The 60948-nt window shown below is 42.8% G+C and overlaps 1 long non-coding RNA gene across 1 annotated transcript; it reads right to left on the bottom strand.

Moving 5' to 3' along the window:
• Positions 1 to 22718: 22718 nt before the first annotated feature.
• LOC147608953 (uncharacterized) lies at positions 22719 to 44279 on the bottom strand. Its single transcript, XR_015264355.1, has 4 exons — positions 44113 to 44279; positions 23621 to 23691; positions 23288 to 23383; positions 22719 to 23073 (listed from the first exon to the last, which is right to left on the bottom strand). It is a non-coding gene; the product is annotated as an uncharacterized LOC147608953 (long non-coding RNA).
• Between the last annotated feature and the right edge of the window lie 16669 nt (positions 44280 to 60948).

Raw genomic sequence — 60948 nt, 5'->3', positions numbered from 1 at the left:
TAGATGTGGTGGAAGAACTATCCTTATAGGCAAGAACTATCCTTATAGGCAAGGAAAAAGGCAACTGGGTGGAGTTAAGAAGGGATACGTACTTTAGTTTGCAATATATTTCTTCCTCCTCTAGAATTGTCAGGGTGTTCTTTAGTCAACAAGAATCTTGGGTTCCTCACACCTTGAGGGTATCTATTGTTGACTGCAGATCTGCTCTATCTGATCATATGCCTTTGAAATGGTGTTGGACTGGCAATGATGGGGATAAGCTTGATCTTTCCCAATATCCTACAAGGAATCTGAGAGTAAATAATCTTCTATCTCATAATGTACAACTTTTATAGTGCCATTTCATGACACTTATTAATGTCCTCAATTGGAGGAGCATACTTGTCAATCCAAAATGGGATTAACATCCCCCCCTTCCTGATATAGGTTCCCAAAACTTATATACATTTGGCCCTTATTCACACTTGGGTGCCCAAAACTTACTTAACTAGGCCTTATTCACACTTGGGTGCCTGAAACTTACTTAACTAGGCCTTGGGTGGTCAATATCTCATAATGTACAACTTTTATAGTGCCGTTTCATGACACTTATTAATGTCCTCAATTGGAGGAGCATACTTGTCAATCCAAAATGGGATTAACATCCCCCCCTTCCTGATATAGGTTCTATCCTCATAACCCGAGGTCTAAAGACCTGGTCACCAGACTCATGTCGGTAGAAATTCCTTTGTGTGATTGAAGCTTATTGAGGGTGCGTCTAAAGGCTAAGTGGGAGCATCAGAATCCTGTGTCCACCATGTCTTCAAACGTGACATGCATGTAAGCTAGAAGACACCTTAGACGATGGTAATATAACATCATGCCTCAATCAAATGGGCCTTGATTCATGTCAAACTGTAGGTGTTCATCTTCATAGCCATCATAGGGCTCTTTAGGTTGATCAATCAGGACCACCAGCAATTTCAAAAATCAAACACTTGCCCACGATTGCTAGGTCCGGGATACGTCGCCATGCTTTCCTTTGCTCCCGGTATGTCTGGAAAAGTTGTTGGCATGAAGACCGAGAAATTGTAACAGACATGGGAGTCACACCACTTGGCCTCTTGAAACTCCAGTGGAGTCCATCTTCTCTTAAGGGGCATGTACAATGGGTCAACCCGCTGAGTTGGTGGCGTGCACATATAAACTTGGCTATACTCTGGAATTGTTAAGTACTCTTTATGCCAGTTTGGCTATATTCCAAAATCCTCTAGTTTGGACTGTCTCATCTGTGACAATTATGGCATAGCCGCCTCTTATGTGTACGAGGTGAGCCTTTCTCCACATGTGAAAGAAATAGCTGATCATGAAAGTGACAATCCTAACATTCTTTTTGGACATGTTCCTTAATTTCTTTTAATGGCTATAATCTGCGTTCAAAGTGTGTTTCTCCTTTGACTTATTTAAGTGTGGTCTATGCTTAATTTCTTAAGCCTAAGACAAATTCTATCATAGGTCAGTTGATTGGTTTGTTTTGGTGGATTTTATTGGATGTTTTTCAAGTTTTATATGGACTCATCAGGTTCTGCCTAGATCACTTGTGTCTACGGGTTTTTTAACGAGTGTTACGCACATGTGTTTCACTTGCTTACTTTGGAGTTTTGCTTGAATGACATCACGTTCATATACTCCAGATTGATGAGTTGGCCACCAATTTTAATGCTTCTTTTGGCATGATTAATGACCATTAGATGGCATGCATTGATTGTTATGATCAACTATGGTTTTCATGGATTCGAGCTTCTATGCTTTTATCCATGGTTTTATAAGGATCTTTTGATCTTTTGGATAATATCATGTGCTTTGAAGGTAGCATTTGGCTTCGTTTTTTGCACTTAATTTTGGAGTATATTTCTTGTACTCTTGTACATATTCCAACTCGGATACCTAGTCGCTTATGTATCTAGGTGAGTTATTTTTCTACCCTAACTTTATTGTGTTTTGGGTAGTTATCATTTGAAAGGCGCCAATAATTCAAATTCTTTTTTAATGATGTACTCGGAAAGAGTTATTCCTTGATGTAGTCTCAGGTATATAGAGACAGATTTTAGTATGTGAAAGTCTGGGATAAGGCCACTTATTCCTTTTATACAGGATTTTATTCATATTTCCTAGACAGCATACTAGGGAGTTTCAAATTGGTAAGGTATGTATGGGTGGTATCATGATGGTATGGGACGCTATAGTGATTCCTCACATATATTATCTTATGGGATAATTTGGGCTCAAGATTGTTGCTTTGCTTACATCACTTGGCATGTTGACCTCAACATTCAAAGACAATCTTATTTTTTGAATTCACTAGAAGTTATATTGTAGGCATTCTCTCTAGATAAAGTTCTTTTATCTATAGAAGTTGACCTCAACATTCAAAGACAATCTTATTTTTTGAATTCACTAGAAGTTATAGTGTAGGCATTATCTCTAGATAAAGTTCTTTTATCTATAGCCTGCATGTATTGATGAGTGTAATCTCGTTGGCATTTTCACTTGTTGAAATCTCTTTCTTTAGAGTTCAACAAGTTTATCTTGTTGTGTTCGGATTAAGGAAATTTGGATTTTTCCTTTGTTGGCATTTCTTTCTCTAGTTCCATACTTTAGGTAATTTATACAGTCAACCTGATGGTTTACGGATGGACATATGTGACTCATCGAGACGTTGATGACTCTTTATGTTGATATGGGTAACTCGGGACGTCGATAATTCCATGAGCAAATGTGGGGTACATCGGGACTTTATCTCCTAGATATTGTGGTCCATTTCGATTTATACATCGGATTGGCACGGTTGCATATGAATTTAAACTGTCTCCACATGTTAGAGTTCATCCAGTCTTTTATATCAATAGATTGAAAGGGAAACTGGGAGTTGGGGATAACACAGTTACTCCTCAAGAACTCGTTGTCGAGAATTATCCTATGTTCCACATGAACCTGATAAGGTACTTGAATTCAGGGAAAGGAAACTTTGTAGTTGACTAATCCCTAAGGTTAAATTTAGGTGGAAAGATAGGGAAATAGAGGATTCGACTTGGGAGTCGGTTGAGATTGTTCAGCATAGTTCTCCTTCTTTTCATTGCAAGAGTGCAATGTTTTGAGAGAGGGGAAGTATGTTATATGCACATTATGTGTGCATATACTAGGAGGCTAGGCATGGGAACAAGTGGAGCATGGGTTAGGACTAACCTTAAGGGTTAAGGTTAGGGTCAGGCATCCAAGGGTCACACATGGGAAATGGAGAGTCAAGAGTCACTTGAGGACCCTCCTATATATAATAGGGGCATGGGGCACACTCAAGGGGCATGGGGCACACTCAAGGGGGCGATGGCATCTTGATGTTATCTTGAGGCTTAGGCTATGGTCTCTTGATGTTATCTTGAGGCTAGGTTATGTTATGCTCTCTTGTGTAGAGGATCATAACTACTCACCTACCATTTCACACTATAGCTACATGCTACTGGATTGGAGTTATACCTCTTGATGGTATGGGACATCAAGATAAAGGTATGATGTACTTCAGTATAATTCATGTGTGCATCCCTTGGGCCCAGGTGGTCGGGTGGATGAGTTTATGCATGATTTATGCATGTTTTTGCATAACAATTATCTAGAGAGATCTTAGGGTTTTAACAATGGGGCATGAGGATAGGGATTAGGAGTTTACTCGTGACATTAGAATATACGGGGTAAGTGGAGATTGAAGATGAAGACGAGACTTCTTCCTAACCATGACCTATGCTAGGGGGGTGGGCTAGGCTTGTGAGATTTCATAAACTCTTATAGGTCAGGGATATCCTTAGGATTTATGGTAGGATATTTAATATGGGTGGCATTAAAATTATAGTGTACATTGGTTAACATGGAGATTCTAAGTGTTTGTAGATATTAGAGTATAGTTTTAGAATTCCAAAAGGACAATATAAGGTAGAGTCACATAAGTTAAGATGTTGGTGAGTATTGTAAACTTCGAGCCACCCATGGCTTATAATCCATTGATAGCTATTTGCTACCACCTCGTAGTTGGCCGGTGTCTCGTGAATGTCATCTGGAACAAATAGGTTTGATTTTTTGACACTATTGTCTTGAATGTTAGAATTTTGGAGTACCCACCAACTACGAAGGTTTAACACAATAGGATGTAATGGGTAAAAGAAGATATCTTGTGGATTAGTCAAGACTATGTCCCCCCATAAAATTACCATTATAATTGTAGGGTCAACATCGCGTTCAGTATTCTACTTAATGAGGGTTAGTTCACCTAGGCCTAGGTCTTCAGGTAGATTTATATCGTATTGAAGTAAAGAGAGGGTTAGTGTACACAAAAATAGAGTAAGAGTTTGAGGAGGGGCCCGAGGAGTTATTGGCAAACTGACCCAACTTTGAGGCACACTCAAGTAGTAGGCGTAGGTCATCTGTAGGCTCCGACCGTTGACTTTGGTCTTGTATCGCCAACAATTGGTGTTCCAACTCTTGTAGACGAGAGTCATTGTTGCTGAGGAAGTTTGATATTGCAGTTTCACGAACCATCCTTGCAGCATCCAATTCCTTGAATCTGTGGGTTGCTTCCTCTTGGGCTAGCCTGGCTGTTGCTTTGCTTTCTTGAGCTTCTATGATTCTTTGAAGCCTTTCAGTAGCTAGCCTCTAACTGTCTTGTAACTGCTGCGTGATTTGTGCCATTGCTTTTTGGTGTGCTAATACCATCCTTTGCATTTCGACTTGATTGGCACTGATGGCATCATTAAGTGCTCTTACTTTCTCTGCATGTACCTTGTTTGATTGTTCTCTCTCTTACTGTAAGTGAGTGGCTTTTTCCTCTACTGCTTTCAAATTGGTAGATAGTTGTTGGATCTGTCGTTTTTGTAGCTCCTCTTCTTTGGCCATGGAATTGTGCCTAGAGTTCTTGTACTTGCTGGGCATGAAGGGTTGTGGGCTCGTTGGTGTGGGTGACCTCCTTTTGGAGTTTCTCTTTAAACTTTGCCTTAAGGTCTGTATTTTCTTTGATCCTCTGAACAATGGTTTGGCTAAGGACCACATTATTGCTCTCCAATGCCTTGTATATGGTCTCTTGCACCTCTGTGGCCTTCAAAACTTTCATTATGACATCCCGATGCATGGCCTCTACTGCTACACCAAGTGGTCCTTTAAGGTCCGCACTTGTGTGTTTGACTCCTTAACCTGCTTCCAAAGGGCAACGTTATGATCATGCAACATGTGTGTTGTGAGGAGGTGGCAATGCCAAACATTATCAGTCTGCACGCTTTCTCTGTAGCTTCATCTGAGATATTCCCGTACTCTTCCCCATTGGAGTTATAAGAACTCTTCTTCAACATAGTGTCTAGAGGCATTTTATCGAATGTGTGGGCGTAGACTTTGACTGCTGGTGGAAGCTACAGAGCATCATGGATGAGTTCTTCTATGATCAAGAGTTGCTCTGTTGTGCCGTCGTCCTTCTTGATGGTGCCACACTTGGTGCCTTTTTCATAAGTCTTGATATATTCAACACAGAGCTCCGTGTTGATGTTCCTTGGGAGTATCTGCGCCATTCTCCCTAGGTCCACTTTCTCTAGCTTCTCCTTGACCTCTACCTCTTCTAGGATTTGGAGGCACTCTAGGTTGTGTGGTAATGCAGTGCGACCTTTCCATGGCTCGTAAGGATTTCCTTGCTGATGATGGCCCCATGGAAGGCTTAGGCATATGGGCCCAAGTAATTCAGTTTTAGTACCCACAGTGGTTTCTTCTTCTGACTTGTTGGGGAGCCTGTAGCGCTGGCTTGGGTGGCTGCTGGGGTCTCTACGGCTTCTATTTCTGAGGCCGACATCTATACATAAAAAGTACATCAGTCTCTAGACTGGTGGGGTAGGTACCATTTTTTTTGGGTATTAATGGTAAACCGGTTAGTTGAGATGAGAAGTATGTTAGTGTAGGAGAAATAACAAGGTGTGCTAACTACAGGCAAATGTTATGGCATGAAGGTGTTTGTTCACTTTGTTTTATTGGGAATTCTTAACGGGATGGGGTTTGCAAATGATTGCATTTTTTATATTTGTGAGAGCATTTTTTTGGGATGTTTGTTCACTTTGTTTTTGGCAATCATAAGTAATGTTACATGTGATTTGTGTTAGTGGGGATGCTAAGAGATGTTAATAACGAGAGAGAAGAGAGGGAAGGATCCGGAGGAACGTAGACTTAATCATTAGAACGAGATGGCAATTCTCAGGTCCTCATTTGATTCATTGAAGCAACATTGATCATTTGAAGAAATTGGCCTTCGATGATGTCCCTTTGTGTGGCAGGATTCTTGTCAAATGTTGTTGAGTACGACCAGCTCTTCTACCCATGTGCTTTTTATGTTTTTATGTATATTTAAGTGCTCTTATGAAGCAGATATACATGAAGTACAAGAATTGAGTCATATAGACTCTTATTGAACTGCTCTGTGTTCAAGTAGCCACTTGGTGAGGATTGAAAGAATTACGTCAACTTGTGAGGCTAATATAGATATCTTTACTAAGGATTGAAGATCATTGATTTGTGAAGATGGTGGCGTCATTTGGAGAGGTTTGTAAGTTGAAGGAAAATTCCAGGTAATGGGTTGTACCATTGACCAGGCTTTTTAACCCCATCTAGAGATGTACCTGGAAGTTGTCGAATGGTGAGGCTTTGGTGCAAATGTTCTCCTATGCATGAGTATGGATATGTACTCATCTCATGAAGCAACTTCGACATTAATTTAGCCAAAAGAGTAGTAAGCAATAAGCTTGACAAATATATAATAGCTATTGAAGATCGTTGGGAAAGTATTAGTGTGTGAGATGGCTTAATCCGCGATGTGGATTATTTGATTTTTATGCATAGAAAGATGTATAAAGGAATTATTTTTATTTCAAAAGTGTTATTCCCATTAAATTTGATTTTTATGCATAGAAAGATGCATAAAGGATTTATTTTTATTTCAAAAGTGTTATTCTCATTAAATTTGATTTTTGTGCATAGAAAGATGCATAAAGGAATTATTTTTATTTCAAAAGTGTTATTCCCATTAAATTTGATTTTTATGCATAGAAAGATGCATTAAGGAATTATTTTTATTTCAAAAGTGTTATTCCCATTAAATTTGATTTTTATGCATAGAAAGATGTATAAAGGAATTATTTTTATTTTAAAAGTGTTATTCCTATTAAATTTGATTTTATGCATAAATAGATGCATAAAAGGATTTTTTATAAGTGTTATTGCCATTGAAGTTGATTTTTATGCATAAATAGATGCATAAAGAATTTTTATATCAAAATTAGAATTCTCTTAAATTCTATGTTTAAATTCTATGAGTATTTGATAAATGAATAATTAAATACTCTAAGAGAGAAATTTCTATCGTTTTATATTCACACGGATTGTAAAAAGAGAATTCAAGAAATCTATTGAGATCGAAATATTCAGATAAATGATTAATCTATTCCTCATTGGAATTCATAAACTTTAGAAATCAGATAAGTGAATATTCAAAGAAAAAAATTCAGTAAAATAGTAACTGAATTATCAAACCTTTTCGAGAAAGATAGTTTAGGAAGAATCTTATCCGATTCGAACCTTGAATCAGACTATGACCAAGACCAAACTCTTTCGTTAGTTTCGAGGAAAGAAGGAGTGACCAGTTTAGAAAAATACACTCAAAACTCCCGCCAAATCTGAAACTAAGTTTGAGACCCTTCGAATTGATCTGTGGAGTAAGGTTATAGAATTCGAGGAATTCTGGTATGAAATTCAAAATTTCGATCAAGAAGTTTTGGGGATACTAATTCAAGAAATACTTCTTGTATTCAAAAGAAAATCAAACTGAAAACTTGCATAGAAATGAGATGTGATGAGATGCGATGAGAAGTTTTGGGGATACAAATTCAAGAAATACTCCTTGTATTCAAAAGAAAATCAAACTGAAAACTTGCATAGAAATGAGATGTGATGAGATGCGATGTGAATCAGATAGATGTGAATGAATGGATGGATGTAATGTGATGTGAATAGATGTGATGAGATGTGTTGGGATAGATGTGATGAGATGTGATGTGAATCAGATAGATGTGAATGAATGGATGGATATGAATGTGTATGTGAATGGATGGATGTGAATGTGTATGTGAAGAATGGATGTGGATGTGCATGTGAAGAATGGATGTGTATGTGCATGTGAAGAATGGATGTGGATGAGTATGTGAAAGAATGGATGTGGATGTATGTGAAAGAATGGATGTGGAGGTGTATGTGAAAGAATGTGATGTGACATGAATATATGTGGATGTGAAGTGATAAATATGAATGTATGGATAGATGTGAGTAGTCGTACATGTGAACGATTGGATGGATTTAAATGAATGAGATGAGATGTGTATGAATGAGATATGATGTGGATAGAAGTGATGTGATATAATGTGGATAAAATGTATGTGATGGGATGGTGATAGAATGTATGTGATGGGATGGTGATGAGAATGAATGTGATGGATATGAATGAATGAGATGTCATGTCATGTGAATCAGGATATGTGAGTGAATGAGATGTGATGTAAATTGGGATAGATGTGAATGGATGATATGTGATGTGAATGTATATGATGTGATGAGATGTGGATATGAGTAGATGCAAGTGGATGAGATCTGATGTGGATAAATGAGGAAAGATATGATGAGATAGAAAATGATGTGATGAGAATAGGAATACATATGAAATAAATGAGGATTGATGTGGAACAATGTGGAAAGACGAGAGTTCATTATAGAAACTGTATTTATGACCTGTTTTTAAATGACTGTTTTATGTCAAAAATGTTGGGGAAGCATTTTGACCGTCTTGTGAATGAGGTCATAGAGACCTAACTGATAAAATTGCAACAGCTGACGGAGAGTCAACGGAGGATGTCTCGCGTAGCAAGGTCGGCCGAGGTCTTGACCAACCTCGCGATTTAAATGGTGAGCTTCCGGTACGGTGGATGAGGGAATAAGGAAGCGGCCTATGAGTGAAGCGCTAGGTGACTTGTGAAGGATCCTAGAGGGTGCTGACCATACGGTGCTCGGGCTCTAGGTCGCCGAAGATACCCACACATACGTCATGGAAGATATTGGAACAAGGAGTAAGAGTTGTTTTCTGAATTCAAGCTTGGATCTGGTTGATTGACCTTGCTGGTCCTCAACGGATGAGTCCATGGCTCTTTTATATAGATCTGTTGGTTGATCTTGCTCATCTTCAATGGAGATTCCATTGTGATTTTTATAAGTGAATATATTGCCGGGTATTATGAGCTAGGAACTATTGAAAAGGCCCCTAAGTGGACAGGTGGTGAGCGTTCTGGTTGCCAATGATGCCATAGGCACATCGATGAAGAAAAAAATTGAAAATTAGGATTCAATCAGATATTTTGGAGGATTATGATCAGTGATGCTATAGTTTCATTAAATGATTGTTTTAAAGACAGCTGAATCTGTGATAAAGGCAATTTCATATTGGGTATGTAAGTGGTGTGACTAGTTTAAAGTTTGCATGAAAATCCGGCTAGGGTGCCTGGGAAATCTTTTCCCTGGTACCTAGGACAAAACCTAACCAAATTCTTAAATGGATCCCATCACTATAGTGGTTGGGTGGTTGGCTAACCCGCGAGACTGGATGGGGTTAGGTTGGATTAATGGATCCCTAAAATGAAACTCAATTCTGTTATGGTACGATAGATGAAGTAAATCCCGGATAAAATTTGTTCTATGGAAAAGAATCAACGGCTGTGCCTCTCAATGAGGAAAAAAGCGTTGGTCTCTATGATCCAAGTGCAAGTCTTTTCCTTGATTTGACTATGGGACTTACGGGTTCTATCAGATCAGTTCAATTAGTTACGGCTCTTGACCACGTTAGAGTAAAAATGTCCTGGTGGAATCGCCCGTGCTTTCCAGGCGAGGAAAGTTTTTCCGGGTTCGGTTTTGGAAGAACCGATGGATTAGTCTCTTGTCCAAATATCCGTGTGGTGGGCGAGGCCCCGAGTGAGGGACCCTGCCCCACGCAAGAAGTGCTACTTCCGCTGCTCCTAGCACCCCTGGATTCGTTGTGCGGTGGGGACAGGGATCTTGCAAGATCGAATTTTCTTTTGCGCTTTTGTATCTTGTGTCGCACATATGGGTGCTGTGGTTTGTGTGGTGGCTTTTGATGTGGATGCTTCTGCATCCTGTATAGCTTTTGGATCTTTTGTGTTTATGTCCCCTTTTGGGTTTATGTCCTCTACATGCTCCTTTTTCCTGTCTTTTAATTCAATCTTGGTTTTGATAGTTTGTAATCCCTTGTTTTTCTTGGCTTTAGAAGGTTTTGTTTTCTGTTTTGGGTTTTGTTTTAAAACATGTTCTTCTACCCATGTTGAGGTATTGTCTTTCGCATTCCCTTTGATTGTTTCTCGTGCCTTGGCTTGTAAATGTGTAAGCTCATTCAAGGGTACGGTGGACAATTGCCCGTTTTGTACACTTAAGATGTTAAGAGTTGTATTTCATGAGACAAATTAGGAGGCGTCTCATCACTTTGTGTTGATTTCTCCTGGAAATTTATCTTTATCCTTATTCCCTTAATATTAGTTGAAGACTTAGCATCTTGTTGTCATGTTAATTTATCAAATGGCACGTACAAAGAAGATAACAAGGAGATCAACTTCGAATGTCAAATTGTTAAGAAGGTGGCCTCTAGAAAAATCATGTCAAGATTGCAGATAATGAAATCTCTTAGGTACCAACAACATAGATGCATCCTCCAAGAGCTCAAAAGGGTGTAGAGACACATACAAAGTGCAGTTTCAAAGCTGCCATTCCAACGTGTAATGATATTGATATACAAAAGTTATAACATCAGTATGTCATGGCAGGCCTCTATCCTTGGTTGTTTGTAGGAGGCTTTGGAAGATTTTATGATTAAGTTTTTTTCAGGATAGTTATGTTATTATTGCTCATGCCCATAGAGTCACATTGTTGCTCAGGTTCAAATATGACAAGACACTTGAGCCAATATAGCTTACCGACACCACAAGAATGCAAGGTATACTTGAAGTGCCTCCTTCGAAGGAAAAGGTTAAGATGACAGGTGTCACAAAGGTCTCACATTCTCGTGACACATGCCTCAACACCCAAAGGATACAAAATGAGGATTTGCATTCAGTCATTCAGGCAAGGGAAGTTCGTGAAGCTATTTGCAAGAGAAATTCAAGAATCCAATGTTAGGGTGCTTAGGTATTTGTCACCTACATTTGATGTTCGTCTTCCTGTTGAAGGTAGTCTATAATACTTCCCTTTCGAGGAGGAGGAGATTCAGATTCTTTCCAAATGAGCTCAAGGAGGTCAATGGAGTTATTATAGTTTTTCTTAGGTTTGCTACATCCTTTTCATCATCTTGATTGTAAGGTGTTTTTCTTGTCCAACTAAGTACTTTAATGTTATCTCTTCTATTGCAAGCAGCCTGATTTTATCAGATCTCTCATGGGACATGCAAAACCATGTATATCTCCTTGACTCCCTTATCTCCTCGATTCTTGTTTAAGAGGAGACTTCTCTCGTCGTGGATGTATGTCCATGGTTTTCAAATGTAGATTTAGACTGACTGGAGGTCATTATAATGGATACCATCAAAAGTAAGTGTCATGCATTTGCTTTCCTTTTTCTCTTCCCTCGTCTGCAACATAACCCAACTGCCAATAGAGATGGTGGTAGGAATCCACCTTTGATTATCCACTTCAAAACTATTGTATATTTTAATAGCTCTAATATAGGAGCTCGGGCACCTAGGTCGTGTGGTTGCCATAGGAAAAGAGAAGGGATAAGAAAATGCAAGAGGAGAGCTAAAAAATGAGAGGGAAGAAGATAACCTCCAAAACGTGCGAAAGTAAATGAGCTGACAATAACCATAGCGTTCATATGAATTAAGAAGTTACTGACAACATACAGTTTGGTCTAAGTATTTTATTTGGCGATTCTTATTTCTTTATTAATAATAAATCCTTATAAAGAATACATGAAATATATCTAAATAGAAAAAGTTTTGTTACAGTGGCTTTCTTTCTATTGTTCCAAACCCTTTCTCTCTCTAGAGAAAAAAGGCTTGAAATTGAGTCCAAAATAAGACTAATGCCTCTCTAGAGATAGTGCCACACACCATATCTCTTCCTTACCTTTGAGGAGCCCCCATTTAGTAGAGAGTAGAGCACTCTGGCCTCTCAGGCCAATGGTTCATATGCAGGCAGATGGGACATCTCACTAGAGCTTATCCTTGTTGTCGTCAGTCCAAGAGACTGCCCCAATGTGTCCCCCTTCATCCTGGCTCAGATCCTCCTTAAGGGGTTGGGAGGGAAGCTGGCCCTCAAGAAACATAGCACTTGGATCCGACCACAACCCAAGATTGATGCTGGAGAATGGTAGACCATTGGCCTGTGAGGATGGAGCCGCTGACCTTGAGAACTGTGAGCAATGCAACTGAGCATGCCAAGTTGGTAGAGTACAAAGCATAGGAGGATATGGTTTCATCAAAGAACCATTTCGAGCATTTATCATAGAAAATACCCACTATGATGGCAATGGAACACCTCCCAATCACCTTGAGGATCCCACCTCCCCCCCCCCCCCCCGGTTTGGAGGCCTTCACCTCGCCAAGATTCCTCTTCACGTTTCTAGATTCTAATGAGGCTTGCTGGCCCTACCAAGCCTTTGGTAGGCCCTTCCTCACACCCTTCCTCTATGGAGGATTCCTCCCTTATGCTTCCCTCTCCCTCCTTGACATCTTTCGTGCCCCCCTCTGCCTCCCCCTCCCTCACCCCCTCCTCATCACCCCCTACCTTGTCTCCTTTGGAGCCCACTCTCCCCCCTCCCTCCACCTCTCCTAAGCATTCCTCCACCCTCTAGCAGTGCCAGACCTGGCATGGAGGCAACCGACAAGTTTAGTCTGTCTTGCTTAATTCATTACTTCTCAAAGCTAGTAGAGATTACAATTGCCGCTTCCCCGATGAGGTCTCTCTCACTAGAGTCGCCAAGTGGCCCCCAGGATCCTGTGATAGCCAGTGGATTACAATTTCTTCTAATGTCTCCCTATCAAAGGAAATTATATTTTTGAGGAGATAATGGCTCCCATTCTGATTTATGTGGTGTTTCATTACTCTAGGCCATATACACCAGAGGGTGGCACGATGATCTTCTCCTTCCCCTTGAGTGTAGCCTCGGGGACGGATTGGGACTCGGAGTTAGTGTCTGCCACCATCCAGGGGCAGGCAATGGAGCTTTCTCATCATCTACATGATCTGCATATCATCGACGTGCTTACCCATCTTTGTCCCTTGGCTCAGATGAAGTTGGGAGGCTCAGGCCATAGAGATCGGGATGGGGAGATGGTGTCCTCTAGCTTGGTGGTGCTACTCTTTGTGTTCATATCTCAGTAGTAGTACCCCTTCCCCCCTCCTATAAATACCTGCATTGGGATAGGTGGATCTTAGATTATGCTTAATCTTGCGCTCGGACAAAGTGGCATCACATGGAGGATAGGATCCATGCCCACCTGGTGTGCCTAGGCTTGATTGTGACTACTCCCCATCAAAACCCACACCCAAGATTCTTCAAGTAGGGGGCAGTTCCGATAGTTCCACTTCCCACAAAGATTGATATGTGGATTGCCTCATGGAACATCCAGGGTTTGGGGGGATCTCCTTATTTTCAGAGGTACGATGTTCTTAGAGGACCCATTAATATTCTCTTCCTCTAGTAGCACCATCTTTCCGAGGGGTGTACCCATCCTACGGGAAGATTTTACTAGGCATAAGTCACACTTTTTTGTCTCCCTCTTTTGGCCCCCTCTGGGATGTAGGGGGAGTTTTTATTTCTATCATTTTGAGATGAGCAACTCTTGTAGGTAGTATTTGGCTCAAGCATCATTGACACTGGTCGGCGGGCTCAGTGGGTTACCATAAAGATTGGTGAGGATTGTGTGGGCTTCCTAAATGTATATGCTCTGAAGGCCACTATAGGCAGAGCCACCTTATGGGGAGTATAGTTTGTTAGTCGCTTCCTTGGTTCTTTTGGTGCATGGATGGGGACTTTAACATGATAGAGTCAATAGAGGATAGACTCGGAGGAGGCATGGCTACACTTTCTGGCTCAAAGGACTCTACTTGGGAGGAGTTGATCCTAGCAATTAGGAGACAAGACCCTTGGCACTTGCCAGATTTTAGGTACAGCCCCAAGTGTGTGCTTCTCAAGGTTTGACAGGAGCACTGGCCCCAATCTTTCTCACCTCGATAGATTCTATGTGGATGAGTGAGCTTGCAATCATGGGGGCATGATTAGTATCTTGGCAGGTACTACTTTCTTTGATCATGCTCCAGTTATTTTGTTCTTAGAGAACTGGAGCACTAGGATCCCGGATAGCCTCATACAGGACTTTAAGATATGCAGTAGGATAGAGAAAATATGGGAGGGGCTGGATTTTCTCTCAGGTTCTTGCCCGTAGGCACCTTCTTGGATGCAAGCCTTGGCGAGATTAGCAGTTTACTATAGGAGGAAACACATAGCAGATTGGTTAGATTTCGTGAGTAGGAGAGGAACATTCATCGGGGTTTTGCTTCTCTCATGACTTTAGGAGAGTTTCATAGATAGCCTGTGGATTGAGGGTCAGCCCATTTATAGAGCTCAGATCCATAGAGGAGAGGAGGGTGGAGTACAGATAATACCAAGCTAAAGCTTCCTTCTAGACTAAGCCAGAGATAGTCATTGGTGATTTCTTTGAGATTGGCAGCCCCCCCCATAGGCGGAGAGATGATATTCACTATAGGCTACGAGGCTAGGATGTATCCATCAATTCTAGCCCCCCATGTGAGAGCCATAGCCATAGATTTTTTTAGATCCCTTCTCCATGGGTGCCCCATTATCCTCACAAGTGGTGGATGCACACTACAAGAGACGATCTTTTGGCACGCGAGAGAGGTGGTTCCCCCTACGCTCTAAACCTTCCTATTGACTCCTTTCACTCAGCTGAGGAGGAGTTGGTGAAGGCCTTGATGGCTCTTCCTAGGAGCAAATGCCGGAGTGAATGGGCTTCCAGTTTCCTTTTTTCTTTGTCACTGGAATCTCATGGAAGGTAACCTTTGAGTAGCCTTCAATGAGATTATGACCACAGGTGCCATGGCCAAAGAGACTTTTAGGGGTCTAGTTCACTTGATTCCTAAAGGAGGGTGGTGATGACACATTGGAGATTCGATAGTGGAGAGACCCATCACCCTCCTTGGGACCACCTACAAGATTTTGGCCAAGGCCATCAGCGAGACCAAAGACTTCAACCCTTTCTCCCCAATTCGATTCATGGTACTCATAAAGGTTTTGCTTAGGATCAAAGCATTCTGGACAACATCTTCACTTTTTGGGAGGTGGCAGATTCGGCCGGCCAGGATGATGCGGTAGCAGGATCTAATTATGCTCCTTTCTGGATTTCGAGAAATCCTATAAGAGTTGATTGGGAGGGCACGATGTACCAGATGTGTTTTTCAAAGGAGTAGATCTGTGGTGGTTCCAAACTATTTTCGGCCTCACACAGTCAGGTTTTCATTCAAGGAGCCAGAGGTGATAGATTTCCCCTTTCTCACTTAGTCCGATAGGGTTGTCCTCTAGCACCCTATCTCTTGATATTCGTCACCCGTTGAGGCCATGAGTAGTTTTCTCTTAGCTCAGGAGACTAGGCTCCAAGGATTGCATTTCCCATCCATACTTAGGAAAGGAGCTGCTACACTCAAAGTTTGCAGATGACACAATATCATCCTTATTAAAAGATGTGGGGAATCTTCAGAGATTTGTAAAGGCAATAGAGAACTTCTATCATGCATCAAGAGCCCCAACTTGGCGTCCAGTTAAGGCTTTCCAGTGGATCTCCGAGGGGAACTCTAGTCCATTATCTTGGATGCCAGGTGGGCATCGATATCTCCCCACAGCAGCTAGCCCCTCTTCTTCTGAGCATTTGGAAGAAGCTTCTAAACTGGAGTTTAGTGAGGCTTTCCTTAGCTGGTCAAGTGGTGGTAGCAAACTAGGTTCTTCTTGCCACCATGTGGTATATTACTTCATGTTGGGGCTTCTCCCACGCCTGCACATTGGTTAGGTGTTCAAAGATTGATCCGCAATTTTCTATGGGTGGGCCAATGGCCAAAGCTACCACTAGCCCTACCACCCATACTAAATGCTTTTTAATTTGCATATAACCTAGTGCCCATTTATCAAACCCAATATCGAGAGGTATGTATAGACCCTACCACCAATGACATACCCAACTCTGGTATTACCACCCTAACCTAGAACTACACTAGTATAACCATATTCGATAACTTTGCCAAAACGGACCCCGATATTGCAGAACAAGAGAGCTACAAGTCAGTATAATTCATATGGATATCCGGAACAACTCCCATCTAGAAACTATGCCTCTTTGTTTGAAGTTATGATGCAACAAAGAGTGAGAGACTTTATAACATGTCATATAGGAAACATGTTTTACAAGCACCTCTTCAATGTTTCCATTGTAAGGTCCCACACCAAGTACCCCAAATCCATCCTTGAATCCAATGCCAAACCCCAATATTGTTCCATATGGAGGCACATGTTACAAGTGTGGATTCGAACATGTTACATTGTGACAATCTCACCTCAGTGATGACCGGAGTATCAGCCACATCAATGAGCCTTAACTTGTTAAGCATAAAAGGAGGACTTATTCATGTTTTCCCCTTAATGCCATCACAAGGCTCGAGACCAAGACAAGGGAACTTGCCAACGAAACATCCGAGGAAGAAGAAAAGAGCTTCAACCTCGAAGCCAATAGCCAAAGAGCTTGAGGTGCAAGCCTCGAAGGTCTGAAAAAGCTAAAGGAATGGAACTAGATGTCTAAAAGAATAAAACTTAAAGAGCACGTGGAAATGCAATTCATGTTGGTTTATCAAGGGCAATAATATCATGACCATTAAAAGTGGCTCAGATGAAGCTGCCTCCCTCATGGGAGAGATGGGTGATCTCCCACTCGAACTAGGTTCCCAAAGAGAAGAAATCCATTGACTATACAAACCTTCCTAACAAGGATTACCCCAACCCTATGTTGGAGAATGAAACAAGTCTCAACGTTTATAAGCGAGGTGCAGGTAGAACTAGAGCTAGTATTTGAGCAGGTGGCCGAGTATGAACCATTGTGACCACGTTTGAGAGTATCCCTAACCCTAGTCAAGAGTCAATCATCATAAAACTAGTAATGGAACCTCAAAGCATGCAAAAGGCATAGACAAACCCATAACCATTCTTAAGAAGCTGCACATAAAGAGCTAGCTCTAAAGCCTTCGCCTCTAGAATCAATCCAACCAAATTTTGTGATGTAGCCTGGGAGGAGGACTCACTGGTGGGGGAAATGAAAGTTGGCCTTCCATCAGTCATCATAGTCACCATAAAAAAATTTCTGAATGTTAGGAATCCCATCAGAGGTACCACCTCCAAGGAAAGCATTAGTGCACATCCCCTACACAAATTGGCAAGTCCAAGCCCACCTTCAAGTGAGTAGGAGCCAAATGAGGGTGAATATTACACAAGGGACATAGCATGGTCAAGCTTGCCGATGGGAACACAACTAAACCTTTGGGCGTCCTTCAAGATGCAAATATTAAGACCTTCGGGCTAAGCTTCCACCACACATTCGTTTTGGTGATGGAATTTTAGAGAAGAGGGTCATATACCATGATCCTCGAAAGGCCTTACATGAGAGACGCAAGGTTGGTTCACGATTGGAAAACCAATCACATTTACATACGCAATGGAGCCAGTCCTTGAAAACATGGGGAAGACTCATCCCATGGGTTGAGGCATATCGCCAAGGAGTCTTGGAGCCTACTAACTCTGAGGATTAGATTCACGTTCTGGAAAACCATGGACACTCTTTCACAAAATCTTGGGACAAGGTTTTCACAATTGGACGGTGCTGAAATTGCATCTATGTTCGTGCTTAATGCATTTGAAATAGAACCGACGGTAGAACTCGTTTGCCTTAAGCCCAAGTTCCCCTTAAAATGCCACCTAGCTACATGGCCTGCCTTAGTTGACACCGAGGCTAGCCACAACGTGTTGTCTTGGGAGAGACATGAACCTCATGCCACCCTCCCCTCACACCATCAACAATAAAAATTACCACGGTAAATAATTCCTAATCTATGACCATCGCTTATTTTGAAGTTGAATTTTATATTGAAGCTAAACCTAGGTCTTCAAGTTTTATGTGACTCCTACAAGTATAATGAAAGAGAGCATCATCCTTGGGAGGGCATGAATTGTAACCACTTTTTGTGTAGTCAATTGGCAAAAAAGAACCACAACACTTAAACTTCCCCATGGAATGGTTACTATACTTGGTGTGGATGAGGTCACCCTGCACCTATCAACATCCCAATCTGTCCTCCCACAAGACATAACCTCAAGTAACCCCTAACACTCAACATTCCTCTTGCCTTGCTATGTTGATCACCCCCTGAAACCATTAAGGAGATCATAGCAACACAAAGATTACCCCATAAACTTCCAAGAACGTCACCAAGAAGGAGTGGGTACCCAAGAGTACCTTGGCTAGCCAAGGAAAGTAAGAGCCCAATTTGTTTGCCGTAGCGAGAAGCCTACCCATAGGTAGAGATATGCCAAGCAAGAGCCCCATGCAACAAAGTTTTACCCAACCCCCTGAGCCCCATTGGATCCCCCTCAAGATATTAGAAGCTCAAGGCTTCTACAAGACGGAAGCCCTTCTGTTTAGGTCCCAAAAACCTTGCGAGGATCACACTCCAATCTCCAAAGCTAAAGAGAGTTAGGCAACGGCCTTGAAATGCCAGTTTGATCCCATCCAGACATTCCATTAGGTCCCAACCAAGGTACTAGAAGGACAAGCTTTCCACAAAGGGAAGCCCTACATTTGGGTTCCAAATTCAAGAAAACCCATACCATAAGCCTCTACAACCACACCATCAAATGCCAGACCAAATATGGAGTGGAGACCAAAAGCCATGCCTCCTTATGCCAATCCCAACACTTAAGAAGGAATGGAGAATAGTGGGTGTTCTACCTTGACTTATGTGCCAACACCACCTTTAGAGAGTCCATGGATGCCAAGGAGCAAGAGACAATACCTTGCCCATGTGCACTGGCTTACTCATGTATGTTCCCATCAATGAAGAGCCACCCATGGTGTCCAACCCCAAATACCATGCACACACTTTCATGGCACTGCCAACCAACCCCAAGGCTCAAAAATATCACCACAGTACTCCCACAATACCCGTGTGTGCCATATGCAACACCAACTTGCAACCTGGAATTGGAAAAACAAAGCTCAATCAAGTGTGTTAATAAAGCCAGTAGTAGTGACATCATGGATGAGCAAGCGACTCCGCCTTCACTCAGTGAGGCCCCACAGGAAAAGTGACAATTTAAAACCCCGTTGTACATATCTAACATAGCACTTCCCATTAATTGAACATAAATATAGCTGGGAATGACAAAAAAAAAACTTTAAAGCCAAAACAACACTAAAAAACGACTAAAAATTCAAAATATGCACATGCACCTAGAGCACACAGTACATACACCCATACTCACCCGCATGTGCACCCACATACATACCTTACCCACAGCCCCCCTCTAAAATCTACCCCCTTAGGTCCTTTTAATTTTTCTCCCCCTTAGACGCTTTTAATTTATTCTTCTAAATTTTTGAACACGACATTTCCACATAAACAAAACCAAAGACCCCCAAAAAAATCTTGGAAAAAAAAGTGCCATGTCATCATTAGGCTCGTATGTGCTACATCATCAAGTAGGCTCATGTTACCATGTCATCACCTCCAAAAAAATCTTGAAAAAAAAGTTATGTTTCCATGTCTTCAAGTAGACTCACATTACAATGTCATCAAGCAAGCTCACTGTTACCATGTTATCACCCCTAAAAAATCTGGAAAAAAGTGCCATATTATCACATTGCCACATCATCACTTAGACTCACTCTTCCACATCATCACATTGCCTCACCTTGCTATGTCATCACAAAAAAGACTGCATCACAAAAAACTTAAAAACAAAAAATCTATTTCTTTCTTTCTTTATTATTATTGTTATTAGTATTATTATTTCCAAAATAGAAAAGGAGAAAGAAAGAGAGGGAAAGCAAAAGAGAAAGAAAGAAAGAGAAAAGAAGAGAGGAAGAGAGAAAGAGGGCGAGAGAGAGCAAGCATGAAAACCCCGCACAAGAAGGGAACCAAGAAAAGAACCTAAACATAAAGAAGAGCAAGCACCACAACCGAAGCCGACAAAAGCCCAAGAATCAATTGGGCTCCACATCTCTCTCCAAGGTGCAAAACATTCCTCCAACCTTGCTAAAATCAAGTGATGTAGAGATGGCGAGGCATTTAATGTAAAGCCGCATGCTAAGGTTAGCATTGTCCGATATCTGACATTTCACCTTGAAGCCATGTGCATGCTTCACTTCTTTTTGCCGACATCACCATGGATTGAAGAGCCACCAACGCTTCAAAAAGAGGCTCAAAAAGCACCCAGGGTCCATTTGGCCATGTCCGAGCCCCTAATCTACCATATACATGCCATATTGGCTGTTCGAAATTCTTCCATTCTCATGGACAACCCAACCTTATTCACACCCGCCTTATTGGCCAATCTCTCTACATAGTCACCTTGTTGTCCATTCTCATGGACAACCCAACCTTATTCACATGCGCCTTATTGGCTTGCCTCTCTACACATCAACACTCAATTCTCTATCTTTAACCATGTGTAAGACTCAAACAAAGCAGATAAATAAGTGTTGAAGAAAGCGATGTTGGAGTTTTCACTGGAAGGAGCTTCTACATGGACCCTCCTTTTCCCCAATGCCCATGCATGAGCCCACCTTTTTTCCACATGGAATATACACGCAGGCTCTGCATCTAGTAGACACATCAACAGGCACCAATATTATCTCAAGCATGTGCATCAAGCATCATCGTCTCGCGATCATCGTCTTGGTACATTTTTGGATGGGGGGACCATGGCGTGAAAGCCTAGCCCATGGTATGACCTATCACGTGGACCTTCCTCAAATCTGCAGAAGCCTTATTTTGCCTCTTCTTCAGCCCCACCACCCATTGATCCACATTGCCTCTATCCCCAATGCTCGCTAACGCCAAATCCCTCAAGCCACAAAGGCTACCCAACTCCATTGCAGCTATGGGCAAAGCCACCTGTTTTTTCTCCTATCTTTTGTGAGAGAGAACTATCGTGAAGACTGATCTCTTGTTACCTCTATCAAGGCCTAGAGAACTCTCCCTTCACCCCATTGGCAAAAGAGCATTCCGATGTGACAACGGAGTGAGACCGTGAGTGACAGACGAACTAATGCACCCGTATAAGGAAGTAACAGTTTGCAACTCTAAGGCGAGACCCAATGACACATACTTCAACAAGGCTAAGGCAAGCTCTTGACTTGAAACTATGATGTACCATTATAATACCATAATGACATGAAGATGGGCTTTTTCGTCCCACTAGCTCCATGCCTCTATTTTATCTTTATATTCATGCACTTCTTTGAATGCTCTCTTTGAGAGCAAAATGTGTGCATGTGCATATGTGTGTGTGCATGTGTGTAAAGAGAGAGAGAGAGAGAGAGAGAGAGAGAGAAGGATTTAAAACCGAGTACTGCCAAAATGCTATACATTGCTCAATAGTTTGTGCTCACTAAAGCAGTCTTCCAAAGCAATCTGAACCAAAAACATCTCAAAATGAGGCCACGAGGATACAAGGTAAAATAAAAAATATATGTTACTATTGCAACTAGCAATTAAGGAGTCGTTCTGCACCAACGACTTGCAAAAAATACTTGAAGTGCCCGCATGTCTTTTGAACAATTGAGCCCTTATGCACCAAAGATTTGCCAAAAAAAAAATTTGAGAGCACCCACATGTTCCATATACATGTTTATCACAACATACATCAATTTTCATGTCATGGCAAGGTAGGCATACATCAATTTTCATGTCATGGCAAGGTAGTGTATATGTCATGGCACACCAAAAACTCCCCCTGTTTTGCCAAGACTTAAAAATAAGAGCACTCACTGTTGTTTGTAAGACAGTTATGTAGGACAATTTCCATGTAATTTAACATGTGTGACCTATTATTGGCTTCCCTTAGACCTACTTCCTTACCACTCTTCCATCTAAATGAGAGACTACATAAAGACGTCCACCCTTGTACAATCACTCCTTGACTTGTTTGATTGAACTTTTGGTTCAAATCCTTGGGGTGACTATTTGAGAATGAAGATCTGAAGATAAGCCCAGGCATCTGACAATTTCTAGCAAGCAATTCACTGGCTTGTTAAGAACACACCCGTGTGAGCACGAATGCTTGTGTGCGCAAACACACCTCTGAAATTGTTGTCTTCAAAACATAGAAAGCCCATTTATATAGCTCTGCACGCCAATAATGAACACTCATTTTATCCTACTTGAACCCACCATTGCAGGATCAACGATCCTTTCATTTGTAAAGATTAAACATATACCATTTAACTTCTGCACTTCCAATCTTAATATAAAACACTACCTTTTCTAGGTAAGCACATCACTTCAAGATTTTGAGCTCACCAACATCACACATAGCATTGCACATAGAAAAGGGTGCTAAAATGGTTTTGAGAGTTTCCAAATTTGCAAAAATTTGTTGTAAGCTATGACGAGGTTTTGAGGATACACTCTTTCATAGAGTAGTCTTGTGGACTCATCAAAGTAGAAACACCTACCCTACAAGTTGACACATGGAAAAAAAGGCCCTTTATTTACAAAAGACATTGCAGTTCTAAGTCACTGCAGCTAAGCTGATTAGGATCCACTTCAATTAAGCTGATTGGGATCTACTCATTGAAGCTTATGGGAGAAAAACTCAGGCCACATCCATGTTAAGGGAGAACACCTAATGGTGAACCTTGACCTGCATCATCAAAAAGAGGCCTTGCAATATTAGCACAAATTGGTTCGACTAATCTAGCATCAAGTTTGCATGCCGCTACCTTTCAATTAGCTCTTCTATCCTGTTCCTCTGCAAATGACCTACTAGGCTTGCCCCCAATGTTATGAGAGCAGCCAGTACACCTTCCATGCAAGTTCCATGCAAGAAAAACTGGCTCCAGAAACATGTAGCTCACCTCCTCTTTCACTGGTGTTTTGTCTTTACCGGATGTAAATGCTTTATAGACACCGAATCCAAAAAGGCCCCACCCAGCAAGAGAAATCAATACGAACTGCATTCAAAATAATAATAAATAATATGTTTACCAGTGCCATGGTCAATGGCAAGATGCCTCTCTCTCTCTCTCTCTCTCATACATATATATAATCAAACATGAAAGAAATGTACACAAAATTCAGAGATGATTACCATTAAATGCACACTTTAAGACCTTCTACAACTAATCCTGGTTCTCTTAACACCGCATTTAAGGGAAACAATTAACCAAGAATGTCACAAGCACACTTACATGTTCTTCTTTCCATTTGGAAGGGCTCATTGGATCCTCCCAGAAGTTGACTTTTGGAGGCCCATGGTGATCTGAATAAAAGACAAAAAATTAGCTAGCTTTGAAAATTTTATCATTTTAGGACCCATGTATACTGACACTACAAATCCAATCAGATTCAATGGGAACCATAAAGCGCTACTTGCACTACCATATTCTGAAGAGTTGATGCCCGCCACACAACAAGTTGGCACTTGAAGATATTAAAGACCTATCAAAGTCATCATCTAAAGGATACAGCTTCAACAAAAAAAGGCCAAAAAATTTTATAAAAAGCCACACAGGCATGTACACAAGCACGCACACAATCTCCTATCTACCTAGACTTATACAAGCATTTGGATAAAGCATGAGAAAATATATACTTTATGTGAAAGGCACCCTTGGTTCTCACTCTTAAGCGGTTAGCACAAAATGACCATCACTGTCCAAGCATACACTACTGACTAGGCTTCTTCTAACCCTACAAAGCAAGATGGTACTTCTCTACTTCACATGCACAGTTCAATAGGCCCAGAGGTTCCCACTTCACGCAGCAGCCAACCAGGAACTTATCTGTAAACCTAAGGATAACTGGAACCAATCAAAGAGATGAAGAAGAACTGGGGTAGGGGAGGCATGGAACAATCATCACTATTTGGGCGGCCAAATAGTGATAAGCTACTGTTTTGTAAGCAGTTGCACATGTAGCATGCGGAAGACTTATAGATGAAGCCTATACTTGATTAGAGCAGAAATTCAGAACGATTTACGATGCATAAATGTAAGAGACAAGCCAGACAGGGTACACAGTGTTGGGTCCCAAATAACCGTCTGAAGGGTTCCCCACAGTGAAGTGTTGCTGAATGTGTAGAGGACAGACTGTGTGGTGTAACTCAGCACCAAAGAACCGACATGAGCTGCAGAGCCCCTGAAAGAGGGCAGAACCTGGCCGCCCCCCTGCTGTGGTGTTGAACAGCACCCTGAGCTTGCTTTAATCTCCTAAATGACCACCCACCTGCTGCGTTTCAGAGAACGCTGCTGGACACGCATGTACTTGCCCTTCTCCCTTGCGTTTACAGCAGCATGTGGGCTGCCCAAGTCTGCTCACCCTCTTGGTCAATGCTTGCAAGATTATCAGATATTGGGACTGGCGATCTGGAAGATCTGGCCGACTAGCACCAAGTGCTGACGACTTGCAAAAGAGGACAAGGAATATAATAATTCTTGCGTTTTTCACGCGTGGCTACCTAGGCTCAACCTAGGCCTGGGTACCTTTCTGGGCCTCCATCCCATCCATAGGGGCTGACCTATGGGCTGTCCACAGCCCCAAAACCACCATCTCCCCATTCATGTGTTGCTATTTTCCATCCCATAAATAGGTTCACAAACACTCATGGGCTCATGTACTTAAACCTATGACTCTGACTGATCTCATACACCCAGCCACAAGCCTAATAAGTGCCCGGAACATCCATACAACATTCAAGAGGGTTACCATGGTGTGTAGGCGAAGCACGACTTGACTTGTGCAGAGCATGCACACATGACCCTGACTTTCTTGTGGTGGCTAACATATCCCCAACAAGAGCTTACAAGGGACCATGTGTCCAGCCACAAAGCTTGCACTTATCTTGCAATCATGTCCACGGCATCTTGTGCAGAGCATGCACACATGACCCTGACTTTCTTGTGGTGGCTAACATATCCCCAACAAGAGCTTACAAGGGACCATGTGTCCAGCCACAAAGCTTGCAGCCTTGCACTTATCTTGCAATCATGTCCACGGCAAGTGTGGGATGCACGTGACATCCCCTCTTGCTTAGCTTGACGGAAGCTGCATTGCCTCTTGGTGATCTGTCAACAAAGCCAAATACTCTTGGAAGAAATCTTTATCGAGCCAAACCGCTTCATGTGTCCCTCATTTTTGGAACTTATGTGAGGTACTTACGCTCCTGATGACGGTTGACCTGAGCCATGCTTGAAACAGTGGAGGACTATCTGTTCTAGAATTATTATCTCTGCTTCCTCCATCACATCCGGCTCGGGTTTGTCTTGAACTTCAGTCGAAGATGGACTTGCATAATGCTTCAACCAAATGACATGAAACACGGCGTGCATGGTCCAAGAATCACATGCGGAAGCTCGCGCGGGGGGGGGTTGGTTTGTTCTTCTTTCAGCCCTGAACACCTTTCTTGGAACAACCTGATGCAAAACACAAGCAAGAGATGGAGAGAAGAGAGAGATAGCTGAGTTTCAGTATATTCATAGTGTACAAAAAGGAAGTACAATCTGGCTAGCCTTTGGCTGCCCTTGAAAAGCTGGAAAACACCTATCTAATCCCTAGTCTATGACCTAACACCCCAAGTAGGTGAGAGATGCCATACACAAGCTATGCACCGCCTAGCATATATGGACTGGCCGACCTGCTATCGGCCAGGTGCCTAGACATGAGATATTATCTTGCTGCCGACAGCCTCTTGATAGGTTCTTCCTCTGCTGGCCGACAGCCACCTGGTCCCACCATAACATCTTCCCTACCAATATTAGCTGTAGAAGCTCCTAAATCTAGTTCTAAAACTGATCTTTATCTGTTGCCCCTTCACGGAATAGCTGTGGGGTCAGCATGCACATGTCATGCACATGACATCCCCCCTGCTAAACTTGATGATGGGATTCCAACTTCTGACCTTGGATGACTGTCATCATCCCCTTGACTCCTCAAGGACTCCCAAGCTTGTCATCCTTCCCTTCCTGGCAACCTTTTCACTGAAAACCCTGCCCAATCTCTGACTCCACTCCAAATCTCATGAAGATCTGAGCATCTATTCCACTTTGTTCCCTATCCCTTCATGCCCTGTGCCTGAACACTTTTTTTGGTCTTCTTTTCCCGAGTATATGAGTCTGGCACTCTCACTCCACCCCTTGGAGGATCATCCTCCTTTGAGCCATTGTCTGAAAGCCTTTCTTGGTATGCCCCAAGTGGCTCCGACTCATAGAACTGCCATTCCCCTTGGGGCCTGTGGAACACCACCAACCAACCTCTTGGGAACTTCTTCCATGTCTTGTGTTACTCTCGTTGGACTGTGCACCTTCATCTGGGATACCATCACTGTTTAGCATTGTTGAGCCTCATACTGATACAATGTTGCCTGGTCGCCACACCACCAAAAGATCAAGACACGGGCAATGGTTTCATCCATGGGCAATGCAGTAAGGGCAGGTGGGACATGGGCAGCAACAATATCTCAAAACAACCTGAATCACATGCAGAAGCTCTAGAGGTCTTCTTTCAACCCTGAACACCTTTCCTGGAACAACTTGATGCAAAACGTAAGTAAGAGATGGAGAGGAGAGAGAGAGAGAGAGAGAGAGAGAGAGAGAGAGTTGAGTTTCAGTACATTCATAGTGTACAAAAAAGAAGTACAATCTGGCTAGCCTTTGGCTGCCCTTGAAAAGGTAGAAAACACCTATCTAATCCCTAGTCTATGACCTAACACCCCAAGTAGGCAAGACATGCCAATCATGAGCTATGACCTTTTGTAGGCTTGGAAAGCATATATGGATTGGTCGACCTACTGTCAACCAAGTCCCCAGACATGAGATATTATCTTGTTACCGACAACCTATTGATAGGTCCTTCCTCTGCTGTTGGCTGACAGCCACCTGATCCCACCATAACATCTTCCTTGCCAAAATTAGTTGCAAAAGCTCCTAAATCTGGTTCTAAAACTGATCTTTATCTGTTGCCCCTTCAAGGAGAAGCTGTGGGATCAGGATGTACATGTCATGCACATGAGTCATGACACCAACTAGGCGAAAGGCAAAGTTTCATGGAGACCACATTAATTTTCTTCACAATCAAGAATGGTCCAAAGCTCCTAAATAAAAGCTTTGGGCATTGCTTGCCCACCTGTTTCAACCTCTGCTTCATAATTTGAAGATATACCCAATCCCCTTAACATCTCTCCTATCCTCGTCGGCCTGCCTTGTTAACTGATTCCAAGATCTCTGAAGGGAGCTAAAGAAGCTCAGCTGAAACAGTTAGGGTTTCATGTGGGAGACACACACAGAGAAGAAGGGAGAGAGAGAGAGAGAGAGAGACGTGTGGGGATAAGTCAACTCACAAAGTATGAGTGTGTGACTCCCCTATCACACATGTATATTTGCTCTAGTACACATAGTGCACTTAGTACATTAAAAGTACTAAGTGTACTATGTACTATAAAACTTATGGGCTTGTACACACTATAAGGGTGGGCATAGCTAAACGAGGCTCAGCTGAAACAGTTAGGGTTTCATGTGGGAGACACACACAGAGAAGAAGGGAGAGAGAGGGAGAGAGACGTGTGGGGATAAGTCAACTCACAAAGTATGAGTGTGTGACTCCCCTATTACACATGTATATTTGCTCTAGTACACACAGTGCACTTAGTACATTAAAAGTACTAAGTGTACTATGTACTAAAAAACTTATGGGCTTGTACACACTATAAGGGTGGACATAATGCCTTTACCCCAACAACCTTCCACTTAAAGGCAATGTGCCCTTAAGTGAAGGAAAAGAAAAAATCAGCATGTACATGATAATATACAAGGCCATATCAAGGCTGAAACTCGCCTCATCCAATGCCCATCAAGTGTCTGCAATGAGCAAACCGCTCTGGAGGCAAACTCTTTGTCAACAGATCAGCCTAGTTGTCATCCGTATGAATCTTGACAAGCTGAATCAGCTTGTTCTCTATCACCTCTCTGATGAAGTGATACTTCACATCCACATGCTTCGTCTTTGCATGAAAGACAGGGTTCTTTGCCAACTGGATGGCACTCTGACTGTCACAATGCAACAATGGAATATCCCCTGTATAACCCAAATCAACCGCTAACCGAGATAGCCATGATGCCTCCTTGCAAGCCTCTGTGGCTGCAATATACTCGGCCTCTGTAGTAGATAAGGCAGTGCACTTCTGCATCCTGGATATCCATGACACAGCACCTCTTGTGAATGTAAACACATAACCGGTAGTAGACTTTCGGTTATCTGGATGACCGGCATAATCCGAATCCGTGTAACCATGCACTAATGCATCCTGTTTGCCAAAGCAGATGCACATATCCTGTGTGCCCTTCAGGTATCTCATGACACCTTTCACTGCTTCCCAATGCTTCTTGCCAGGGTTGGCCATGTATCTAGTAACCACTCCCACTGCAAATGCAATGTCCGGCCTGGTAGCAACCATGGCATACATGAGACTGCCACAAGCTGAAGCATACGGAATCTTGGCCATATCGGCCCTGTCACTATCCGACTGTGGGCTGTCCATAGCACTGAGTTTCACATATGGAGGCAAAGGAGTACTAGTCTTCTTCCCCCCTTCCATATTGAACCTCTGCAAAACTTTGCCAATGTATTCCTTCTGAGACAAATACAACACATGCTGATTTCTGTCCCGAAGTATCCGCATACCCAAAATGTGATTTGCATCACCCAAATCCTTCATATCAAAGGTCTGATGCAGCCTCTTCTTCAAGGCATCCATCTCTTTACGAGATTTCCCGGCAATCAACATATCATCAACATACAAGATGAGGATTAATAGACTGCCATCCAAAGCTTTCTTGGTGTATAAGCAGTGATCTATGTCACTCCTCCTGAAATCCTGGGATTTCATGAATGTATCAAATTTATGATACCATTCCCTTGGTGCCTGTTTGAGCCCATAAAGACTCTTTTTCAGCTTGCATACAAGCTTCTCCTTTCCATTCACTGCATAACTCTCTGGCTGTTGCATATATATCTCCTCATGGAGATCACCGTGAAGAAAAGCAGTCTTCACATCCATCTAAATCAAATCCAGATCGTCATGAGCAACCAAAGCTAATACAGCTCTGAGTGTGGTCATTTTGACCACTGGAGAGAAGATCTCATCAAAGTCCACACCATATTGCAACTTGAAGCCCTTAGCCACTAACCTGGCTTTGTATCTTGGCTTTGCATCAGGTGCAACTTTGAGCCTGTAAACCCACTTGCATGGCAAAACCTTGTTGCCTGTAGGCAAATGCACCAACGTCCATGTTCCATTTTTGTGCAGAGAATCCATCTCTGACTTCATAGCACGCTCCCAAAGAGCCTTGTCTGCCCTCTGTAAAGCCTCCTTATAACAAGAGGGCTCCCCACAGTCAGTGAGCATCAAGTAGTCAACCCCTGGAACAAACCTGTCAGGGGGTCTAGAGGGTCTTGTGGACCTCCGTACCCAATGATCATCATTTGCAGGTTGCTGTCCAGCCTGCATATCACCTATTGGTGGCTCTTGTTCCATGCCATAAGGTTGAAAGATCATGCCCGGTATCTCCTCTAACTGTGAGATATCCATAGGGATATCTTCTGCCATTTCTGGCTGTCCATTTGGACCATTTTCAGCACCATTTAAGGGCTGGTTTTATTGCTGTAATGGCTGATTTACAGCCCTTGGTCGTTGTCCATGATGTCCATCATCATCAAAGATGACACTGCCAGGCTCCTATTGCCTTGCAGGCTCCTTATACATGCATGTTTCATCAAAAATGACATCATTGCTGTGCATAATCTTTCTATTCACTGGATCCCAAAGTCTATACCCCATTTCACCTCTGTCACCATATCCTAGGAATATGCATTTGTGAGACTTAGGATCAAGTTTGGTGCGTATTTCCCTGCGTATGTGCACGTACGCAATGCAACCAAACACTCTCAAGTGCTTGTAGGATGGAGGCTTCCCTGTCCATACTTCCTCTGGCACTTTCCCACCAAGCCTCGTGTTAGGTGACCTGTTTATAAGATGAACGGCTGTCATAACAGCTTCAGCCCAAAAACCATGAGGTAACGCAGCATGTGACAACATAGAACGGACCTTTTCCTGAATGGTCCTGTTCATCCTCTCTGCTGTCCCGTTTTGTGGAGGATCATAAGGAGCAGAGAGCTCCCTCTTGATGCCTTTAGCATCACAAAAGTCCTGAAACTGTTTGGACATATACTCTCCACCATTGTCGGAACGCAAAGCCTTCAGTGTTTTGCCAGTTTGATTCTCAACATGAGCAATAAACTTCTCAAACACTGAGAATGTATCACTCTTCAAACGAAGAGGATAAACCCACACCTTGCGTGTGGCATCATCAATAAAAGACAAAATATTTTGCCCCTCCCAAAGAAAGCTGAGGCATCTCACATACATCTGTATGCACAAGCTCTAACTGAGCATCTTTCTGTCCAAGAGCTTTCTTGTGGAGGCACTGGAGTTGCCTGCCATATATACAATGCTCACAAAACTGAAAACTTGAGAACTTTAGAGAAGGCAAGTAACCAAAACGAGACAATTGCTCCATTCCTTTGACACTCATGTGTCCCAAACGGCTATGCCACATAGAGATTTCCGACAGCTCGGTTGCATTTACATTAGCATGGTGACAAACACCAGCATGCATGAAGTAAAGAGTGTCCACCTTAGAGCCTCTGGCAACAACCAGTGAGCCCTTACTAATCTTCCACTTTCCACTACCAAATGTGGTAACATAACCAGCATCATCAAGCTGTCCAGTAGAAAACAGGTTCTTCTTGATCTCAGGCACATGCCTGACATCATGGAGCATAAGCTGTGAGCCATCTGAAAACACAAGCCTCACATCACCTCTGCCAAGAATCTGGCATGCATGGTTGTCACCCAAATAAACTACTCCTTCATTGCCAGCAGTATACCTAACAAACAAGTCTCTGAAACCTGTGACATGAAAGGAGGCACCTGAATCAATGATCCATGAGTGCATACCATGACCATCTCCTACATGGAGTGAATGGGCATCAAGTGAAGACATGAATAGGACTTCATCCTCACTGTCACCTGCATGTGACACATTGACTTCTTCAATCTTGACTCCACTTTTGCCCTTTGGCTTTGCATCTTTGGCTTCATCTTTGTCTTTGTCTATTCCTTTGCCCTTTTCCTTTTGATCATTCTTCCATTTGTAGCATTGCTTTTTGAAATGTCCCTTCTTGCCACAATAATGGCATTCCAAGTCCTTTTTGGAGCGGGACTTGCTCCTTCCCCGTTCTTGGCTTTTACCCCTTTGCTGGGATCTCCCACGTGCATTCATTGCATTGGACTTTCCAACAGATTTGTTCTTCCTGTTCATCTCCTCTTGAAGGAGAGCACCCTCCACATCTACATATGACAGCATAGCATTTGAATTGCTAGTGGCTGTCCTGAATGTGTCCCAACTCTCTGGCAAAGTGCATAAGATAAAGGTGGCTTTGAACTCATCGTCCATTGCCAACTTTTGATTGATGACCTGGCTGCCAACACCATTAAACTCATTTAGATGGGCTGTCATAGACACCCCTTCCTTCATTTGAAGACCTATGAGTTTCTTCAACCAATACACTTTGCTTGAGGCACTTTGCTGGGCATACAAGTCCTGCAATCTTTGCCACATTTCCCAAGCTGTCTTCTCTTCACGTATGCTGAAAAGTAAAGAGTCTGACACAGACAACATGATGGTGGATCTTGCCAGCTCATCCATATCTTCCCATTCTTCAGCAGTAAGAGAAGCGGGCATTACACCCCTTTCTTTGATGGGCTTGTGCTGCTTCTTCTGGAGCAACACATTATAGCACTGGGTTTGCCAAATGTCATAATTATGTGAGCCTTCAAGCTTCTTGATGTGAAGCAATGAAGAGCTCTCACCTGTGGGGGTTGCCATAGCAATATGCAACCTTCAATGCCTGACTCCCTGCAAGATGTGCAAACACTACACCAAAGCACACAAAGTGCTCACAGTTGTTCTCCCAAAGTTTATCTCCCACTGCGGAAGCACGAATGCAACTCTCCTCCCACTGAATGTGATAAAATCACCAAAATCTGGTTGCTGCAGATTTATGACAGCACCTTAGATGTGCTCTGTTCCCCTTCCAAAATACTGTACAACAGTACTAAGTGCTCACCAATGATGTACCAAATCTGTACCGGCAAGTACAACAGCTGAAAATGAGCCTTCTTCTCACTCAAATCAATGTACAGCCATGCCAAAACTTGTACAAAGTTGTACCAAATCTGTACCAGCAAGTACAATAGCAATAAATGCTCTCCTGGCTGTCCAAATGAGTGAAAATCAGACCTGACAGTCCTCACCACTGCATACAACAGTCCCGGACAGAAATTGTGCAAAAGTCCCTTGACTGCAAGTGGATTTCTGAGGGTTCAAGGCATAAAAGTCTTCCCTGCTGCTTTGCCAAGCTCAACAAGCACAGAATCTTGAAAAGCCCCTTGATTCAAGATCAATTTCTGATCATGAATGGTACATTAATGCACATGAAGGCATCCAGAGTCTTCACAATGCTTCCCCCTGGCCACATATACATCCAATACATAAAAGCCCCTTGATTTACTGGCACATTGAGTGCTTGACAGGCATCAACACATTGCCCAAAGCATCAAATGCCAGTGCCCGCATGCAAATTAACCCAATTGGCACAAAAGCCCTTTGATTTGCACTCCAATTTCCTACAATTTAGCCCCGAATGTGAGATTGCTCACATCATCCAGCATGTATGAATGCCCAATGGCACAATTACATCAAAAGCCCCAAATGTTAACACCCAATTTCCTGCCAATTGACCCGGAATGTGACCAATGTCACCCAATGTTGCAAATTGTGCTCAAATCTCAGCCATTAGGACCTGTACTTGCTCAATTGATGATAATGGACATGCAAACCCCAAAATTGAAGCAAATACCTCTGAAATTTCTGATTTCTGTTACAGAAAAGGGAGGGGCGTCGTATTTCAAGTTCTACGGGCAGGCGGAGGTTTAACGGGGAGCTGGTGATGACGATAGACGGAACTACAGGCTGGTTGCGGCGAGACGGGGATGGAACTACAGGCTGGTGGCGTCGAGGATGGGACTGTAGGTTGGCAGAGCTTCGCTATAGGCACCTCACCTGCTGCGAGCGCTGCCCGGGCGTCAATGGTTGTCTCCCCACTAACTCCGTCGATGTTGGAGGCTGGACCGAGCGAATGGTGGATGAGGAGGAGCTGAGCTTGCATGAGGCGAGTTGCGCTATCAAGGTCGGCGACGATGGAACGGAGCCTCTCCCGCACGGCGCCCGACTCCTCCAGCTGCGCGCGAAACTCCTCAAAACTACCGGTCCATAGACACTACAGACAAAGCCATATGACCTTGTTTGCCAGCGTACACAGTAGTACAATGTGCCCTTCTTCCCCCACAGAGCAGTAGTAGAAACACCCACACAGCCGATGTTGCTTTGAGTAGTTGGAGAGAAATGCCCACCTTGCCTTCGTGCTAGCTCTGATACCAGTTGAAGGGAGCTAAAGAAGCTCAGCTGAAACAGTTAGGGTTTCATGCGGGAGACACAGACAGAGAAGAAGGGAGAGAGAGAGAGAGAGACGTGTGGGGATAAGTCAACTCACAAAGTATGAGTGTGTGACTCCCCTATCACACATGTATATTTGCTCTAGTACACATAGTGCACTTAGTACATTAAAAGTACTAAGTGTACTATGTACTATAAAACTTATGGGCTTGTACACACTATAAGGGTGGGCATAATGCCTTTACCCCAACAATCTCTTGGTATATCTACATATAACGTCGTCGTCCTCGTCAAGAGAGACTAGAAGGGCCTCCCAAAAGCGGCTTCATACGGTGTCCTGCCAATGGAAGACAAAGGAATCGTTCGGAACAGTTTCCACCTAGTTGGGATCATGGAATAACATTTTAGCACATTGAACACCAACTAACTGTATATCTCTATATGGTTGTCTCTCTTGAGGTGAAAGGCACTGAAAAAATTTAGCTTGGTACCAAAGTTATCAAACAACACACGCCAAAAATGACTCCTAAGTTCACCATCCCAGTACCGTACGAGGAATACCAGCTATGGGAGACCAACACCGAATGAACAACCTAGCAATGTCCTCAAGAGTAATATTAGACTTGCAAGGGATGAGCATCACAAACTTACTAAAGCGATCTACAATAGTCAAACGTGACATCTTCACCTTTCAGGACATCTAGCATGGGTTTCATAGGATAAAGCAAGGGCTGCAATAGTCCTGCTTTCTTCCCATTTGACACCTTCACCTTTTGACAAACCGGACATTGTTACACATACGTGAGCCTCAACCTTGGCCAACAAACGAGCCCCTCTAACTTCTTCTCCAAAGCAAAGTTCTTGCCCTTATGACCACCAACAATAGCGTCGTGTGCCTCATTCAGAAAAGGTGTCCTTGACATAGAGTTGGCTTTTAAAGTAAAGCCAATCATCATGTATCAAGAAACGGCATGGTCTCATGGCCTCCAATGCATCTTCCCAATACATATTGAATTCCTTGAATACGCGTACTTATGCTTCATGTCCTCAGGCCTTCCCAAAAGGGTTACTGACTACTTCTACTGACTATACATGCAACTCCAAGAGGAAGATAGATGATTTGACGTACAATGATGCCTAGCCTTATATAGGCCCTAGAAATGCAAGTCAACTAGAACATATGTCGTCGGCTAGTTCTTCTTGTCCCCGACTAAGATAAATAAACATTAAATGTTGCGTTTTCACACATGTGGGCTGCTGACATGGCATGTCTACATACTGCCGATTTTTATATGATCTCTAAATACTCTAATATTGTTTGCCAAATGTGGGATTAGATGTAAGGTTTAGACATGTCTACATGTGTGCACGTGACATCCCCTCCTATTGAGCTTGATGACAAGAATCCAACTTTCTTTGTCTTCTGACTTTGGATGACTGTTATCATCCCTTGATTGTACTAGGACTCCGACGTGTCATACTTCTTCCCTAGCAACTTAACTGAATCTCCTGTTTACCCTCTAATTCCACTCCATGACTGTGCATCTGTTCCAATGTTGTTCACTTGCATGCATACCCGTGTCCTTGAACGCAATTATGACTGATGACTGAGGTTAATCAAGGCACCTAACTGATGACTGAGGTACTCCTTTGAGGACCTAACTTCCATGGGCTAAATGCTGAGGATTCACCCAATGCATGCCTAACCACCTTGATTCTTCTTCACTGCTAGCATTTACCTTGCTTGGACCTGCACACGCCTCATCACAATGCCCTTGAGAGTTGCAAAAATGCCCTTGTGGTGCAAGTATGACGCCCCTAGGATGGAGGTTGGTCCTCCCGCAATAAAGGTAGGGTGGGTGTGGCTACAAGTCAAGGCATGACTACTAATGCAAAACACATGAGAGAAGAGAGAGAAAGAGAGAGATTCGTTTTCAATATATGTATTATGTACATGAAAAAGCTTACATGTATGCTTGGCCATAGGCCTTCCCAAAAGGGCTACTGACTATACATGATCCAACTAGTATATATGCTGTCGGCCAATTCTTCTTATCCACGACTGAGATAAATCAACATTAAATATCATTTCACACATGTGGGCTGCTGACGTGGCACACATGTTGCCAATTGTAATATGACCTATAAATGCTCTAATATTGCTGCCAAATGTGAGATAGATGTGAGGCTTAAACATGCCCATGTGTGTGCACGTGACAATGCCCATTTTGTTGTAAAACATATTCTATTGCAATGTTATTCGCATTGGTGAACTCTCATGCACTAAACAATGTCATTCCTCACATACTATCCACCATAGCTCTCATCTTGCACTCCCAAACCATGGTTTTCAAGTTGGTATCAGAGTCATTCTGATCCTAGAAACCAGTCACAGGGACGCAAGGGACGGGAGGATGGGACGTGGGGACGCCATTTCAGAACGCATCAGGGACGAGGAAGGACGGACGTCCCCGTGTAGGCGTCCCTCGCAAGGGATGGCGGGACGGGGTCAGCGCTGGGCAGGGACGGTGTGGGGGATGACGCCTGTGGGGGGTGGCAAGGAGCCGTTGTGCACTGTAACGGTCACTTTTCTGACCGTTTTATGGCCGTTGGAGACGCCATCTTGGAGGCCCTCTTGCCTTGCCTCTTCCTCTTGCCTCTCTCTCTCTTGCCTCTCTATATAAGAACAAGCGCACACACACACACCTTCAAGGCTCAAGCCTTCAAGCCTCCTTGCGCATTGCTCAAGGCTCAAGCCTTCAAGCACTCTAGTCTCTCTCCCTCAAGAGTCAAGCCTTCGTGCCCGACGAAGACAAATACGCGGAGATCCATGCCTTGTGTCTAGGAAGGTGGAATTCTTACTACACTCCGTCTTGGGGACCCTTTTGGGCCATTTTGGCCCTCTTGCCTTGCCTCTTCCTCTTGCCTCTCTCTCTTGCCTCTCTATATAAGAACAAGCGCGCACACACTTCCTCACACACACACCTTCAAGGCTCAAGCCTTCAAGTGTCATTGCGCATTGCTCAAGGCTCAAGCCTTCAAGCACTCTAGTCTCTCTCCCTCGAGTCAAGCCTTCGAGCCTGACGAAGACAAATACAAGGAGATCCATGCCTTGTGTCTAAGAAGGTGGAATTCCTACTACTCTCCATTGCATGCAACAGCTTATGTGGTGGACCTAGAATTCCAAAGCAACAAGCAGCAGAGCGACCGGGAGGTGAGTGCTAGGTGAAGGATCATCTTGGACCGTCTTGTGCCTAATGCATCAGTTAGGCACAAGATTAGGGACCAGCTTTCCATGTACAAGTCATTTCATGGCTCCTATGGTTGTCGTGATGCACAAATCAACCACTCCAAAGTTGGTGCCGCTCAATGGTGGGAGGACTTTGGTTCGGATGGACCAGAGCTACAGCAGTTGGCCATTTGCATACTGACAGCTCCTCTTGCTTGGAGCAACTTTGGAGCACCTACAGCCACATTGCCTCTAGGAAGAGAAACTAACTCAGGGTAGAGCGTGCCAATGACCTTGTCTTCATTAGCACGAACTTGCGAATGCTTTGCAAGAGCGTGACCAAGAAGACAGATCCCTTCACCGAGTGGGAGATTGAAAGAGTGCACAGAGCGGAAGCAGAGTGGCACTAGAATGTGCTGAACAAAGAGTGCGAGAGAGAGAGAGAGAGAGAGAGAGAGAGAGAGAGAGAGAGAGAGAGAACTATGCTGAATATACTGAAGCAAAACAGTCCCAAGCAAGAGACACACATAGTCTCATAAGTGAGGGAGCAAAATATGTACAAGACTGAATAAGAAATGAGAGGCCAACCCCACCTATTTATAGGTGAGGAGGGCTGGCCAACTGGTAAAATACCAAAAGGGCTGGGAGATAGAATGTGCAGCGGAAGAAGGGAAAGTGGAAACATAGGAGAGAGAGTGAGAGAGAGAGATGGAGAGGAAACACAGGTGAGAACCTGCTCTAAATATCATCACCAAAAGAAATACATGTCCCGAGCAAGAGGGGAGAACCTCATAAGTGAGGGACAACAGGTACCAGAAAAGCTTCACAAGCAATCTCCGCAGCAACTCAGCTACAAAAGCAACAGAACAAGCTGCAAGGTACACTGCTCTTCTAGAAGAGAACAACCATGTAGGTTGCGTCATGCTGCTCCAAATATCGGTGCCAAACCCAAATATAAACACAAGTGTCATAGGAATCCCTAGAAGCCTGTAGCTCCAAGAAGATAATACCTTAAAAAGAAAGAATCCATCTGCTCCAACTCTGTACCAAGAGTAGCCAAATGCTGTATAATAGCACCCTCCTCGAAGGTCAGCATCGCCAAATGTAAGAACTCAACTGCCCCCTCTGAAAACTGATGTCAGGACTCCACAGGCCCAACCAAATCCAAATCCCAATCCTTCAATCCCTAGAAGTACCACTGTGCCCCAAGCACGATCACGGACACACCTAACCACAATCCAAAATCCTCACACAGAGTAAGGGAAGTAGGAACATTCACAGTAGTGGTAACTGAAGTAGTAGTAGCCTCCTCAATAGCATCACACAGTGTAGAAGCAGGCTCCTCCATAGAAGGCAAAGGGACCAGCAACACATCCTGGTCACAGGTTGACAAAGAAAAAATCGGAGGTGAAGCAACAGGAGAAAAATCTCCCTCAGAAGCTGTGAGCAAAGATAGCTCACTATCTTTCTCAAAAACATTACTAGAGATATCATCCCGGCAAGGAGAAGTATGCACAAAAACTGAAGGCAAGGCAACAAGAGAAACAAACTCCTCAGATGCAATGAGCAAAACTAGCCAACTATCCTTCGCTGCAGGAACATCTCCAAAAGAAGTATCCATAAGATCACTGGCTGCATAGCACCCAGAAGCAGAAAGCATCTCCCGATCACTGGCATCACCATACAGGTCACATAGCAACTGCCACACATAGAAGGCAAAAGCATCATCAAGAGCATAGATGAAGTGTCGAAGAACCGAATCCTGACAATTCAAAAGGAGAAAGCCAAAAATCTGTCCGTCAATCTTCCTCCACTGACACACATCCTTTGTAGAGGCAAGGTCCGGCACGCACCGATTCTTGAACAAGAGAAACTCCATCAAACCATACTCCTTGAGAATAGAAGTAACCTGTAACTTCAATGACTGAAAGTTACCCCCATCCAACTTGTCTGCCTCATCAAGGAAATAACAAGAGAGTGGTACGGGAGCCAAATCTGAAGCTGTCATCATTGATCCAATCAAGAGAACCCTCAAAAGATAAAACTGTCCAAATCAGAAAACATTGATATAGGGCCTTTCCTCCCACCAAAACGCAGCCCTAAGAGGCTGGACAGCACCCAAGAATATGCTATAAGAGGGTGTAAGAGGGAAAGGCAACAACAAGGACAGTAGCTTGGGCTCTCCTCAAGAAAACGCATAATCTCTGAAGAAGAAGTGTCCTCCACAGGTACAAAGAGTGCCACCAAAGCCTGCAACACCGAAGACCCCCTCTACAAAGGAGCAAACCCACAGGAGAGGAAAAAACGCAGCAAAGGAAGCTACTGTCCTGAAGAAAACAGGCCGCCTATCTCCCAACTCCATGTGGAATAGAAGAAAACTGGTCAAACAGTACCAAAAGGCTGAAATGATGAAGCCAAACTGAAGGGCGCAGCAACCAGCAGGTTCAGTCCAGAAAACGCAGCAAAGGAAGCTGCAGATCTGAAAGAAAAACGCAGAGGCAAAGTGACCAGGTTCAGTCCAGAAAACGCAGCATGAAAGAGCTGCAGATCTGAAGGAAAACGCAGAGAAGGAGGTGCTGAAAACGGTGCTGAATCTGGGACAGCAAAGAGGTTGCTAAACCGGGAGCGATGATACCATGAATGCACATAGCGGAAGCAGAGTGGCACTAGAATGTGCTGAACAGAGAGTGCAAGAGAGAGAGAGATAAATAGCAGACTTGTCTTTTAAGAGTTGTACTCTCACCAAACGAGGACTACTGATCCCATCCTTCTCCCACCATGCATGTAGTCTGTCTACCAAATGCGTGGCTAGCATTCCGATACACTAGCCGCTCATCCTCCAAGCGTCTAATGAGCTTCACGTCTCCAACTCTTGCCATCCATCTTCCAACTCTTCATTAACATACTACGCCTCACTACGCCAGAAAGGGTGCAATATGTGGGCAACGGCGTGGATTGGTCTATGGAACCAATCCCACCGGTCGTTCCAAGCCCAACAAATGTCCTCAACCCTGAAAATTAGCCATGAATGATCAAAGCTCTTAGCTAAAGCCTACGATACAAGTCGAAGAAAAAAAGCACAAATCAACACAACCAACCTGAGAGATGGTGGGCACAGATCGTGGGAAGTGCAGGAGGAGCTGGTAGGGGCTCATTTGTGAACGGCAGACGCTCCTTCAATTTGTTTTACAAGCCTGTATACGTTTTTTCGAAAATCATGCTCTGGATAAAAAACGCTAAATTCGTAGGTTTTTCCCAGTTGGCATGAAAGAGACGTGTTTCATTGCAATGAAACATTTCATTTCATTCAGTTGCAATGAAACTACAACGATGACCATGTGGACATTGTGGAGCGTAATTGGCGAAATCGACAAAGCTATCTCACGCTTACTGTGCTACGCCATTTCACCTCCTACGGAGCTGTAGACGGGGAGATGCCCTAATTCCTCCTACACAGAGGGTCGCCCTGAAGTCCTCTAGAGACTCACCATAGGGTTTCTCGAATGAACCAAGGAGCTAGCCACACCAACTGAAAAAGCAAAGGGTACCCAAGCTGCCATAGCCAAAATCTTGAGGTATTGTGAGGAAGCTCAATAAAAATCCTAATCACAGTACTCAAGGGCTAATCCAAACATAAGTACAAGTTTTTTTTTGAGTAATTCTAAAGTGTTTGGTGAAAGGCTTGCTCAAATATCCCTTTGTATCCATGTACTCATGAGAAATCATCTTTAAATTGCCTTCTAATGCCTAGTTCTCCCATCATTGATGTGTGTTGTGCATCCCATCATTGATGTGTATGCTACCAAGTTGAGCCGTCCTGCAAATCAGTAATGAATATGCCATGTATGTAAGTCCTCCACATTAAGGCAAAGTGGTATAAGTCTCTTTGAGCCAGTCATTGTAAAGGGTAGACACTGCCAAAGTACCACCACATACACGGAAACATTGGTAAAACTCCCTATTAACCATGGCCCAAGATGAAATCGTCAAGTTTAGTGGTATGGGTTTTCACACATAGCAATCAAAGATCATGTATGCACTCATGAAGAAAAATCTATGGGAAATAATTCAAGGGAGGAACACTCAAGCAACCCTAGGAACCACATGGAATGAGAAAAATGAGAGAGCCTTGGGACTCATAGCACTTGCATTAGATGATGAGGTGATTCATCATATCACTAGGATTGAGAAGGCCAAGGAGAAATGGAAAGAGCTAAACAAACTGTTTGGTACACAAGCAAAGCACTCCAAAGTTCACTTGCTCATTCAATTGTATCAACTCAACGTAGGTAATAGTCTTGATCTAATAAGCCACATCAACAAGTATAAAAGTATCAAACAACAACTTGCTACCATTGGTAAAATACTTGATGATGACGAAGCTAAGGCTATTTTTCTTGCAAGTTGTGAAAGGAAAGAAGAGTATGCCAACATAGTTGAAATCTTGTCTAACAACTCTAACCTAACCTTGAATGATGTGCAAGCCTCATTGCTTGAACATGAGCAAAAGATAAAAAGCAAGTATGAAAATAGAGGCTCCTCATCAAAGGACTTGGTACTCTATGCTGGTAAAAGGGAATTTAAGCCAAGATGCAATCATTGTGGCAAGTTGGGTCACACAATCAACACATGCAAGTTAAAGAACAAACCAAAGCTTGAATGCACCATGTGTGGGAAGCTGGGACACACGGAGAGTAACTGTTGGTCAAAGAATCAACCTCAACAAGCGAATGTAGTAGAAGCCTCCTATCCAAGGGAGGACACTGAAAGACTTTTTTGAAGCTATGGAATTTCACCTACCCCTTGTACTATTTGTATTGTCTCTACCCATTGGCCCTGATAATGTAGCCATGGTAGATTGTTGTAAGGCCAAGATGCCTAGTTGTGTGTGAGGCCTAGATGCCTATGTTCTGTACCTCTCACCCAAGTGTCCAAGATGGCACCAAGGGGGAGTGTTGGAAATATGGTGCGTAGATGCACAAGGTGTGTGTACTAAGGGGGGTGTGAATAGCCTCTTAAGAAGAGCAAGAGAGGTGAGATATTGTGGAGATGATGTGGCATCACTAGAGTCCACATGTTCTTGTAACAGCTATATTAAGAGCCACATGATAACGAAGGGAACACTCTTCTTGCCTCATCCAAGACATGATCTATTGCTTATGCACTAACCCCATCATTAGCACATTAACCCCATCTCTCTCATGCACTAAACAATGTCATTCCTCACATACTATCCACCAAAGCTCTCATCTTGCACTCCCAAAGCATGGTTTTCAAGTGGCCAGGGGAACGTGGGGGAATGGGTACAGGGAACGCGTGACTGTCGTTACCCCTTTGGGAAACGTTTTTAAAACCCTTTGTTGGCTTGACATTTGGCCAAGGAAAAAAAAAGGGAAAAGTGTACTTGTTGTCGCCTGCTTGCTCAACAGTATCCTTAATGTACTCTACTTCCTAGGCCCATGCGTGCTTGACAACTTTGAGTGGGCTCCGCTCTCGAGTCTCTTCGACTCCAACTTTCCAAGGCAAGGCAGCAAGGATACTCTCACTTTTTCCTCTCTCTGTCTCTTTCTCTCTCTCTTTCTCAGTTTGAAACTTTTACACAATCTGGAACTTTTACACGGTCTGCAGCAAACATTAAAACTCCTCTGAGTCTCTCTCCCTCTCCAATCTCTCCCCCTTATACAGTAGACAAACAAGGACTCAATTTCTCTCACGCTCTCTCTCTCTCATGGATAGCATTGAAAGGCTCATCAATTTGTTGCCCGAATTTGCAGAAATCATGGCTTCCTCGGGCTCAGAACATTCAGCTTCGAATGCTACTTGGTGGGGATGAGGTTGAAAGGCTAGAACGCTATTCATCTAAGGGAGGTGCAACACGATGGAAATGCATGCAATGTAACAAAGAGAAGTCAAGAGGAGCAAACCATGTGAGAGCACATCTATACCATGTTAACAGTGAAAAAGCACAAGAGCACAAGTGTCCAAGGACAACAATCATAGGCCGTTCGGGATGTAACACTAAGCATAAGGCATTCATTGTGGAAAGTATATAAGATTGAGGTTATAAACAGGCCCCATAGGCATGCACAAGGCAAGGGAGGACCAGAGGCTAAAAACTAGAATCTATATGAAGAAATCATGTACGGGTTACATGTTGCTTCGAAGAAGAACATCCTCTTTTTTGTATTTTGTTCTGTATTCAAAAAAATCAATCAAACAGGCAGACAATCAGGGTTTTAGTGTTCAAACTGCCTTGGGCCTTTAGCTATCCCCCATTCAGAGCTGTAATTGTTGATATCCGTTGAATGCTTGATCCTTGATTTCCCAATTGCACTATTGATGCACATTCCCACCCATTCCCTAAGTGCAGTGGCTGAGCAGCCGCCTCTATCTATAAACGACCACAATCAAAACTGCACTCCCAACTGTTATGGTGCAAACATGCAGCACATGCTGTAAGCGTGTCCCCAATAGAGGGTAGGTCATGTTGATATGATTTTACTCAGCAATTTAAACTTATAACTACTTTAACATTTAAACAAATGCAATATCTCATGTGCCTAATACCCACCAGAAATCAGAGGCATCCTGCATTGCACGGCTAGGAAGAAAAATCAACCCAAAAAAAAGCCCTATATAGTTAAACCAAGAAAACACAAAAGATCTGTTATAAAACCCCATCCCCCGGAAGTAGGCTGAACTGGTTAAATGTAGGGGCAGACACACACAAAACCCTAAAATTCAAAATGGCCAGTAATTAGAGAAAGCATGCATAGAAAACCCTAGAATTAATCAAAATGGGAAGTTCAGGGAAGACTAAACACTAAGAGCGAGGTTAACTAAAACATTAAGCCTAAATCGCAAACCCTAAGTGAGGAAGTACCTGCGGAGAAGTGGCGGACAGCAACACGTTGCGATGACGCGAGGGTCGCCTGCCCTCCAAGAAGGCGAGACAGGGGCCGGCGGCACGATGCAGTCCACGCCATACCTCACAATGGTGCTGTCCACAACTAGCCCTATAACTACTGCTAAGTCTTTTTCTCCGACCTTTCTTTCTTTCTTTTCTTTTTTTTTGAGTTTTGATTAAATTTTTAAAAATATTTAAGCATAGTAGCTCACTTGGTAGAAGAGGATAAGTGTTATCCCAAAGGTCTAGCTATGGTGGATGAGCACCCTTGTACAAATTGCCATTGGTGTGTGTGAGTTGTAGATACGAGTCAGGTGTAAATATCCATTTCTTGTTAATTTCAAGTCTTCCTCGAAAGTTGGAAAAAGTTTTAATTATATTATACATGCTAGAGCTAGGATTCAAACCCAAGACCTCTACATCCACACGGCTGAGGGGATACCAATCAACTAGAACCTGTCAGGACTAGTGGGCTGACTCGTGCTTCGCATCGGGACTAGTGGACTGACCATGCCTCTCACATATATAATTGGCTATCAAACTTGTGGAACAAATGGGTAAAGTGATAGGGAAGATATACTTATTGTTAGTGGAGTGGACAAAGCACTTCTCAAAGGTTTGGAAGTAGTATTTCCAACTTGATATTTTTCAAATCCTAGAGTAATAGGAGCCTCTCTCTCTCTCTCTCTCTCTCTCTCTCTCTCTCTCTCTCTCTCTCTCTCTCTCTCTCTCTCTCTCTCTCGTTATCACAGCACAAAAAAACAAAGCGTTTTCTCCCTAGCTTACACATGATTGCACACAATGCTCTCTTCCCTTGTGCTACCATGTGTCCCTCCATGCTTAAAATAGATAGTATAGAAAAAGATATAAATACAGAAGTCATGGACTTGCATGTTGCTACAACACATGCAATGAATATTCCTACACATATGTATATCTCTCTATGTTATATACACGTGTGTGTGTGTCTCTCTCTCTCTCTCTCTCTCTCTCTCTCTCTCTCTCTCTCTCTCTCTCTCTCTCTCTCTCTCTCTCTCTCTCTCTCTATGCAAAATAAGCATAAACACATGTATGTATTACTAATATCATCGAAAAAGTAACGATATCCAAATAAACATACAAAGAACATCCTCAATGTATAGAGACGAAAAAAGATCAATATTAAAAAAATAAAACTAGTAAAAGTAGCAAGAATCAATCGATCGATCTAGTGATCAATAGAAAAGCGAAGCTTCCACTTCCTAGAGCGGGCAATGCATGAAATCACCACGTAACATGGTATCCAATCGACGCATCTCCACTACATTGACCATCAAGTTGGATGTCTTCTTCTTTCATAGACCTGCACAGAAAAGAGAGAATTATTGATAAAGCATCAATTATTGATAAAGCATCAATTATCGAATATCTATTATAGTTATAGTTAATCTTACTAGACACAAACGAAGAGAGAATTATTGATAAAGCATCAATTATTGAATATCTATTATAGTTATAGTTAATCTTACTAGACACAAACGAAGATTGAAATAAAGCTATGCCAAGTGCCACGAAGAACTCGTAATAATCGAAAAGAGAAGCTCCTATATGTAGTGAATAAGATCTAGGCCTCTGGTATAGAATATCTCTCAAAAGAGGCAAGACATCTCTTCGTGTCATAAATTGTGTCAAAAATACTCTTTCGTAAATAAATATATCCCCGGCTCCTCATCAGGAAACACTAATCCCATACCTCTTAATGCTCGCATCTATAACTCTGACCATGAAAAGTCCACCATAGGTAGTATCCTAAAACAAAGAAGAAATTAAGAAGTTACATAAAGAAACATTCAAATCCTATAATAATTTCTTATAACTTACACACCCATCCTTGTGACCGTCTAGCATAATCCCTCTTTACAAAGGCATTGGGCACAGAGAAGTTCCAAAGGTTTAGGAACTTACTTAGAGTGCAGTGTGTGGAGTTGAGCTCAAGGGGGAGTGTTAAGATACTAAGCTCAACTATTGCCGTGGACATTGATGACCCACCTAGGTGATAGCTTCTACACTTATGCCATTAGCATGGTTGGTGAGATTATGGTTGATATGAGCCAATAGATGACAGGCTATGTGACAACCACTTTGGAGTACTAGAGTTATGGCATAGTTATAGCACCAACTCATATAGTCGAGTTCACACTATGGACCGACCATTGTATGTTATTTTAGAAGAAGATTTTCCCTTGTAGTATGTACTCTTATCTTTTAGTTATATGGTTGTAGAGAAGAGAAGAAGATAGAAGAAAATTCTGCCATCCATCTCTCTCTTGTGTCTTACTCTCTCTTGTGTGTGTGTGCGCGCGCTTGCAAGGAACTCAATCTCTCCCCCTCCTCGCATTCTCTCTTTATGATTATGGTAGAATCTTGCTTTAGTTTAATGGTTTCTTGCAAATATTAACATTCTTGTGCTAATCAGAGAGATTATGCGACAATCATCACATACAAGGCTTAAATGTGGCTTAACAACAAGATTACACTTAACTAAGCTTCATTAATAGTGGGAACAACAAGATTACAAGGTCTTGAATGGAAACTTATCATGCCCAAAGCCAAAACTCAAAGTCCTCATCAAACAGAAAGAAAGAATCAGATGTTGTTGGAGATACTACTACCATCATTTTAGATCTTAATTAGAAGCTCACACCACAACCTTTGTCAAAGGAGCTCACAGAGAGTGTGTTGCCCTCTGTAAGTTCTTCCTTCTCTTCCTTTACCATACCACTTGACTTGCTTTTGGAAACCCTATGCGAGGTAGCAACTCTCTCTATTTCTCATGTGTCATGTTCATGCACGACGGGTTGTCAGCCTAGCACGGGCATAGGTAAACAACACTGTGGTATATGCAATTCTTCAACCAACTACAAAACAAGAGAAATATTACACTATGTGCAAGCATTTTGTGGACGACAATCTCCTAGAGGTTACAACATCATCTCGGGATTGTATATGAGGCATTGAAGTCACATAATCGGGATAATGCATTAGTGGGCTTCATAGGTGGCACGGAAGGATTTTTTGTGCAGCAGGTTGTGGAAATTACAGAAACTGAACTTGGTCCATATCGCAATGAAGGTGGCCATGATTTGTTGGGATGGGGACCAAAGGTCAGTGCAACAAGTGAATGATGCTAAAGAAGCCTATGAAACCTTGAAATTGGATGATGCTAAAGAAGCCTATGAAACCTTAAAATTGGATGGGCTTATTCTAGTTGGTGACTAAGCTAATTAGCAATAATTACATCGATGCTTTATTAATGGGGGAGATGGGTTTCTCATGTAGAGTTTTTTCATCAGAGCTGAAACATAAACAAAGGGGTTCTGCAAAATCCCATTCATGCAGCTTCCTCTCATGGCGATGGAGACCAAAGCTTTCTACCGAACATTGGATTTGCTAGCAAAGCTTCGACATCACCTTGATATTTATTCAAGGCTCAACCGCACAAGGAAAGTCATGGAGGTGCTTGCCACTGAATTATCATCGTTCACAGCCTCATCCAACAACTAAGCGATTGGCAGCTTTCTTGTGTTCTAGGATAGCAGTGCTGATCTTTGTGACACTCCCTAAAGAGCTCGTCTCTGTACCATATATGGAGGAAGCACTCAGAAAGTTGTTCTATAAGGCATGCATCAGTGATGAGCAATGTTGGAAAAACATTTTTGAGCAAAACAAAACAAGCACCATCATTTTTAGTGGCTCAGTGGGCTGCAAAACAAGCACCCAGCCTCACACAATACAACAATAATTCTTTTTAAAGAAGAAGAAGAAAAAAGTTGTAAGCTTAGCATCTCAGCTTAGTTACATTCAACATAGCACATCGCACCCATTTTTCGGCTTTTGAGCATGTAGGTGAAGCTTGGCAAGGAGGCGGCAACCATTTTTCAGCTTCTCAATGTGTGCAGGTGAAGTTTAGTAAGGAGACGATCATAGCCTCATTGTAGATGACTCCGTCGGTCCTCGCTAGGGAACTCGAGGACTACCGACACAAACACTAGGGTTGGGAAAAAGGGAGCGTGAATCCTCTCAGGGAAGTATACCCGCCGCTAAGGATGAGTCGACCTCACTGGCTAGACATGCAAGACCTATGTTCTACACTGTCTACCGTGCTCTCCGACCACCACCTAGCACCCCAGTATCCCTACAAGCCTCTCACTCGCACCACACCCACCACTGACTACTCACTCACCTCGCTCACACAGAGAAATAGACAAAACACCATAAGAGCTCAACATTGAATATCAAGATACTGAAAGGAATGATACAAGAGAGACTCTGCTCCAACAGAGAATGTGCTACCGTGTGTGTCCTACAAGAGAGTGTGTCTGTGTGTGTCCGAGAGAGTGCGTGTCCTGCTGTCGAGAGAGTGCTCCCCTTATCTCCTTCTTGGGTGTCCTCCTCCTCAAAGTCCTAACCCTCATCATGTAGCGTAGAGGGAAGATATGGTGCTCAAGAGGATCTCGCCATCCCTCGGGAAAGGGAGAGGGGTGTTGCCTCCATGAGTGCCATCTGAGTTGGCCATGCATGTCGGAGATATCGGAGGGCACCGACAGTGACAGTGGTCGGAGATGTCGAAGTGCACCGACGGTGACGGCGGTTGGTGAATGGCATCGAAAAACCACAGGTGGTTTTCTAGCAAGCTAGCCTCCGGGCAAAACATCCGGCAAGTAGGCTCCTAGCCATACTTCATACATGATCCTTCCAGGCAAACCTTTTGGAGAGATATAGAATAAATAAAAATGATTCAACTAGGCTCTTGGGCAACTTCATCCAACCAGCAAGCTGTGATGATCGAACTGAGAGCTCCTGTGAGCACTTTATCCAGAAAGCCATTTTTGAGAGCTCCTGGTGGGCACGTCATCCAGCAAGCCATTTATGAGAGCTCCTGGGCACGTCATCCAGCAAGCCATTTTTGAGAGCTCTTGGGCACTTCATCAACAAGCTATTTCTGAGAGCTCATGGGCACTTTATCCAGTAAGCCATCACTAACTGTATTACCACTGTTATCCCCCCTGGGCAAAGCATCCGGTAGGAAGGTTAACACCAACAAAAGCACACACCAACTAAACAATAATCATCACTAGCCACTTTGTCTAGGTAAAACTTTCGGCGCACGAAGTCCAAGCATACAAAGATACAAAGTGAACCCTAGCCATGGCCGGTACAGATCCACTTCTCATTAACAAAAAAGATCTGCTTCTCCCAAGCATCATTAGCATGTGCCAAGGTAGCCTCCAATAGAACTTTTGCTTCAGTGTCAAGACCGCTCATAAGCTCCCACGGAGATGGCCATACCAAGGGCTCTGCAGTCAATGGGTTGAGAAGAGCTGCACAAGTTGTGCGATGGTACTTCATAGAGATAAAAAAAGGAGTGTGCCCTTGAGAGGTTCTTGGCAACCTATTTGCAGTCAATGGGTTGAGAAGAGCTGCACAAGTTGTGCGATGGTACTTCATAGAGATGAAAAAAGGAGTGTGCCCTTGAGAGGTTCTTGGCAACCTATTTGCACCCCATGCTAGAAGCTTTGTTACACATTCAGTTGACTCACCTCAGTCTACAAAATGCAAAGGCGTGCTCCCAAATTTGAGGCTGCTTCAAGATTATCCAAAGGCAATGGAGGTGCCCATTGTTTGCAATGTATTTCCTGCAAGTCCTCCCATGGGATATATCGGCATAAGAGAGAGAGAGAGAGAGAGAGAGAGAGAGAGAGAGAGTACAATCATTTTTTATTTTTTGTATATATATATATATATATATATATATATATATATATATACATATATATATATATATATATGTTACAAATCAAGGTAACTATACATCATCTACTAACAGGGTGGTGATGATGACATAAGTGAACAGCTATTTGTGATGCAACACATGCTTGATTCCACAAAAGGAGATGTGTTAAGATATAAAGACATATGGTATGTGGATTTTAGTACCTCTAACCACATGACCAATCATGGCGAGTGATTTAGATATACGTAGAAAATGAAAAAAGCTGGTTATGTAGAAATAGGTGATGATATTGTGCATGTTGGTAAAGTGTTATTATCTATGTAGAAATAGGTGATGATATTGTGCATGTTGGTAAAGTGTTATTATCTATGTAGGATGGAAAAATGAAGTACTTGTTGGTAGATGTACTTCATGTTCCAAATATTACAAAGAACCGGGTTTGTGTTGGATATATGGTTGAGCAGAGTCTACAAGTGAGGTTGAGCAGAGTCTACAAGTGAGGTTTAATCTACACAAGGATGTTTTGTGGAAGACTTTAAAAATCAGTATCCCTTGGTTACAAAGGGTGACAGAAATGGTAGGATGTTTACTTTGGATGTGAATATGCATGAGATGAAGGCAACCATGTTTGCGTATAGAACATGTGTCATTGTAGATATTGACATATAGCACACGGGAATTGGTCATGTGAATATATAGCGACTGAAGTCTATATAGGCCCAAAAGATTGGTTTGCCAAAGTTTAAGGTTGATGATATGCATAAAGTATGTGCAACATACTGCATGCCACTCTGCAAGGCCATTAGATGTTATACATTCAGATGTATGGGAACCGACCAAGACTGAAATAATTGCAGGTTGTAGATATTACGTTACATTGATTGATGATCATACTAGAAAAGTGTGGATTTATTTCATGAAGGATAAAAGTGAGGTGTTTACTCACTTTCAGACATTTAAAGTCTTGGTTAAGAAGGAAAAAGGCATATAAATAAAATGCACAAGATTAGATAGTGAGGGAGAGTATTTCTCCAATGAGTTCGGTGATTTCTTGCGAAAGCAAGGAATTAAGAGACAATTTACATATAGGTACACTCCACAATAAACTGGTGCTATAAAAAAAATAGGCACATTGTAGAAGTAGCACATGCCTTGATGTCTGAAAATAACATGCCACGTTATTTTTGGGCAGAAGCAGTAACAACTACTGTGTACCTTATGAACAAGACTCCCACTGTAGTTGTTCATGGTATGACTCCTAAACAAACGTTTACAAGCATAAAACTAGATGTGTCACACTTAAAAGTGTTTGGAGGATCTAAAGGTAGAGAAATGCATTTTCATTAGTTATGCTTTAGAGTAGAAAGTTATAGATGTTATAACCCTACCACTCGTGAGATGCAAGTAAGCAGAGATGTTGTCTTTGATGAGATGAGTAGCTGGTATGTGCACCAGCAATGAAGGCAACAGAAGATGTAGTTGTAAGAAGTATTGATGTTGCACCGCATGTAGAGTGTAATCAACATGTGCTTAGTGGACATGAAGAGTCCTCTAGTAGTGGATCCAGTGTTAGTCCATGGTCAGGTAGGTTAAGGATAGATGCAGGTACACATGTATCATGCAAAGGAAAGGAAAAGGTAGATAAACATTTTGTGCCTGATCTATCAACAACTCACTCATACGTGGATGGTGACTCTAGTGGCTCTGAGCAAAGCCTTAATAAGGATCTTGGCATTCCATTTGTGGTTACCCAGGGCTATCTTGAGGATACATGGCAGTGATCCAAGTGTACGTATAGGTCTATGAGGGTTAGGTACCTTGTTGAGTTAGTGCCTTTGCCTAAGGAAAAGAAGGCAATTGGATTTAAGTGGGTGTATAAGTTCAAGCATAATGCAGATGGTTCAGTGAGCATGTTAGTTGCCAAGGGCTATGTGCGAACCTATGGCATTGACTATGAGAAAACTTTAGCCTAGTAGGCAAGAATGGCAGCTGTGAGAGTTGTCATTGCTATGGCTACAACAAAGGGTTGGTCTTTACATTAGATGGATATAAAGAATGCCTTCTTACATTGTGATTGTAAGAAGAAGTATACATGATGCAACCACTAGGTTATGAGAGTGATGCACACCTAGATTTTGTGTGTAAGTTACCCAAAGCCTTATATGGCTTGAAGCAGCCACCCAAAGCATGGTCAAACAAGATCAAGGAGTATCTTGTTACCATTGGATTTCAGATATTCAATGTAGATTTTTCACTTTATGTGAAAAAGATAAATAGAGGGATTGTGCTATTAGTTATTTATGTGGATGACTTGATTTTTATCACTGGTGATAGTGATGCTAACATACATGATGTCAGGAGGATTTTGAAGTAGAAGTTTGAGATGAAGGATTTGGGTGAGTTGTGGTATTTCTTGGGCATAGAGGTGTTGAGATCACTTCATGGCATTTTGTTATTTTATAGAGGTAGTATGGCTTGGACATGTTGTCCAAGTATGGTATGATAGGCTATAAGCCTATTTCAATACCATTGAGACATAACACAAAGCTTTCCATAAATACATGTGAGCTTTTGGAGGACCCCACTATGTACAGGTGCATGGTGGGTAGCTTGATCTACATGACCATTACTAGGCCAAACTTAAGCTAAAATGTTGAACTAGTGAGTCAATTTATGCAGGCCCTTAGGAAGCCACACTTGGATGTGGCTAGATGGATTCTCAAGTATATAACGTCTAAAGTTGATTATGGACTTTTCTATGAGATTGGTACAAAGATACAGCTACATGGGTACTAGATACTGATTGGTACAGAGATACGATTGGTACAGAGATACAGCTACATGGGTACTAGATACTCATTGGTACAGAGATACAGCTACATGGGTACTAGATACTGATTGGTACAGGGATACTGATTGGTAGAAAGATACTGATTAGTACAGAGATACAGCTACATGGGTACTAGATACTGATTGGTACAGAGATACAGCTACATGGATACTAGATACTGATTGGTACAGAGATACAACTACATGGGTACTAGATACTGATTGGTACAGAGATACAACTACATAGGTACTAGATACTGATTGGTACAGAGATACAACTACATGGGTACTAGATACTGATTGGTACAGAGATACAACTACATAGGTACTAGATACTGATTGGTACAGAGATACAACTACATGGGTACTAGATACTGATTGGTACTACAGAGATACAACTACATGGGTACGATATACTGATTGGTACATAAAGTCCAAATTTGATTATGAGACTGGTACAGAGATACAGCTACATGGGTACTAAATACTGAGAGGATACTAATTGGGCTAGTATTGTCATAAGACAGGAGGTTTACCAATGACTTTATGTTTTCATTTGGCAGTGGTGATGTGAGTTGGAGCAATAAGAAGCAGTCAACAATTGCTTTCTCAAGTATAGAGGAAAGGTATAGGGGTGCTGCTATGGTAGCTTGTGAGGTAACTTGGTTTCAAAATCTACTTGATGATATGGGTGAGCCCATGGATAGGGCAGTTATCATTTATTGTGACAGCATAAGTAGCATACAGTTGGCCAGGAACCCAGTATACCATGCTAGAATGAACCACATTGAGGGTGCATTATCACTTTGTGAGGGAGAAGGTTCTAGCAGGTGATGTAGGTATGGTATATATCAGTTGAGAGGATCAAAAATAAAATCATCCCATGCGAACAATGCCAAACCATCCATGTCGAGGTAACCAAGCAATGAAACAATGAAATTGCCGTGTTCGCACCATCTGTCACGTACATCTACCTCATCGAAAAAATGCCTAAAGTGACTAGGCATCAATCCCTTAAGCTCGAACAACCACCCATGGCATGAGTATGCCACCTCATCATAGCGTAAAGTTAGCGAGTGAGGGTCTAGTGGTCTAAGTCTCCAAGTTCCAAAGTATGTGTGAATACGAGAAAAGATATGCAATCTATGACACAAAATGGCAAATCGATATAGCGAGCAAGTAGCCACAATGATAGTGCACAAGAGGATCTCATGCAATCGGAATCAACAATAAAATCGGATCTCATGCAATCGAAATCAGCAATAAAATCGAAATCAGCAATAAAATCGAAACAAAGTCGATGAGACAATGATGATGTGTAGAGTGTCGATCATAAGAAGGGTAGAAATAGTAAGAATAACCCATAGTTACGTGTGAACACTCTCCACAAAGCACACAATAAGTGTAAGCACACTCACAAAGCACTGGGCATGTGAATGATCTCTACAAAACCCCAAAAGTGTGCGAAACAAACCCACAATGTGCTAGGCATGTGAATAAGGGCTAGCAAAGCACCAATCAGTCCCATTGCATGCGAACAAGCCCAAATAATGTGTGAACGCATGTGAGACACCTCACACATGTGAATAAACCCCAAGTGCGTGACCTTTGCCTCAAACAATGCTCAAAAGTGAGCCCAAAAACTCATAAATGAAAATCACATGCGAACCTCAATGATCCACAAACAAGCCCGACAACGTGCGAGGCATGTGAATAAGGGCTAGCAAAGCACCAATCAGTCCCATTGCATGCGAACAAGCCCAAATAATGTGTAAACGCATGTGAGACACCTCACACATGTGAATAAACCCCAAGTGCATGACCTTGCCTCAAACAATGCTCAAAAGTGAGCCCAAAAACTCATAAATGAAAATCACATGCGAACCTCAATGATCCACAAACAAGCCCGACAATGTGCGAAGGCCCCAAAACAATTTCCAAGGGTGCACCACGTGTGAAAGAGTCAATAGCACGTGTGAGCAACCACTATGCTCAAAACCTAAAGGAAAGCCAAAGGAAAATATAGAAAGGCCAAAGCCTTAGGGTAAGTCCAAGGTGTGGAAAAGGTAAAGGGAAAACCCTAAGTCTTAATGGAAGTAGGCCACCCATCTTTTCTTATCTCAAAAAAAAAATCCTGCTTCATGCTGGCACCCTTCTTTCTTTTTCCTCATGTTGGCCTTCTCTAAGCTAAGCCTTGAAACAAAGGTAATGAAAGTGATCTTCTTCCTTTGGTGAGTGTGGATAGGAAGCCAAGTCCTCCACACTCCACCAAGAGCTTCCCACCATCACCTTCGACATCTCCGACCACCATCACCGCTAATGCCCTCCGACCGCGTCTACCGTCGATGCCCTCCGACTGCTCTGACCGCCGTCAATGCCAGTGCCCTCCAACCACCATCACCGTCGGTGCCCTTTGACATCTCCGACCACCGTCACCGCAGATGCCCTCCAACATCTCCGACGTGCATGGCCAACTCAGATGGCATTCATGGAGGCAAAACCCCTCTCCCTTTCCCGAGGGATGGCAAGATCCTCTTCAGCACCATCTTCCTTTTCCCGACGGAAGATCTTCCCTCTACACTACATGATGAGGGCTATGACTTTGAGGAAGACGACACCCAAGGAGAAGATAAGGGGAGCACTCTCTCGACAGCAGGACACACACTCTCTCAGACACACACAGACACACTCTCTTGTAGGACATGCATGGTAGCACTCCAACTGCTATCATCGCCGGTACCCTTTAACATCTCCGACCACCGTCACCACAGATGCCCTCCAACATCTCCAACATGCATGGCCAACTCATATGGCACTCATGGAGGAAACACCCCTCTCCCTTTCCCGGGGGATGGCAAGATCCTCTTCAACACCATCTTCCTTTTCCCGAGAACGAAAGATCTTCCCTCTACACTACATGATGAGGGTTTGAGGAAGAGGACACCCAAGGAGGAGATAAGGGGAGCACTCTCTCGGCGGGCAGCAAGACACACACTCTCTCGGACACACACTCTCTCGGACACACACAAACACACTCTCGTGTGGGACATACGTGGTAGCACATTCTATGTTGGATCAGAGTCTCTCTTGTATCATTCCTTTTGGTATCTTGATATTCAGTGTTGTGCTCTTGTGGTGTTTTCTTTCTCTCTCTCTCTCTCTCTCTCTCTCTCTCTCTCTGTGAGAGAGGTGAGTGATTGGTTCGTGGTGGGTGTGGTGTGAGTGAGATGCCTGTTGGGATACTATGGTGGTGGTCGGAGAGCACAATGGACAGTGTAGAGCATAGGTCTTACATGTCTAGCCGGGGAGGTTGACTCATCCTTGGTGGGTATACTTCCCTGGGAGGATCCACGCTCCCTTTTTCCAACCCTAGTGTTTGTGTCGGTAGTCCTCGAGTTCCCTAGCGAGGACTAGCGGAGTCATCTACAGCTAAGACAAAATTTGGCGATCATGATGGGACGGACTCTCCTAGAGGTCAAGGATAGTCTTTTTAAAAAAAATCTTTTTCTTTTTGGTGATTTTTGTTCGTGGTGAGAGGAGTGTTGTGTATGCCCTCGAAGACTAGAGCTTCTAGAGGTTATTCACCCCTTCATTCTCCTCTTTGAACTAGTCGCTGTAGGGTTCTTCCTCATTCCCTTACACTTCCCTCAGCATCTTCTTCTTCTAACCCTATGGCTGCTCCAAGGCCAGAGCCATTGGCTACTGTCCTCAACCGCGTGCAAGTTAAACTACCAACCTTCAAAGGTATCATCAGTGAAGATGCGGAAGACCATGTGCGGTGGTTCCTCATTATGTGTGACTCGAGAGGTCTCAACCGAGATGATGCACGCTTGGTCTTGTTCTCGACAATGCTGGAAGAAAGTGGTACAGTCAATTTCTTGTCAACCACTTCCTGGATTGGGCCACCCTCAGGTTACAGTTCTTGGCTACCTTTCAGCCTAGGAACTACTTTGACCTCATTACTCAAGAACTTAACCAACTCTCCATGAAGGTAGGGGAGTCAGTGGCCCAACTTGTTATGGGGCCATGCCTTAATCATTGTGAATGATGTCAGCAAAAGTGCATCTAACAAGATCCCCTTATAAACAACTAAGCTTAGGTTCATGTCACTCATGTATGATACTTTGTGAAGTGTTGTTGGCTTGAGATGTTAGGAATCCTGAAATGAGTTAAAGCATGATACTTGTGGCAAAAATGTAGTACTATATATCACCCCAGCCCATGACCCCTTATCTCTCCATCGAGTAGCACTTGGCACTGCTCCTCTTCCACCCACCACTTACCACGAGGAGGTGAGAGAGCTGAACCTTGGCACAGCAGAGGAGCCATGCCTCATCTTGGTGGCAACTTGGGTCTGGGAGGACCCGTCCACTCTTCAGAGAATCACCAACTTTTCAAAGAGCACCAAGATGTGTTTGCATGGACTTACAAGGACCTCCCAGCAGGGATAGACCCAACCATTTGCACTCACAAAATTTAACAGAATGCAGTCGGCCAGTCAGGAAGGGCATCCACTGCGTGCATCCAAAATATTCCAAAGTGGTGATGAAGACAGAGCTGGACAAGATGGAAGAGGCAGGTATCATCGTTCCCATTGAGCACTCCAAGTGGTTGTCACCTATAGTGGTGATTCCAAAAAAGAAGCCCAATAAGATCAGGATCTGTGTAGACTTCAGAGCCCTCAATTAGTGCTGCACAATCAAAGATGGGTTTCCCTTGCCTTTCATAGAGCAAGTTTTTGAAGATGTGGCCAGCCAAGGGTGGTGGTTCGAGCGGAACACCTTCCTGAACTCACTCTGGTGTTCGTGAAGTGACAGGTATCGGGGGTCTCCACCTCTCAAAAAAAAACCCCCTCTGAGTTATTTTTTCCATTACACGTATAAAAAAATGGGTTTCTCTCTCACACCTCATCGCCACCCCCTCGTCTCTCTCTCTCCCCCTCACCCCACCAACCACCCCCTCCCTTCACTCCTCACAGACAACTCTCTCTCTCTCCCTCACTCACCGGCCACACACTCCCCCACCCCCCCCCTCTCTCTCTCTCTCTCTCTCTCTCTCTCAACCCCCTAGCCCCCCTCCTTCTCTCTCATGTGCCCTCCCAACCCACCCCCTCTCTCCCTCGCCACCTCACTGACCCCCCCCCTCTCCCCCTCTCTCACCGTCTCTCCCCCTCTCACTCACCCTCACCCCCCTCTACCCCTCTCACTCACTGTGAACCCCTTTCCCCACCCTCTCACCCTCTCACCCGTCCCCCTCACTCCTGTCCCCCTGTGATGGTGTAGATTACGAGGCATTGCAAGGTTGGACAGCCATGGCAATGGGGGACAGGCTTTGAAAAGCAATGCCTCTTTCGATGTAGAGAATCGAGTTGAACCCATTTTTGCTAGCTATGCCTATGAGAGCTTTTGATTCTTGAAGGGATTTTTTGATGAAGCTTTCCATGGCTATGGTTATGGCTCTATGGAGCTTGCCGGAACAGCTCTGATTCAAAGAGAGTGAAGCTTCTTTTGGCTATGGATATGGTTATCTTCGGGTTGAGTAGTTACACCATTGGAGAAGGTGATCTGCAACATGTGAAGCTTCTTCTAAACCACAAGCCCAAGCTTGTCAACGGCTCCCTGTACCATAGTGCCCTTTCTCCGCTTCATTATGCAGCTTCCCATGGCCAACCTGATGTCCTCTTGCTGCTTTTGGAGAATGGGGCTATGGTGGAGGCCTTGATTCATCACAACCAAACACCCTTGATGTTTGCTTGCAAGCATGGCAGTAGTTTGCATTGAGTTGTGGTGGAAGGGGGAGCTAATGTCATCAAAAGGTAAGACTAGGAAAGATTATTTATATGTAAAAGGTTGTATATAAATAAGGTTCAAGGGATTTCAAATAAGAAATACATAAGCAATGGCTAATAGGCATCAAAGTTGAAGTAAAAAGGGAATATATGGTGCACAATGGAAGCCTAAGGGACACAGAAGTAGGCGCCCCCTTCTAGGGGTAGTTGAAGAGGCACTGGACAAGGAAAAGGCAATGTCTAGCCAATGAAAGGTCAAGGGGCTGAAGTTGGAAGGTCATGCACCACTTAGGCCTATATAAGCATGAGTTTAGGGACTATTTGGGATATGGTTGGGTGGAGAATCAAAGTACTAGTCTTACAAGTCCTTAATCTTATAATGCAAGGAGTATTACATTGGTATTAGAACCAAGTTCTTTCTCTTCCATGTTTCCATTAAGCTACTCATTGTTAACTCTGATCTCTACTCCTTAATCTCTTTTCTATTCATTTCCATAATCTAATTTCTAGATATCTTCTCCATACAAAATATCTCTTGCCTAATAAATTGGGCATACTTTGGAGTTCTACATGGAACAAGTGGAGGACAAGACAACCTTGAAGGATCTTTGAAGCAAATATAAAAAAGGAGGAATCAACGAAATTGTTCTTCACATCATCAGGGACAATTCATAATTACCCAACCAAGTAAGGTCATTGTGTTGCATTTTTTTTGCTTTGTAAGAAATTTTCCATTTTTCTTAGTGAGTAAATGGCTTCTCAAGGTAGGAAGGATGGAATTGGTGAGAAGGGAGAAAACCCAATGTCCTCTTTCCACATGGAAGAGGATATTACAAAACCAAATGAAATAGATATGTAAGATTTAGACCTTAATGATTATGAGGATATAGAAATGAAGGAAAGGAAAGGAAAATCTCTAATATAGAAAATAAACTTGAGCAAATGATGGGTCTTCTTAGCTCCTTTAGGGAGGGGAAGGATTGGGAGTAAAAGAAATATCTAAAATATTGGTGAGGGAAGGGAAAAAACTATAGAAAAAGGGTTGAAGGAAACCATAATTTAAGAAGGTCCCAAAACTAGAGACCAGGGTATGGTATTCAAAGTTTTAAAGGCACCCACTTTTAGTGGAGAAGAGAAGGAGAGAAATAAAGATGTGGTCCATATTTTTCTACAAAAATGGCAAGATTTGCATCTTTTAAGAAATGTGCCTGATCATAACTGCCCCATTGAAACTAGCCTATCCTTACAAGGCAAAGCTTATAAGTGGATGAGTTTAGCAGAAGCTAGACAAGTACCTTATTATTGGGATTCATTCAAGGAATTATTCTTAAACGAATATCTTCCTGAAAATGAAGAAGACCGAAATTGGGAGGAGTGGGATAATTGTTCTATGGAACAAAATAATTTAAATCTCACTCAATATATAGATTGCTATAGAGAAATTGTATTAAAGCTTAAGGGAATAGACAATTTTCAAAAAGTAAGAGGCTTCATTAGAGACATAAAAAGGGAGTATAAGAAGGAAGTTTGCTATAAAGAGCTAAAAAACTTAGATGAGGCTATAAGATTTGCAAAAAAATTTGACGATACCATGGGTAATGGTAATTGTAAAGAAAAAGATAAGAATTTTTCATATAAGCCTCATGGAGAAAATTTTGTCTCTAAAAAAAGAAAGGGTTTTTTCTTTAAAAAGGAAGAACCTTAAAAAATAAAAAATCCAATCCTAGTAGTAAGTTTCTAAAAAAGCAAGATTTTGAGAGAGCGATTCAAGAAAAACTTTGTTTCTCTTGTCTTGAGCCAAGATATGATGAAAAGCATTGTCCTATGTTCCCAAGGACAAGAACTTACTGGGAATGGCAATGATAAACCTAAAGGAAAATCAGTGTATACTATTCAAGTGTTAACACTTAAGGATTATCCTACATATAAATCGGTCAAGGTTTGTCATTCTGATGAAAAGCATTGTTGTGTAGTGGAAAAATCTATGTGGGAACCATCATTTAGACCACATGATTTGGTTTTAGTGCATGGAAATATTAAAGATAAAAAAGTTAGAGTCCTCATAGATGATACGACCACACACAACTTTTTTAATTACAACTTGGTTAAGAAACTTAAGTTGCCTCAAGTCCCAAGTTCTCATAAGTATATAGCATCATTAGCCAATCGCTATGATAAAGATGAGTGGGATACTATGGTAAACCAAGTTGGGATAAAAATTCAAGAGTACGGAGCACTTTTGGATTTTCAAGTAATGAGTATGTCGACCATAGATGTAATTCTTAGGAGAGAATGGTTATTTTCATTGGGGGCAGAAACACTTTTGAGAAGCTATTTGCATAATACACTAACATTTGAGCATAAAGGAAAATTTATTGCATTGCAAGGAGAGCACAATATACCGTCTTCTCCTTTGATATGT

Source organism: Cibotium barometz, chromosome 52, assembly GCF_041138505.1.
Source record: "Cibotium barometz isolate CiBa-2024 chromosome 52, ASM4113850v1, whole genome shotgun sequence".
NCBI classification, from domain to species: domain Eukaryota; kingdom Viridiplantae; phylum Streptophyta; class Polypodiopsida; order Cyatheales; family Cibotiaceae; genus Cibotium; species Cibotium barometz.
This window is presented reverse-complemented; position numbering and strand designations above follow the sequence as displayed.